This window comes from Prinia subflava, chromosome Z (assembly GCF_021018805.1).
Source record: "Prinia subflava isolate CZ2003 ecotype Zambia chromosome Z, Cam_Psub_1.2, whole genome shotgun sequence".
NCBI classification, from domain to species: Eukaryota; Metazoa; Chordata; class Aves; order Passeriformes; family Cisticolidae; genus Prinia; species Prinia subflava.
Window position 1 is genome coordinate 46,871,610 of NC_086283.1, and position 58,455 is coordinate 46,930,064.

General features: G+C 40.2%; 1 protein-coding gene across 4 annotated transcripts; it reads left to right on the forward strand.

Annotated features, from left to right (window-relative positions):
• The first annotated feature begins 12,274 nt into the window (after positions 1-12,274).
• LOC134563901 (long-chain fatty acid transport protein 6-like) lies at positions 12,275-57,374 on the forward strand. Of its 4 annotated transcripts, XM_063422317.1 has the most exons (13): positions 12,299-12,357; positions 17,603-17,731; positions 18,734-18,865; positions 40,289-40,767; positions 41,740-41,952; positions 42,745-42,903; positions 44,538-44,662; positions 47,919-48,113; positions 49,544-49,634; positions 51,886-52,084; positions 52,445-52,542; positions 54,351-54,481; positions 56,686-57,374. In XM_063422317.1, exons 3-13 carry the CDS (start codon positions 18,852-18,854, stop codon positions 56,860-56,862), a joined length of 1,881 nt encoding a protein of 626 aa, XP_063278387.1. In that variant the 5' UTR covers positions 12,299-12,357; positions 17,603-17,731; positions 18,734-18,851; the 3' UTR covers positions 56,863-57,374. The 4 variants fall into 4 exon arrangements, with proteins under 4 accessions (XP_063278388.1, XP_063278387.1, XP_063278386.1 ...); XM_063422318.1 differs by lacking the exon at positions 17,603-17,731 and having other exon boundaries at positions 12,275-12,357; XM_063422316.1 differs by lacking the exons at positions 12,299-12,357; positions 17,603-17,731; positions 18,734-18,865 and adding exons at positions 27,735-27,972; positions 28,556-28,597.
• The last annotated feature ends 1,081 nt before the right edge of the window (positions 57,375-58,455 follow it).

The following is a 58,455-nucleotide window of genomic DNA, read 5'->3' on the forward strand; positions in this document are numbered from 1 at the left end:
GGAAGCACCTAGAGAAATGTACCTGCTTTGGGGAAACAGAAAATATTTATGAAAATAAAGGCAGCCTTGATATATTCAAAGTTTATGTTTCTTTCCTCCCCACTCTCAGCTCAAGGTAGCCAATATCTTGTTACATTTCCCAAATGTTCAGCAAGTGTAATTGGCATAGAGTAGATAGTGTTCCTGAAATATCTTGTTTCAGGCAAAGTAGGAACTGAGTAACTTTCATTTTCCAATATATCCCATAATCTTCAAATGCTAATAAGTAGGGAACTGAATACCACAAAGGAGACTAGAAGCTTTGCTGGGAGAGCAAAGCTTTGGCAGAGAGCACAGCATCATTTTCCTAACACAGAAAGTAAGCATATCAGGGAAACAAGCAGATGAAAAATCCACTTTTACTCTCAATATAAGCATAACCTTGTGTCTTCTGGAAAGCAATAGACTTTGTGCCAGTCATCAGGCACAACTAATCAGCAAAGGCTGTGGTGGTAGAGTGGTAGAGTGACACAATTTTGAATAATTTTTAAGTATTCATCTGTTTGGAGGCAACATTTCTGAAATAATACTCATGTGGTCTGACTACTTGAACACAGAGGGACTTCTTATGAGGCCATCAAGCTAAATTCTGTGTGCTAAGGTGTGAATATCTGAATATTTAAATGTGCTCCTTAAAATTCCAAATTAAAGTCAAAACAGGATTATTACCATGAGCCCCATAATAATCCCATCAGTTGGGATATGAAGACAGTGATCCTGTAGTTTTGTCTAATGCAGAGTTCCATGGACAGTGAGACCATTAGATGCATGGCTGCAGGTGTCATGGCCCTGCACAGAAGTTCCCTGATGCTTCTCCTGGTCTTCTGCAGAGTCACAGCTCCTCCCTGCCTGTCTCACCTCCGGGTTTTACAGGAGGCGGCAGATTTCCAGTTGCCATGGCACTGCTCTGGTGAGCAGCTCTCCCTTTAGCACCCTGAAACTGCACTGTGCTATTGGGAATCAATCTTTTAATTGTGTTGGTGTCGCAGATGTTTGCAAGGGAGAAGGGCAGAAATTTGCAAAGCAGTGATACATTTCATTTTTTCATTTTGCACTGTTTGTGTGCCTGAGACAACACACAGAGGGGTTTGGGGTTTTGGTTTGTTTTTGGGTTTTTTGGGGGGGTTGTTTGTTTTGTTTTTTGGGGGCTTTGTTTGTTTCTTTGTTTGTTTGGGGTTCCTCAGTGCTTAGGAATGAAATTTGTTTAGATACTTGTAGGGAATAAGCTGCACAGTAAAGTCTATGTGCACACAGGTGAGCACAGAAGACCCACAAGTAAAACAGCAGATGTTCCCCTGGGATGCACAGGCTAGGCAAAATCCTCACAACACCTCTGTCTTATGTGGTACTGCATAAAGAGTTAGGAGAAAGTGAGCAGGAGAAATAAGTGTAGGGAGAAATTAGGATGCCACTCTTGTGAGCGCTCAGAGAATGCTCTTTCTGGGATCAAGAGGGCTCTCAGGGAAGCATCTGAACCTGTGACTGCATGTACCCAGAATTACTTGAACAGCACCTATCTGCTGGGGACCACAGGTAGTAGCCTGGACAAAAGGTTGCAAGAGCGGCTGCTCAATAGCCCAAACCCCAATTCTAGTGGGCAGCAATCAGGAAAAGCTTAAAAGATATAGTGTGATGTCGAGTCCAAGCTGTTACTGCTTCTGAAGACATGAGGCAATCATGGCTAAAAAGATAAGCAGAAAGAGTTTATATGTACAATTAGCTCAGGGGACATAAGCTTGCACCTTCTACGGACAAGCCTTGATTAACAAAAGGGGATGTGTACAGTTGTAGCAAAGTGTGTTTCTCAAGCAGTACTGCTATATTATCAGCAACTGTATGGTCACCAAGAACCTCAGTGACATGATGGAAACAGATGGAAAGTGTCAAGATTTGTGAAAAGAAAATCCAGTTGATCTCCCATCTGTAAAAGATTTTAAACCCTTTCAGTTTATAACCATTCCAAGAACATGAGCACTGCTATAATTTTTCCTTGCAGAGGATACATCCTGTTGTCTGAGGCAGGCAATCGACATCCAAAGGTTAAATAACTTGTTGGGAATCATCAAGTATACTCTTATGAGATCTATACAACAGTAAGTGACTATTAAACTATAGCTTTCTTAGCTGATGTTGAGAGAAGTGTCTTGCTGCTGCAAGTTGTTTTGTAATTGCATTGAATTGTCTGCTGTGACTCTGTAATTAAGGATTTAATGTAGTTATCACAGTAAAATTATTATCTACTGGGAGGTCTGATTAGATGACTGCTGTAATAATTTTGATCTGTTTTGTAAACAGCTATGTTCTTTACCCGGATGGAACATATGCCTTGATTATGTCCCACAGGAATCTGCTTCACACTTTGAAACAGAGTGGTTCCATTATTTGAAATGTTGTATTGCATTATTTGTTTTATTTAAAGATTGGATAATATCTCTGTTAGTACTCTCTAGCCATCTCAGGTTTACTGTTCCTTTTCCTGTGTACCACAGGAAACATAGTCAAATAAGGTATAATGTTCCATTAGAGATCAAAGCCATAACCAAACCACTGGAATATCGTAAAGGTCGTGGTAAGAAGTCCTAACCATAGCACAAAAAGTCCAATTTTACAATTAAAGTGAAAAGCTTGACATTTTCCCCCGTCACATTGTTGATAATAATACTGACGTATAAAAGGCAAAATAATAATGTCCAGTATTAGTCAATTTGTTTGAGAGTTGTGGGTTACATTCCACCGGCTTTACGCTTTTCCATTAAAACCAAACGGGTTTCTTTTCTTTGACTTAGTCCCTTGTGACTTTTCTCCCTGTTTTCCAGTCACTAAGCTACCTCATGTGTTGAGCCAAGCAGTTTGGTTATACCATTACTCTGCCTAAGTAAACTGTGTGTATATTTGAAACAGAAAATGCTCAATAAGAAACTGCCAAATGAGTTTCTACTGCTTTCTGCTATAGAAAAAGAAAAAAATAACCTGATATACTGTCGCTACCATTGCTGGTGTCATGACTTCTGTTCACAACTACCATTGCATGAGCATGATTGCTGCAATTTGAATGCTGGGAAGTCATGTTACAAGACTCACATTGTAGTGGGCTGCTGGGCAGTTTCACAGCACATTTCTTTCTTTGTGGCAGTGAACAATACAGAACTAGTAGTGCTTTTAGTGTAAATACAGCGAACTCCAATAAAGGTAGGATAATAAGTGACTAGCAGACCTGCTGGCAAAGAACTTCCAATTTAAGGCATATAAGCAAATAAAGCAGGAGCCAGGGAGGCAACTGCTCACAGGTGGAGTACTTCCCAGAACAGGTGGGTTTTCAAGACCACCTCAAAGAAGAAAATGAAATTAAAATAAGCTCTTTTTTTTTCAGTTTCTTTTTAATTAGCATATTAAGTATTTTTATGAAAAGAGGCTAATTAGGAACTGGGTAACTTTCATTAACCTCTGAAAAAGCCGTGAATATGGAAAAAGGTGAATAAAATAAAAATGCAGATGTATGGTGGTAAGTTATTAGTTTCTGGTGAATTTTCATGTGAAGATTATTAAACTTCAGCAGTAGCTCTGGATCTCATGCTTGCTAGTTTATTTAGAATTTTCCTAGATTATGCTCAAATTCAGAAAACGAAACTATTTCACTGACTTTCAAACCAAGAGAACTGAAAATCTGGTGTTCCTGGAGGTCTGCTTAGGTGATGATCACTGATTCAGTGTCAGGGATGCTTCTAACCACCAGTGAGTCAGAGAAGATTGTTACATCCCACCTTTATTCTCCAAGTCAGACACACAGTGAATCTTTTGCAGGGTCATGAGAACAATACATTCAATCTGTCGATATGAAGAAATAATTTCTCAGAGAAGAGAGGGAGGTTCACAGCCGATGCAGTTTTTAGCTGGGTTAGATGGCCAGAAGTATCCAAGGAACCTGGAAAATGAGCTGGAGCAGCTGCCTGGCTGCCCCCTATGGTGTGCCCCTGTAGTGTGGCATGGGTACTTCAGGAGGAGTGGCCCATGCCCTTCTTTCTTTGGGCACTCTGGCAATTTCAGGAAATAGTCCATCTGCTACCTGCACACCCTTCTACTTCATCACAGCCTTGAGAAAACATCTTTGAGAAAAGAGCAGGATATAAGTTTAGGAAGTATGATAAATATTTCTATTACCCTTTTCTCTTAGATGTTGCACTAAAAATATCACTAGTGTGAAGCAAGCACAACATATCACAAAGCATAACTCTGTACTTTACCATTTAAAATACACAATTTTCCTAATATATTGATTTTGTAGTTATGCTTACAACCTAAGGAAAGAAGGAATTCCCTGGGAAAAGAATTCTCTTTTCAATATGACATTGCTTCTGTATTTAAATTGTAGTTTATATCTGGGAAGGGGAGGACACAGAGAAAATATGGGAGAAAGCAAACAATTTTTTGGTTAGTATGTGGAGCATTTTGCATTGCTTATTTTTTTCCAAAGGCCAGTTTATCAGAAATATGAACTATTTTGAAATGCTGTGAATGGAGACCCCAGCCATTTGCTCGAAACGCATTTTAATATCATCCATGCAGTTACTGAGCTTTACAGAAATAGCAACCAGTGCTGACCAGCTAACCAAAGAGTAACCTCTGTACATGGAGGTGAATATAAAGTTTTTCCACATTTCCTACTGGATCCTTATCTCACAGCTAATAAAAATGGAATTTAATTGATGTCACTTCATGCTAGAATCTTAATGTAGCCAGAAAATATATGCCTAAGGAGCTTGCTGATCTTAATGATTTCTGTGATCTCTTATCTCTTACACCTAAACTGAATAATAAAAATAAGGAAAAAAAGAAAATATGCTCAGTAATATGTTCCAAATAAATTCTGCCTCATGAAAGCTGTATGTAAAGAGTAAGGAAAATCAGTTGTCTTTCCCTAAGCAAATCTCTAAATGAAAACACGGTAATCCTATTTTGCTACTTGTCAATTAAACTCTCCTTTGTTTGACACTATTTCTAACATGTTGGATGTGGCATTGTGCTGAAGAATGCATTTGTGGTAATAGGAGCATTAAGTGCTAATATTGTATGAACACAATAGCTGAGGAAAATGAAGGTAAAGAATATTCTGAACTGGAAGGGACCCACAGGGATCATGTGTTAAAGTAGCCAGCCTTTCTGCTTTAAAATGTTCAAACTATACTTTAAGTTATAATTGCTATAAAATTAATATGAGATTTCATGCTGTCATTAACCCTCATTAGCCCAACAGTATTTCTTGTTGATAATTAATCCTGTGTGCAGTTTACAATTACAAATCCTCAGGTAGTATACAAATGTTTTTTACACTGTGCAAACCACTGAAGTCCTCATACCAACTTCAAAAGTCTGAACATGATGCCATCTGCTTCATCACTTTTGTCAGGGAAGCACTGCTTCTTCATGGCCCAGGCAATTCTCTACTGGGAATTAAGGGCTGTTTTGGCTAGGACTCATGTAAGTTTGCAGCTTGACATTATTTGGATCTACATTTCTGTGCTAATATTTCTCTTTGTTTTAAATTTTGACTTTTTATTATCAGTCACATCACTCACTGTACTTCCTTGTTTTAACTGAGAAACAGAAGTACCAATGGAGCCTGAAAGGGGTTGTTTCTGCCTTTCCAGGCTGAGTGGGAAGCACAGTCTCACAAGAACAATGAATCCTATTTTGGTATCCAAAATCACTTAAATAGGTCAGGAGGAGATCTAAACCTGTGCATTGTATTTCACAGAATCAGAGACTCACAGACTGGCTGACACTGGAAGGGATCTCTTGAGGTCATCTAGTCCAGCACTCCTGCTCAAGCAGGGCCACCTAAAGAGTTGCTCTGGACCATGTCCAGATGGCTTTTGAATATCTCCAAAGATGGAAACTCCATAACCTCCCTGAGCAATCTGTGCCAGTGCTTAGTCAACCTTACAGTATAAAAGTGTTTCCCAATGTTCAGAGGGACCCGTCAGTGTTGTCACTGCCTTTTGGTCTGTCACTGAGCATCACTGATTCTGACTCCATCTTCATTGTACCCTTCCCTGGAATGTTTATATCCATTGATGAGATTCCCCTTCAGCTTTCTCTGTCCAGCTGAACACTCCCAGCTCTTCCAGATTTCAGTCATCAGATACTTCTAGTTGTCACAATCAAGGATTATTGGGGGTGGCCTAACAATGATGTCATAGCATGGGAAACTTCTATAAGTCCAGTTTAGTTAAGTATTACCAGATGTGATTCTCTTCCAAAAAGGGTATGTCTCTCTTGCTCCAGACTTCTCCCACGGTCTCTGCAATCTGAAAGCCATCCTCTCTACTAAAGACTGAAGCATCATTCAGCCTGTATAACCAGGTCCCTTTGTGCAGCAAGCCCCCACCTTTTCATCACCTATGTACTCATATCTTATTATATTAAGTTATTACATGTACTCACTTTTCTTGTCTTTGACATCCTTGCTGCATTAAAGTCTATTTGGCCTTTTGCCATCCAAATTCCCTCCTTGGATGTTTGGACAGTATTTCTGTATTCCTCTAAGTTTATCTGTATTTGCTTCCACCTTCTATATGCTTCCTTGAGTTTGGCTAGAAGCTCCATGGTCATCCATGCAGGCCTCCAGGCATTTTTGTCTGATGGTGTTGCTCTTGAGTTTGGAGGAGACAACCCTTAAACATTAACCAGCTGTCTTGGGCCTGTCTTCCCTTCAGAAGATCATGCCATGGGACCCTTCCAAGCAGATATTTGGAGAGGCCAGAATCTGATCTCCTGAAGTCTACGGTTATGATCTTGCTTTTTACCCTCCTCACTGTCCTCAGGAGCCTAAGCTCCACAATCTCATGTCAGCAGAAAAGGTTGTTCTTGAAATAGTCTATCACACAGTGATCTTGAGACACTGATTCATGACATTTTCAGACTCACATTTCCAAAAAGCCCCTACTTATTGGTGAGTATAAAATCCAGCAGAACACCTTTCCTTATTAGCGGAGCTGGTTTTGGTTGAATTTTATTCAAAATGAGTTTTCAAATATTGACATTGCAGACATATTCTGACTGATAAAGCCATTTTCTTGTATGATCATTCAGATGTCACTCTGGGAGTCAGAGTCACACCATCCAAGGTTTTAACTCCTGGGGCCAAAGCCCCTTTGCAGCCAGTGGCTCCAGTCAACCAATGGTGCCCTGTTTGACTGCCTCCGCACCTCACATCCACACTGCCAGACAAGTTTCTGTTCCCAGCCCTATGGGACCTGGGTTCCCATAGCAGAATGAGACCTCTGGTTTCTCTAAGTAATAAATTATGGAGAAACAACATAATAAGAGGACAATCTGGGTGCCCCAGGAGGGACCCTGAATAAAGGAATCGCTGACCCATGAAGTCATTGCAAACTCTCTTCACACACTCCTCATGTTCTTTTCATGTGCCTCTTAATCCAATGGTTTTATTTAGTCTGGGGACTTCTTGCTGTTCATTGGGTCCTAGAGAGGCTCTGGGTAATGGCTGTCATTCCAGGACTGTGCTCTTTGTTAGGCAAAAGGGCAGTGCCCCTTCACAGCTCATTGTTTGGGGCTGAAGCCTTGTCCCACCAGCCAGGGCACAACCTGCAGCTTGCACTCCAAGCTACCTGCGCTACGTGTGTTCTGCAAGATTGATGATCTAGAGTAAGTTTAATTTCAAGATGTCATGTTAGTAGATGATTGTAATTGTTGAGGCAGATCAGGTCAATGTGGTGTGCTGGGGAAAGCACTGCCTGACATGACAACCCCCCAGTGGAACTCAGGCAGTGGTATGCAGGCAAAGGCAGCCAATCTCCAGTCGATTGTCTACATCTTGCATCTGCAGAAACTTACTTCCTAAGACCTATGGGGCTTACAGGAAACTTTCCAAAAATCTGTGTTTAAAATGATTCTTCAGCTAAAGATAGAAATAAAATGGCAGATAAAGCTAGTAAAAAGAGGGGAAAGTGTAATTCCTCTAACATAGAGATCACTATGAATCCAGAATGAAAGAAATATGTATGAGCATCAAAGCGATATGTACTTTTAAATTTGATGCCAAAAAGATTAGCTGAGTAAGTCTGAGCCTTTTTCAGTGGGTAAGTCTGCCTCCTCAAGAGAATTCACTGGTGACCAGCAATCCTTCCTTAAATAAACCACTGTTGACCTGGGACAACGTTATTGTATTTTACAATACTGCTAAGCTTGCCAGGCATAAACTGCCCTAGCTGTGTAGGTGCCAAGCAAGTACAACAGGTGAGAAGCCCTTTACTTCTCTGAAAGCAAAATGAATGCCCAAATACAGTCTATAAAAATACACACTAGAGGACTCCTTCTCATCAGGCCTCCAACAGGCTATTTTTACAGGGGAAAAAGTTCTTAAACAAGTGTGATGTTTATGCTATCAGAATCAGGAGTTTGTATTACTTACCTTTTGTTTGTTATTTGTTTTAAAATAAATTCCCTGCTAAGACAAGTAATACATTAAGATATTTCTAGAAAATGCCTTTTCTGCCCTGGCCCCAATGTTACTTCCATTCTTAGTTTCAGACCTGTCAAAACTGACCTGTTACAAACTACCCAAACGATTGCATTGCTTGGACTCAGGAGGAAAATGTATTTTGTTATTGCAGCAGAACTATTTAATGCATTTTTTTGGTCTAAATAAAATACTCAGCTGACAATTATGTGAATGCAGGAATTGAAAAATAATAATAGGTTTGTAATCAAAAAGTATTAAAAGAAACCCTATAAATTCAAAGTATGGCTCAGATCAAGAAAACTTCAGATCAGTTTATTTAAAGGACAACTTATATATTCTTGTTTAGATATATGTGAGATCTAAATAACTCTCCTGTATTTCTGTGTGAATTGATATTTGCAAGTAACCAAGGTGATCACCAAACTACAGCTGAAATGCGAAGAGTAGATTTATTTCATTAGGTCACTAACTGAGGAGTCCCTAGACACTATTGTGCTGTAGAAACACAGGAAATGGGGTTGCAGGCACAGCTGGGCTTGGTCCAATCCCAGTGGGGCAGGGGAGACGCTGCCTGCCCCGGGATGCCAATGGGCCTCACTCATGTGCAGCTCATCACAATGCTGTGCTTTTGTGACCTCTGAGATTTTTGATCTCTTTCCCAGCAGGGCACTGGAGTCTGTCTGTGAGAGGTGCCTCTTAAATTTCTGATAGCTTCCATATTATCTCTACAGAGTTCTGCTTCTCAAAACAGCATAATCAGCAGTAAATATGTGAAGTTTCCCACACGGGTATTCTTAGTCTGCCCAGCCACAAGGTCACTTTGAGCAATCATCCTCCTCATCAAATCTTGCATTTTTAACCTTTTCCTCCCACCAGTATTGCTCTAGCTGCCAAATCCTGTATTAACTCAGATGAAATATGTTTTCAAGATGATATGTGAAGGATGTGCATGAGTTGACACAGGCCGGCAGCCAGAACAACCACAAAACCACGGCTGAAATGCAAAGAGTGAATTTATTTAATTACTTTGTTAACCCTTGGGTGATCCCAAGGCAATGCCTGGGCAGAGACACTCAAGCAGAAGCACAGCCACTGTCAGGCTCAGTCCAAGCTGGCAGGTGGCAGGCAGTGGGCCTGATGTTCCCGCCAGTTTCTGGAGGGCCCGTGCACAGGTAGTTCGCCACCAAGCTGTGATCTCTCAGTTGTTTGTGATCTCTGAACTTGGATCCTCTTTCCCCCAAAAGGAAGATTCTTGACCAGGTCCATAAGACTGCCTCCAAGCCTCTCCAAACACCTATGCTACCCCCTAAGAAATTCTATTTCTTAAAACAGACAGAGGATAAACAGCAGTACGTACAAGACATGGAGTTCCCCATACTGTTATTCTCCAAGCCTTGGCACTCCCAGCTGCAAAGTCACTTGAGCTAATCCACCATCCTTCTCGCCCTTCTTCCATTTTTAACCCTTTTCTCCTAACAGAAGGGATTTATGTTATGACTGATTCATTTTTAAAAATATCAAAAATGCAATCACCTCACAGCATAAATAAAAATCCAGGGCTACAGAAAGCACTGCTTTGGATCAGATCAGTGTTTCAGGTCTTACCAAGAAGTGCTTTAGGTACCTCAAAAGGGCACATTGAAATGGTTATCTTTGGAACAGTCTGTTGTAAACCACACTGTTCAGCAATCTGACTCATGCCCCCAAACCACAAAGGTTCTTATATTTTTAATAGTAACCAATCTGCAATGGTGGATGATCATACTATTCATATCAATAAGGATAGTAGAAAAGAACAGCATTTTACACACTTGACAAGGATGGTAGAACAAAACAGCATTTTACTCTTATCAAATAAAGGGAACAATGTAGCCTTGGAGAAGCAGACAAAACAGAAGTCATGCACAACACAAGCAGGATGCCAGCTCATCTCTGCAGGGTTGACAAAGTAGAGGTTACGCAAAATAACAATATTGCACTTGCTTAAAAGCAGGGGTCAAGAAACGGCCACATTGAAAGGACACCTGGAGACCACTAAAGAAGATCCCAAAGAACCATGTAAAGATTTCCAACAAGGAGTGTGACTCTGTAAATAAAGTAATATATGTACATCAAGTAAGTAGGGGTATTTAATGAATAAGTAATCAGTGTGTATGATAAAAACTTTGTTTACCCAATGCTAGGGTACTCAATTAAAGAAAATTAAGAATAAAGAAGGCCTGCTTTCTAATACTTCCAACTATGTTAGAAAGTTTCTATCTGGTCAATCTTGGTATCAATATAAATGCATAAAATCCACCAAATCTATAGTGTTTTCTGGACAGTTTCTTCATTCAAACCCAGTGTACAAGACTTACTTTACTTGTAAAAGTAAATACATTACCTGGCAGAAGGACCTGATTATTTTCTTTCTTTCTATTTTTTCTTTTCATAGACTCATGGACTGGTTTGGGTTATGAGGAATGTTTGAAATCATCCAGTTCCAACCCAAATAACTCTTGTGTTTTATACCTGTCCTGAAATTAATAACTATCCAATCCTTACGATGATTTGTCAGGATCATCTTAGGATATCTCCTATTCCTGCTACATCCTGCAAGAGATGTTTGAAAACAGTAGCAGTAGTTTTGTGTAAGAGCACATTACCAATATTAATGAGAAGTTGCAGCTGTGATGATGTTTCTACTGAGTTTCTCTATGCAGCTGAGTAATGCCCAGCACACCACAGGTCAGTGATATTAAAACCTACATTTTGAGAGAGAATGTTATAATTTCAGGTAACTTAGCTGTCTCATTACTTTCAAACAGTATAGGAGTTATTGCACAAAGAGAAAATCTGTGTTCCTTCCTTTCCTCTGTTTTGATCTGGTATGTAGGGGGCTCTGCTCCTTTTCCTCCCCATGGGTCAGCAGGGGCAGAGACAAGCCCCTCATGCTCTTGGACCACACACTGCTGTTTCCAACACATAAGGTCTCCCAAGATACCTAGAGGCAGCAGTAGAATAAATAGGATGGATTTTGGAATTGGCTTTCAGAGAACTACCCTCGTTCACACTGGAAATCTATAAAAGGGGCAAAGGTGTTAATTCTCCAAAGGAAAAAAAAAAAATATTTCAAAGGGCCCAGTGAATCACTTTAAGTTGAAGAAAAGGCATCAGACTGGAAGATGTAACAAACCCTAGAAAGGCAAGGTTTGCGATGTTACAAGCAAGCACAAACAAAAACCCACACTCTTAAAACTTGCCAGGCTAACATCAGTGAGATCAACTATTTTAGTTTTCAACTGAGAGTTGTGTGTCTGGACATGAAGGTACTCTGAGGGGGATAAGAAGCCCAGAAGGCTCCCTTTTGCTGGCTGTGCTGTCCTGACAGGAGCTGCCCTTCGGGTGGTGCTCTGGCTGCTCTGCTGTGCCCCGGCGCCCCGGGAGGCTGTGCGGTCCTGCAGGGCACTGCCGTGAAAGGGCTCCCTTTCACACATGCCATGAAACGAATCCTCATCCTCTTTAGTACTCGCCTCAGAAACCTAGCCTGGTCTGTGGTATAGGAATTTACCTATCTTTTTCTGTAGGTACCTCTCTTGTTAGCAGCTTTTTACCATGATCAGTGGTTATTTGATACATGACGTATTTTTATTGCTTCAAGACTGACTTCTCTGCTCCCACTTTCCTCATTGCTGACAAGCAGGGAAATAAAAGAGCCTGGAGAAAATTAAATATAAGAAATACTTCAGTGCAGTGTGGTGCTATGCATTATCCTTCTTTGTGTTCCTGGTTGAGGCATGGAAAGTTGCCCTTTCTGTTTGCTGGATGGAGAGGGAGCAAGAACTGGGAAGGATCAGGTTAGCCAACTATCTTTCATTTCAATGCATTCCATTTCTTAATTATTGGTAACATTTGCTGGGGGGGGAAAAAAGCTTCTTTAGAGAACAGATTTTTCAAGTTTTCTCACTCTTTATGCTCTCGTCTTTTTAGCATAGAAATTCTCATTACTTTGGAGGTAATGTGTGCAAGGTTCCCAGTACTTCCCCATACTTCTGTTACATTGCAAAAGCAGGAAATGTTGTATGGGTACAAAGGGTGCAAGAGCACAAACACCATTCTCTAAGCACTCTCAGGCTTATGAGAACAATAACATTTCTCCAGACTGACTGATTGTGCTGTGTGTACACAATGCTTTCTTTCTCTCCTAAGTACCTACAACAAGAAAGGGAACACACTGTTTGCCATCTGAGTATATTAGTGTTAGCATACTCAGTTTTTCTATGTCAGAGCAAAGCTGTAGCTGATGCCACTAGAAACACCTTCCTGCCCACACATTGGAGAAACATCAACTCCCCGGCCCAGAATGAAGCCCCAGGTTACAGTTTTCCAGCATGGAGTGTCTTTGTAGTTCAGTTGGTGTAGGTTCAGTTTTTGTTATCCTTCCTTGCTTCCTTGCTTCCTTCATTCCTTCCTTCCTTCCTTCCTGCCTGCCTTCCTTCCTTCCTTCCTGCCTTCCTGCCTGCCTGCCTTCCTGCCTGCCTTCTTGCCTTCCTCCCTCCGTACTGGCAGACATCTAAGGCAGAAAAGGCTGATTTGTTCATATCAAATTCAACTGAATGTGGATATTTGTCTTAATTATTTTTTTTTCTTAACATCTGAGATCTGACATACTGGGAATGCTGCAAACTTATAAATATTTTTCACTGTGTCACATTTGTCTGCCTGGAGGAAAAGGACTTGGCAGGAATATTCACTGAGTACTCTTGAGAACTTTCTGTGCTCTGGGATTCAAGATTTTTCTTGTTTCCTTTCCACTGGTGAACAATCCACAACTCTCAGATAATTTGTAGATACTTTCCTATTGGGACAATATAGTCAGGATGCAACTTACTAAATAGTTGTGGGCTTGCTTTTTTTTAAAATATGTCATAGGTCTTCTTTATGGGTCCTAAGATCTCGGATTTTCAGGTGGGACTAGACATCTGCTTTGTCTTGGTTACACCAAGAGCTCCTTGCTGCAGGAAGCACCCCATGGGACAGCACAGTCATAACAATTCTGGCTCACTGCAACTCTGGGCATGTACCACAGTAATTGAGCCTCCCTTTTACACAGGTTTAACTAAGAAAGGTCTCAGCCTCCTTCCTGCTTCAGCAAGGAATAGTGCATATATGTAATATATCAATTACCTATACAATTTTCTCAGAAATTTTGTCTTTAAAATCTAGAGTCCTTTTAAAGGGGAGTAGATAAGCACCTCCAGTAATTTTGGGCAATAATTTAACTTCTCTGCAGGACTGATACTCTGACATCTCCACAGCTTCCCAATGTCTGACTTGGCTTTTATCAGTTGTCCCATTTTACAACTGTTTGGTTTTTACCCTATCAGCAAGTTGATAAGTCCTTCTGTTTCCCGTCTGGTAGATCTTGGTTCCAGCAAACCACAGCACAAGAAGCACAGTGCTGCATTCCTTGTCCTTCAGGCCTGCACAGGCAACATCCTCTCAGTGTGGGTACATGACAGCCTTGGTGAACTGGCCAGACTCCAAGCCAAGAGAGACTCAGGAAAGCTTTTGCAACGTAAACTAAATTAGTTAAATGCATCAGAATTTCAGGTTGATTTTACACAAGTCACTTTGAGATCTTGTTGTCTTGTTGTCCTTGACTTCCTCTCACAGCTGTTTTTTCAGGGCTTTTCTGATCTCTTAAAGCAGTCTGAGATTTTTTCCTTTTTTCTTCAAAGACAAGTTCCTTTGCTCAAGGAAGTTTATATTTCAATCATGCTTCATGAAAAATTATACTACTTATGCATAGGAGTACTTACTTTGGAAGATGGATTTAAATATGTCTACCAGTACTTTCTCCTACACCTTGAATTATAAATAGTCCTCTTCTGCATGGAAAGGTTTGGCCATCAGATCATGCCCCTGGCCCTTTTTTAACCACAGAAGAATTTGTGATATACTCATATAAAGAAGAAGAAAACAGTGAAGAAAAACAGTAGGATGAGCCACTTATTTCACTTATTTCTTATTTCTAAACTAACATTTGTGTAATGTTCCTGTCTTTCATTTTACCATTAAACGTATCACAAGCTCTTCCATCTGCAATTGATATATTGCATCCAGCTGATTTTACTAAAGGCTGGAAGTTATATCCATGACATAGGTATTTTATATCCTTCAAGCCAAGTCTCTATTTCATGACATGCATGACAAAACCCATCACCAACTACTGTGACACTGAGCTCAGCAGTGAGATCCCTGGAAGTGCAGTGGGAGATGTTACCAGACAGGCTGAGCCATGCTGGGAGGTCCTAGAGGCATGAGGTGTAAACAACAAAGAGTTTCTGTGTGCTTATGGTTTTATCTTGCTATCTAATATTGACAAATCCTTCTTTTTTCTTTCTTTCTTTTTTCCTCTTTTTTCTTTTTTTTTTTCCCAGACTGTTTGCTACTGACAGTGGTAAATTAGATCTTCTGCAAGTTTGAAAACACAGGCTTTTTCAATAGATTGCTAGTTAAATCAAGATATTACTCTGACTTTCAAAGATTTTAATGCATTGGGAAGAACACAGATTCAAAACTATTTTCTGTGAAGGGAGAAATTATGGAATTAAAACTTTACTTGAATAATGAATGTGAGTCTATTTTTAAACCATATGAAAGCTTTGCTGTGGATATGACATCTAAGGACAGAGACAAAAGTAAGGGACAGTGGTAACATCTCACAAAAAGGCAGAGCAAAATATACACTGAGAAAGTTACCCAGGATTTAAGCAGATACCTACAAACCAATAATCTCTTAAAGTAAATGCACCTGGTATGTGTGACATAGAAGGAACATTAATTTTAAGTAATGCGGAAATTAAAAGGAATTCACCTTTTCAGGGAAACAGAAGAAATGTTTTTTAGGTTGTTTGAATTAACAGCATAGATGAATTTAGATTTGAAGTTTTTGTTTTCAGTTGGTTTGTGGCTGGAAGATAGTTCCACTTAGGCCTAATTATATTTTTCCTTGAGTTGTGCTGCTCTTGAACAAGTACCTCATTACATCAGTTTTAAAAGAGGCACTAAACAAAATGAAGAGGCAGCAGCTTGTGTCATAGAGCTAACTAATGACAATAAATTCACAAGTATGCAACCGGAATCCTTTGAGGACAGGGACACACACCTCTCAGACAACTAGGCTACAAAGATCACAGAATCAAAGACTATGCCAAGTTCGAAAGGGCACAAGAAGGATCATTCAGTCCATCTCTTAGCTCTGCACAGGACATCACAAAAGTCACACCATGTGCCTGAGAGCATTGTACAAACACTTCTTGAACTCTAACAGGCTGGTGCTGTGACCACTGCCCTGGGGAGCTGTTCTGGTTCCTGCTCATTCCAGGGTATGGATGGCCTGTTCTACAGCAAAGGAAGATGCAAAAAAGTGAAACTGCATAAGGGTCAGATGATCTATGAAGAAAAACAGGCCTAGTATGTGCTAAGCATTTTTACAGGAGACACACGCAAAGCCAGAAATACTGCTGTCAGTGCTTTCTGAAGGAAAAAGCAGCATGCTGAGAAGGCCTGGGACATCCCCTGCTGATCAGACATACATCCTCAGCACATCACTGGCAATCTAGTGTGGAAACAAGAGGCCGGATATAGCTGGACTCAGGGACTGCTTGATAGAATCGGAGGAAATTCCCATATGACATCAATGATCCTTACTGTAGAGAACTATTGCTGGCACATTTTAGATGTGATGTAGAATGTCAGAGATACATTTTGTCAGAAGACACCCCCAAGTGCCCGAGGTTAGGCACTACATGGAGGCTTTGCTATAAGAGGAGCTGTTATGCAATCTGTCAATGACACTGTACAAGTTTTTGTCCATGCTATAATGTAGGGCTTTTTTGCAGCACCAAACCAAACTATTGGCATTCCACAATTTTAAAGTATGCATTAATTTGAAAACCCTTCAAACCCCCATGGTTTTCTGAAATATAATTGAAAAAATGGAAGAAAACAGAAATGAAGACTCTCTGAATTAAGTACTCAGAATTAATTTTAACATTACAGGTGACTGTGTTTCAAACTATACATATTCCTGCTGATACCACTAACACAGCGCTAGTGTGCATCTACACCATTCAGTTGAAAAGTTGGCTTGTTTCATTCAGGAGCCCCTACAGCATACTGTACTTCTTGCATGAGACCTGCACAGGTCCAGGACCTAGGCTGACTGAAAAGATCAGCTACTGTTCTATTTTACACTTAGGAGAAAAATTTTTGTGGATGAGCTTTGTGAAGGAGCAAAGGGCTGCTCTGACCCCTTCATGGGCAAATCACCCTAACATACACTTTGCTCCTCCTGTGCTTCTTCCATCTCCACATGCTCCTCTTTCTCCCACTTGCAGTGTTTCAGCCCAGCTGGTCCCAGTGCCCCCCACCCTCTGCCAACCCTACTGCCAGGGCCTGGACAGAAGGGTGAGGAGCAACAAGCCCTGATGCCAGGCTGCCTCAGCAAGCCTGGAGGTTTTGTGCACAGCCTAGCTCCCTGCTGGGAGTCTCTACTGCTTAGGAATCCTGCAGGAGAGTCAGGGAGACTTCACATGGAAGTCAAGCTGCTGCTAGGGGTGCTGGTTCAACAAACTATGCAGCAAGAATTGCTTCAAGATTTGGCATGGTTGGCAGAATTTGCTGAGGTACTGTGACAGCAAGAGCAGAAGTGACCACCCAGAGAGGAGGAGGTTCAAGTCACTAAGAATAAATGGGATCATGTCAATAATGCTTTCAGTGTGAGATACAATCATCCTCAGCAATCAAAATTCACACCTGAAATAGTCTGATTTGCCTCAAAGGATCCTGCTGGGTCTGACACCTACTGGTTAAAAACAGTGTACACATTGCTGTAAATGTTGTAAAGCAAATATTGAGGAGGGAAGGCGCTGAGTTAATTGGTCTTTCCCTTGTCACCTGTTACCAGGTCCCCTGAACCATTCACCAGCAGGCCCCTATTTTCTCCAGTCTTCCTCTGACCCTTGATTAAGTACCTGACCATACAAAATCCCTGCAAATGGCTACTCCAAAGAGGAACTCTGCTCTTTGTTACAGAGTGCAACAAGTCCCTGCAAAGTGCAGCAGGAAATATGCCATTCTATGTATGTATAATCTGCTGCTGAAGTGAAATAACACAAGTGCCAAGCATGATACCCTCTCTTCTGATGTCATATTGCTTCTCAGGTAGGCTGTTCTCAGTGGCTTGGATGCACTCAGGAGCAAAACTGATAAAGATTGCCAATTATTTTTGTTATGTTAATCAGCTGTATGCCTCATGTATGTATGGCAACACTGCTCTGCCCTTTCCTGCTAGTACCTGACCCTTTTTGTGCAAAAAACCCACCCACTTCGTGCCTGCAGTCACATGTATCCAATGAAAGGCTTTCAACTCCCTTCTTCTAAGCTTCAAATTAGAGCATTCATCCTAAATGAAAGGATGAGAAAAGAATGATTCCCAAGCACAGAGTAGCTGCAGTATGCCAAATCTTGCTGACTTCCCCAGTTTGCTGCTATTCCTCCACCCTCTCAGGCTCACATGTCCTCATCTACATAGGCAAAGTATCCTGGAGGATATTTTTAATACATGTGAGTATAGAGTCTAGTTAAGAGGTGGATTTTTTCCTGTGTCATTGAGTGAAAGCACTGCAGATGAGGAAGCCTATGTTCTTCCTCCCTCTTACTAAGTGCAAAATTCAACCCAGGAATTGCCAGTGGAGCTTCTTCTGTTGTACCTGTGATGTGAACCGTTGTTTCTATTAAGACCCTCTACCCTCATTGCTGGTCTTAATGGAGCACCCAGCAGGTGCTCTTCAGCTGCTTTTTAGAAACAGAAAATGTTTTGGAGGGTTGATGATTCCAGTGTTTTCTGCTGCCAAGGGAATCATGCTGTGTGCCACAGGGTCCCTTGAAGGTCCTTTTTCTTGGTGAGAGACCTGCTCCAGCAGTGTCAGAACAGCAGAAAAAAATAATGCTTTGGGGTCACTTTGACTCACTGCTCTCCATTTAAATAATTTAACTGGGGCTAGGCTGCTGACAGGGATTGGCATTCTGCTCTAGACTCTCACCCTTATACTTCTAGCATTGCATTTCATTCTGTGCTCCACTGTGAAGTTTTAAGAAATCAACAATATATCTTTAATAAAGACATTTTTTCCCATGATTTTTCACATTCTCTTTATATTCCAGGGTGCAAACAGTGATTGAGAAAGGGTCCAATGCATTAATGTAGCACCAGAAGCTGCTGGGGATCAGGACTGCAGCAGTGACCTCCAGGAAAACAAACAAACAGACTTGCCACGTTTGCATGATCACTCAGAGGTGAGCACTGGTCATGATGAGAGTTTATAAAATACCCTGATTTAAGCCCACCTGGATAATAAGCACCATGCAGCCACTTGCTCAATGTCTCCTCTAACCCCCACCCCACCCCAATGCAATGGGGAGGACAATAAAAGTAAAACTTGTATATTGAGATAAGAAGGATTTAATAAGAAAAAATAAAGTGCAGGAGTAATGGTAGATAATAATGATAATAAAGAAAAAACATGTGATGCACAAATCAATCACTCACAACCTACTGACTGGTGCCAGACTCTGTTCCTGAACTCCAATCAGCCCCCTCCCTTCTGGGTAACTCCCCCAGTTTGCTTACTGGGTCTGACATTCTATGGTGTGGAGTATCCCTTTGGGGAGTTGGGGCCACCTGTCCCAGCTGTGCTCCCTCCCAGCTGCTTTTGTGTATATCCTCAGTGGCAGAGCATGAGACAAGGAAAAAGAAGTCCTTGACTGAGGATAAACACAGCTTAGCAAAACCCAAAACATCAGTGTGTTATCAACACCATTCTCATTCTGAATTCAAAACACAGCATTTTAGTAGCTGCCGAGAAGAAATTAACTCTACCCTGGCTGAGACCAGGACATAAAGCAAGGTCAGATTTGTTTTTTCTTCATAAACTAATTATGTAATAATCATAATTAATGTGTTTTTTTTCATTTTTATGGATTGTGACATTACACCAGTTGTCATAATTTTGATGTACTATTTTTTCGGTTGAGTTACATATGAACAAATAATGCCAGATCAAGAACATCCTGGACAAGTTTCCTCTAAGAGACTGGTTAGCTGGTAGAGCCAAACACAAAATGAAAGAATTGAAACAGCTTTAGAAAACAGAGATGGACTGCAAGCTTGAGTTGCTGAAGTTAACTACCAAACACAAACTGGGTAAATTAGGGGCCTCTTGTGTCTGCATCTAGATGAGTTTTTGCTACTTTGGTGCAGTTAAAAAGCATGGCTTACTGTTTGCCTTGTAAAAGTGAGTAACAGGTCTGTCATAATACAACTGCCTGGGAAATTAATTATTCCTCTCCTTGCTGGCTCCTCTGGCTGGAGTGATAAAAGATGATTCTGGTAAAGCCAGAAAACTCTGTATTTTTACTGAAGGGAACCTAAACCATGAACATATGAGTTTTCTCCTGAGTAACTATCAAACTGTTCTAACTTTAATCTTTCAAAATTTTCCAGATTTTAACAGTTCAAATTATCCTAGTAAGTCCCCTTTACCAAAGTAAAAAACAAACAAACAATTTTCTTGGAATTTCTGTGATCTATTGTTATTTCACAGCTGATGTTTTTTCTCATTTAAATTCCTGTCTCATTTCTCTCCTCTTTGTCTTCAATTGTTATAGAAGAGAGGAAAAAAATTCACAATAAACTGTTTTACATCCTCTTCTGTCCATGTTTTTGCTAGATAAACACACCCTTTCACATAATAGAAATTATTAAGTCTATGTGGTTCTGTGTAACATGGACAGTAATGTGATTTAGTAATAACATTTATATTTTTTAGATGTCAGTTGATGCACAACTAGGATATTCTGTTTCTTAGCTTCCTGTCTACATTTTGTTCATGTTGCAGACTTCAGCGTTGTTGGCATAATATATCTAGCTAAAATTACTTCATGCTACATTCTCCGGTTTTGCTGTTTTTAGAAAGGAGGAAAAAAATATCCAATGTTGTGGAAGCAAAATAGTTAATGTCTCATAGGCCTCTACAGGTCTCCCTACTTAAGGAACATTTGAAGCTAAGGGTCTTGCCAGTCAGCAGGATTTATTTACAAAGGAGTGGATTATTCATAAAAGTAGTAGATTATTTGTAAATGGATGTACTGCATAGACCCTACTTATCTGAAGGATTTAAATCTCTGTTGTTACCTATCATATCCTGCTTATCTGACACAGTTTTGACACAGAAGGGGTTGTATAACCTGCATGTCAAGTATTATCAGCTCTGTGTCTGTCTCCTTTGGACAGAGTGCCTATCAGCAGCAATGGTCACTCTGCCATTCTGTGTTCTCTCCTACAGCTGTAGTGATAAAATTCTTCTGCTCTGATTTGACCTAAATTGTATTCCAGTTTTTTTCTGAAAGAGAGACCAAAGAAACCTGGAAATGGGAAAATAGTATCTGTCCCTCTCAGCTCACAGGGCCACCAAAGACACCACAACATCCGGTTCTACCATCTGTGTATCCCCTTTTCTAAGCTGTTCTTCCTTAATTCAGCCTAAAGCATTCCTTTGATTTTTGGTAAGAATGCATTACTTGATGTGAATTGCTTTACATAGTTTACTGTGTACTTGAGGCAAGGGAAGAGGGTCATTGAAATTACTTACTTCTTTGACCCTTCCTTAATTTGCTTGCACTTCATGCTTTTCTTTGTGGTCATGTTGCACACATAGCAAGTTATACAATCAAATTACAGGATGGCTTTTGATAGTGTAATACATCCAAGAGTCTTTTTTTCTTGATGGTGTGAGGCAACTTGTATTGAAAATCTCATGGACATGAAGATTTTGGGGACATATATGTAGTAAGAGGCCTTAATAGTAAATTCCCTCTAGCACACTGTACTGGCTTGTAAATGGAACAGCTTAACCTCTGAAAAGCAATCTGCTCCCCACCCCACGCTGTGTGAGCAAGGACGATGGCCATGTGATATGGTAGGTAATCTTGTCTTTAACTATATAGCTCATATTACACTGTTGGTCTCTAGGTAGAGTTTAGAAGGCTTTCTGGGACATTCTGAGGATCCCAAAACCTCAGTTGCAAACTGAATAACCAAATCACAATAATGTTGCAAAGTTCAAAGCAAGGAGCAGAGATTTTGTATTACGAAATAAAATTGGTTCACCCATTTGCACACAAACTGTCTTATTCACCTGTTTGGAAGTTGCTAAGTGTTTATTCACACTTAGTCTGGAGAGAATTACCTGAGCTAAGACAAAGGGCAAGAGACTCAGCCTTTGGTGGCCTCTTCATATTTCTGGATTGGTCACTGCCTGGGTGTCCTGAGAAGCTGCAAGCGGATGTGAGCTTGATGAACTTCTAGTGAGTGCCACCAGCAGCTGTCAGTCTCACAGCCATTTTGCTGGCTTTGTCTTGTAGCTTTTCAAGGAGGCACAAATTCTTAGCCAGAGATCCCTCTTCCCAGATATGCCTGGAGATGTCTGCTCTGGCCAAAGCGACCTGATGGGGCTTTGGAACACAGGGATGAGGCCTTGGTGGCTGGTATGAAACACTGGTAAAGGAGCATGAGAAAATAGATAGATGGGTGGTGTTGGCAGTGGCACTATGGTAACCCCAGACATGTACTCTTGGGCCACAGTGCTCCTGGAGAGAGCACTGGATGAGGATGGCCCATTGTGATGTTACCTAGTGCTGGGTAGTGGTGTCTCCAAGGTAACTGATGTCACCAAGGGATGTTACCAGTTGATAAATTGTCTACACCCAGTGAACTAATACAATGCTTATTCTTCAAAATCCACTGACCTGTGGAACTGCACAATGCCCATTGTGTAAGAATGAGAACTGTAAGTCCACCAGCCCCAGTGTTCTGACAGTTTCATCTGATGTCAGTGAGCCAGCTATAACATTGGGGTCACCCACCAATAAGGATCACCAAAGAGACCCCTAGGACAAAAGAATGTATGCATAAAGGGGAAGGAAAATGTGTTCATGATTTTGGGGAAATGATTATCATATTTATGTTTATTTTGGAAAAATCAATATGAATATGTATGTAAAATACAGTACATAAACAGAAACTTTCCTGTCCTCAGCTTACACAGTGTTTGGAGGATATATCCCCATGTGCATCCAGCCAAGTGAAGAATGCCTGCTTCTTAATGTATATTGGTGTTAAGGAGTTTTTTATTTTTACTGAATTTTTTGCAACACTGAGATGTTCCCAAGTGACAGACTGTGATTTGGCTACTGTAATTTCCCATGTGATAGACTGTGACCTTACTGTTTTATCTGGGCACTGAGTATCACCCAGTCAACTCATGCTTGGATTCCAGCTGAGTCAATTGTTGAGGTTTGGAGTGTTGAGTGAAGCCTTTGGTGCCAGTGTTGTTTGAGGGGAGTTTTTTTTATTGCTGGTCTTAGTGCCAACACCAGATCCATCAGAAGAACTTCCTCAGCCTTGACAGGTTCGGGCAGCTGAGGCACCCAGGAGTGTTCTCAGCAGCAGAGGTGAGTTGGAAAGCAAAGTTACCTTGCAGAGTGGAGGGGGTTTATTTCTTGAGGGACCTGGGCACTTCCATCCTTCCCCAGGGCAGTTGATTGCAACATCCCTTCCTAGTGTGACACCCACTGCTGCAGCACTCAACAGCTCCCAGCACCTCACCTCTCCCACCATCCCACTGCAGTACAGAGCATGGCCATGGAACTGGTTAACTGCTGTCCCACATGCCTGGGCAGCTGGGACAATGCTGACTATCCATGCATCCTGCAGTGGGCTGAGAGCAAGCCCAAGTGCCCCCTCTGCAAGACAGAGAACCTCTCCATTGTGTGCTCGATGCAGGTGGACCATGACTTTGAGGAACATGTTGTCACACCATCTGCAGGGTCATCAGTGGTTGGCCACCAGGCAGGAGGACCTCATGGCCATCCAGCTGCCCACAGACCTGCAGTGGCAGCAGCCTGTGGAGTACCATCTGCCCCAGGTCTCTGGCAGGTGCCCTCCAGATGCATACCTGGACATCCCTTTTTTATGACCACTCAGCTTTCCTCCAGTCCCTTCTTCTCTGGGTAGGTAAGAAACTGAGACTGACCTTTGAGAATCAACCCTTGCACGTAGTGGAGGACTATGTAACGCTCACCCTGCGCTACTTTGGGCTGAACATAAATTTCTTGATCCAGCATCTAACGTTCAGTCTCAAAATCCGCATGGCAAGGTTTGTAGGGGACCTCACCAATGTTGCTGTGCAACAGGGGCCCACCATCTGCCGAACCTGGAGGAGAGCCATGCTGCTGAGGAGCAGGAGGGCAGCCCCCGGGGTGCCCCCCATCCTGCTGCCTCACTAAGTGGGTCTCTCACACCTGGCCCAGCTCCCCCAGCAGCCCTGCTGGAGCTGAGGAGGAGCTCCAGCAGCTCAACCACTTATCTTCATGGGGGTGCCAGCTGTCCCTCCAGTGCCCCTGTTCCCAGCTACAGGGGGAAGCTATTGCCTCATGAGGATGCAGGACAGGCCATGCCAGGTCCCTCCACTTCCAGCTGGGATAGAGACCTTTCGCCTGCTGGGCTTGCAGCTCCCAAGGCTCTTTCCAGTCCTGCAGGAGGCCAACCCACGAGCAGTACTGGAAGAATGCCCCAAACAATGATGAGAATGGAGCTGGGAACTGGTCCAGCAACTGGAATCAATCAGAAGGCCCTTACTAGTCTATCAAGGAAATTTAATGGATTAAAAATACAGAATCTCAGTATTATTAACAGTGCTGTTGGCATTGCTATCCCCATCTGTGCTTTCTCCCCTTTTCCTGGTGCATGGCCTCTGCTTCCTAACATGTTGCCAGCCCCTATGGATGAGTAGCATGGGAGAAGGGGTGAGGGGATGCAGTCTCTGGCCAAGGTGAATGGCAAGTTAATGCTGCTGGGTCCTTCTACATTTGCCAGCATGATTTTGTTGCTCCCCCAAAGGCAAACGCTCCCTAGCTTCAGACCTGCACCTCTGCTCTGATTTCAGGCAGATGTTCCCAGACAGAGGTATTAAGGTCCAGCCTGTGTTGCAATGCTTATCACTGTGAGAGTCAGGATCTGAGAGTCCCTGCTTTTGCCTCACAACCTTTGTCAAGGACCCCAGTTGGATCCTGTTTCCTGCTTGGATCGTGACAATCACCACAGGCCTGCCCTTACCCTAACCACACCCTCTGCCCCCACATTCTGAGGCTCTGCTCTCCTACCAGCCTGCATTGCTTGTTGCAAACTTGTTATAGCAGCAACCAGCACCCTCCTACACAGAGTCATAACTTGGTGCTTCTCTCTGCATCCCCCTGGGACGGGGACATGGCTCCCTGGGGCCATACTCTGCCATGGCAGGAGCCCAAAAAGTTCAGCAAGGGGAAAGAAAAAAGTCCTGCCCCTGAGGGAAGGCCTCCCCAGGTGCCTGTGTGTGCTTTCATATCTAGCTTGCAGACAAAGCCCTGGAGGTCGAGGCAGGCATCCTGGACTGCTTTAGTGGTTTTGCCAGCAGGAACAAGAAGCTGATTCTCTACCTGGAGTACTGTGTTCAGTTCTGAGCTCCCCAGAACAAGAGAGCTGCATGTGCTGGACAGAGACCAGCAAAGAATCATGAAGATCATTGGGGAACTGAAGCATCTCTCCTTGAAGGATAGGCTGAGCAAGCTGGGATGGCTCACTCTGGAGACTAGAAGGCTAGGAGAGGATCTGATCAATGGGCAGAAAGGCCTGAACCCAAAAGGTCCTAAAAAGGATGCTGCAAAAAAGATGGAGCCAGGCTCTCTCCTGCAGTGTCTTGTGACAGGAGAAAGAATATTGAAGAGTAGATCAGACATGATTCTGGGTAAGTGGCTCTAACTGTGTCTGCTCAACCAGAAAACCTTGATGGAATGACATCGAAAGATCCCTTCCAAGCTCAGCCTTTGTGTCATTCTGTGAAAGAATTTAAGTCGCGTAAAGAATCTAGTCTAATAATTTCATTTTGGAGATGTTAAATAAGAAAGTAAGGAAGGTAGTACAATTCTGCTTTGCTTATACTTGTTAGTCATCTGCAGGACACATATTGGAATGTATGATATAGTACAGATAATTCCTCTATCTGCTTGTTTGGTTGGTTGGTGTTCTGTGGCATTTGGGTTTCTTGGCTATTAGGCAAATGACTGAAATCTAGGACTGCTAGGAAAGACTCATAGCCATTATGATACAAAATATATGTTTTCTTTCTCTTTTGCTGATCTTATAATTCTTTTTCAGCTGAAACTCTTCCATCTTCTTGACCTTACTTTTTACTTCCCAGTGGTGTCCTTGTTTTCAATGATAAAAATCACCACCTTTAAAATAATTTATCCACAAGCGAACTGTCTAGGTTTGAGAAGACAGGTGTCTCCAGGGAAAACTGGAGTTTCCCTTGGAATGAAGAATGCAAACTCCTTTCCCCCCAAATTATTATAATTTTAAACTCTTTCAGGCAAAATTTTGGGAAATGGAACAGTTCTTTACTAGGAATATTAAAAATACAAATGTAGTAGTACAAAAACAAACAAATGCTAGAAACCCTGACAGAGTCAGAAATACCTGACACCCTGTTGGTCAGGGTGTTGGAAGCAGTCCAAATAAATCTTCCTTGTGAAACAGATGTGGTTCTGTTGGAGTAGAGATGATCCTGTAGAAAGGCTCCAGTGGTCGAGAGATGGATCCGGTCTTCCTCTGGGAATCCAGTGGAACACAGGCTGCCAGGTTTTTCTACATCTCAGTTTTTATCTGGGTAGGGAATGGTTGGCTCCTCCCCCACTGGGTGGAGCATCTCACAATGGGATGATGTAATGTGTCACATCACTGGTGAGCCTTAATGGCCCATTAACAGAAGATATCCCCCAAGGGTGGACAGTGTGCAAGAGATAAGAAACACTGCCCCACCTGGTTTTGACAGCTGGCCTACTATCAGAAGGCATCCGCCCCCTGGAGTTACAAGAGATAAAGGAAAACATCTCCTCAACTGCTTTCAACAGATGAAATAGAATACACTTTTTTTTTTTTTTTTTTTTGGTTACATAACCCAAGACAGGAACAAAAGCAGTAACAAAATCACAAAACACTACTTCTATTATTAGAAAGCAACCAAATCTTCCCTTAACTTGACCCTTACTCCAAGCTATTTTCTTCATGATCTTCTTTTTCTCTATCAGATGAGTCATGTTTTCAGGCTATCTGCTCCATAGCAGTCTTCTTCCCTTTACAGTGTCTTTAATCTGTTTCTACAGTTACAGTGATAGTCTGATCTTTCCATAATGTCAGGGGACTGTATGACCAGCTCAAAATTAGGTCCTCCTAATGGAGTAAACAAAATAAAATATTTAGTATGTGAATGGAAAAAAGTCCATAACCTTAAATAATGCATTCTAATCTAATTAAATAATGTAAGCTGTTATCCATTTAAAAAGAGAGAGAAAAAAGTAATGGCCTACAAATTTTCTAATACATGAATACCATAATTATGCCTCAGAAAATATTCATAGATATATTAAAGATATGTATTATAAAAAATTAAAATACACAAACAGGAATCAGGCAGTCCAAATGTAATTAACAATCTTTTTAAAAGCTGTTAAGCTTGTACTTTTGAGTTTCAGAAATTAAGAGGTTGGTCCACATGATTTCAACTGTCAGTCAACCATGGTTATTCGTTCTTATTAATGTAATCTTGTTTACTTCCTCAATCAAGTAGGCTGCCAGTGCCACATACTATACTGTCTTTTTTCAGCATTTACATTGTATAACAAGTATGCCCTCTAATATTTGTAAGACTAAACTTAAAAAGAGTGTTAATCATAGAAGGGTTTTGTTTCTGTTGCAGAGACTACATGACAATGTCAGATAAATGTTACTGACACGTTTGGTGTGTACTGTATATACTGTATTTAGAAGCATATGGAAACATCACTGAATTGCTTCTATTGCACTGAAACAGTAATTTCAACAGATTAGTCCCTTCCCTTGGAACAACCCTATGTTTCGCTGTTTATCATCCTTTTAAGCATATAAACCAGCAGTGCATAATTGACTACTTCATCTTTTAAAAATTAACTCTCAATACAGACAGCAAATACACTTTGTTCCAAAATACAGTGTTTGATTCCCTTTCACTCACATGATTCAAGACAGCTGCAAAGCAAGGAGCTACAGAACTGGGGACTGTGATATCCAGAGAGAGAAAGGACTCTATCTGTATGTGTAGGCACGCAGTGGCCAGTGACACATTATAGGTGTGGAGATGCAGGAGAACATCTGCTTGGACACAACGAATGTTTTCAGGCAACCTATGCAACCTTCCTACAAGTGATACACAGGGGCAGGAAGGATCCAGTTGCATACAGGACATTAACCAAAATACACAGAAAAAACGTTGGTAAGCAAATGCTTTCATTTATCATTCAGATGCTGGAAAAAGACCTGGGTATAAACTCATCTAAATTACAATGTCCGCCTTTCTTTTATAGATAATTAATTTTACATAAAACAATGTCCACTGTGTGCATTAGAAATCAATTTAGAGATATCCTTTTTTTTGCTTGCACTAGAATTTTCTGAAGCTCTGCTTCAATCAGAGAAATATCTGTCTTTTCCTACTAATTATATAGTATGGTGAGCTTCAAAACTCAGATTTTGCTGCCTATTGGTCAGATTGCTTTTAGCAATGGTAGCATGTTGTTTCACTGAAAAAGCTGACAGGTTACTTGGAAAACAGAATTTTTACCTTAATTCTCAGTAAATATTTGGGCTCCCTGTATTTAGAAACCTTCTCTGTTTGTCATTATTCATGTGGTTGCCAGAAAATACTGAAAAATAGTCCATTGTGTATTTTTTTACTACTGATGACTTCCTTTTGAATTTTATTTCATTTTCTAATGAGCTAGCTAAGAACAATTAATAGACACTTAAGATTATCAGTTTTCATTAAAAGGAATTGTTTTCAATCCTTATGATTGCAGGGAAACAGCTGAAAAAAACCCCAGACGAACAAAGGAGAGAGAGTAAGTAAACAAAACCCTGCTTTTCCCTGCTTTCTGACTCGATGGCACAAAAAAGCCATGAGAAACCAAAACTAGGGAGCTTGGTGACCAATTAAGTAATCAATAACACATAAATTTGGTACTTCCAAGTTTCAAAGCAGAGGTTATATGACAATTGTTCAAAACCCTAAATCTTTTAAAATACTATTTCCAAAGCTCATATGAGAGAAAGCCTTGTAAGCACTTTTAAAGTCACTGTAACATTAACTATGAGGGCAGTTACAGATAGTCTTTGTTTCTCAGGTGTTTCAGAGACATCTCAGATGCCTTAGAGAGTTAGGACATAAAGGTGCAGAGGCCAGCACATAGGGCTGTTTACATTCCCCTGCGACTGGAGAACATGTCTGGATAGTTTTGCTGGCTCTTTAAATGACTGAATTCTTGTGCTATTGCTCTCTCCAGTACATTCCTTGCCTCCCAGAGTTACCCTTCTCGTGCAAGCAAAGCTGCAGACATGTAGTAGCTCTGTGTCTGAGGTGGCAGCTCTGTTGTCCTGTTCTCCTTTTCTCCAAGGGAATAATGCCAGATCAGAGCCAGGCAAAGAAAAAGGGAGCTCTGACTGAGAAGAGCTAGCAGTCAGTTTCCATTGGAATAATACTTCTTTGGCATAGAATGCTCTCAACAGATAAGCAGATTAAGACTAAGGACTGAAAATAACCAGACTGCAAAATAATTGAAATAAAGCTAAAGGAATTACTCAGTTATTCTGAGATAATTGTTCAAATGCACTTCCATGACTTCAGAGTAAATCTACCAGAGACAACATGAGAAAAGTACCCTAGAGCATCCAAGGCTAAATGGAGCTCTGAGCAACCTGGTCCAGTGGGAGGTATACCTGTCTATGGCAGAGTGGCTGGAATAAGGTGATATTTAAGGTCTCTTCCAACACAAATTGTTCTATGATTCTATCATTTTTATGGACTTTTTGGAGTAAGTTTCTTTCTGACCATGCAGAGATAAAAATCTTGGTACACTAGCAAAAAATCCACTTGGTGGAAACTTGATGAAAATAATGCAAACAAGAGTTAACACAAACAGATCTCATACTTTGACAGACAGCATCTAAAAAAAACTCCAAATGCCACAAAACAACCAAACAATCAAACCACGCCAGAACTCAATAGTAGCTCAGTAACTGATCTTGTAAGAATACACAGGATTTGCTTAGACTGTAAATTAAGCATGCATTTGATACTCCTTGGAAACAACTGGTTTGCATTTACAGCAAATCAAGACCTATTTATCACAGTATGTGAATTTTTTTTCCCAAAGTGTTTTGAATTTGTCTAAATCTCAGAAAATATTTAATTGTTCTGAGCAGCCCCTTCATATGGAATGTAATTTAATGTCCTGTGCATGTACTTTTTGTGAATTCTTTGGAGAAACCTTGTTGTTGAACCCTGGAAAGACTGGGGACTAGAGTAACGTGAGACCAAACCAGTATGGTTTCCAGCACGAACTCCGCTTTATTCCGCGAGATGGCCGGTTAAGTACAGAGCAGATAGTTTACAGTAGCAGGTGCATTGTGATAGGCAGTGAGCATACAGAAGTATGTAAGCAATCTAGGATTAAGGTGGCTACGGAGATCTAGTGCCATTACCTCCATGCTGCGAGTGGCCATACCTTAACACATACCTAGTAGGAGATAAGGTTATCTGCTACTACGTACTCGGAACGTTCCGCGGCCTACTAGGCCCAGGCCTGAGGCCTAGTTTGGCCTAGTCTGGAATAGCTCAAATGGTATCTGTGAGCATATCATGCCCACGATACCTGAGAAACTCGGCCACAGTTCCCCCTTTTTCTTTTTGGGCTATCCAAACTGACGTTAAGGCACGGTCAGCTAATTTGCGCATGCATTGTATCAAGCAAGGCACTATTGTCAAAACTACTATGACAGCAATAAAGATCATTATACCAAAACGAATTAAATCCACAATCCACCCAGTGAGATTCCAAGACTTCAGCCAAGTGTCAAACGGGGTGTTCTCAACTACAAGATGTTTCATGTTGTCCCTCAACTGCGCTAACTGTTGATGTATCGACCGTGAGTGGTCTGATAAATTCATGCAGCACATGCCTTCAAACTCTTCGCATCCATGCCCCTGAGCCAAAAGAAGGAAGTCAATCGCGGCTCGGTTCTGGAGCACTGAATGGCGAATGCCACTAACATCTTCAGCAAGCTCACTCAACAACTTCGTCGTTATGTTAATCTGTTTTCCTGTCCAGCAGGCTAAATGTTTCAGTTGTGTGAGGGCTTGTGCTGAAGCAACTCCTGGGGCAAAAATGGATGCTGAGATCACGGCTGGAGGCTGCCATAGGGTAACTTGATCTTTGCAGTTGGGACCTAGCTGAGACATACTGCGCTTGACTCGTTGAGCCTTCCTTGGCAAGCCTAGAACCTGGTGAATGCTAGGTGCGAACAGAGTTAGTTTGCCAAAATAACACGGTCCTCCGACACTGTTTTGAGGTACTGTGGACCATGCTCTATCTCCGCAAACTAAAAAGATTCCTGGTGGCAATCTCTTAGCAGCTGTTGTCAATTGCGTGACAGATCTGACCCAACTATTACAATACTCAGAGTAATTGTAATACAAAAGTGAATGAGGGGACAGCCACGTAGCGTGGCCTTTCAATTGCTGCTCATCTATGATTAATAGACTAGAATTCACTGCAAAGCGCCCAAAGACAAGACAATAGTTTCCTGGCACAGAACCTAAGAGATCAAGCTCCTGAGGTTCTGGACCAGCCGCTCGAAGGTTTCGCGCTATGGCAGCAGCTTGTGGCCCTAAATCACCTTTTGGGTCAATCCTGACAGGAGTTAAAGACTTGAACTCTGCCATGGAGGTCAGTGGAACTCCAATCAAGCAGGTTCTAAAAGGATTGGATGGCGTCGCTAGAGATAGACAAAAGGAATCCTGTTTAGTTTGTTTGGCCCAAGTAACCCACATGTTCTCCCTTGTGTCAATGTCAAACATCCCTGCTCTTATTTTTACTACCACACTGATTAAAACCAACACCCTCATGCTTAACATTTCACCCATTGTGAAAAGCACACAGTGTAGCACACAGGCTGTCAACCTAAAACCCTAACCAATAACTTATCGTGCCTCTAAGTGTCACACAACAACAGTGCAATGATATAGTATTAAAACAGTCAATTTTCAGCACTCTCCGCGTCTTCTTGAGGTGCTTCAGGTAAGTCGTCGCTGTCTCTGTAAGTGTCACCGCCGGTTGGTATCTTTTCCTGTGGACACGCACGGGTAAAGCGACTCGGCACCCAGACAGGTCCTGCTTCTCCTGCAGAAACACACATATAACCGCGACCATTAAACAAGACTGGACTGGGTCCCTGCCATTCACCCGTTCGCATGTCCTTATGATATACGTAAAGTCCTGGAATTGCTTGTGGTCTCCCTTCTTTCACAGCCTGGTGGTGGATGACAACTGCAGGCTCTTCTCGCCCTTCTGCTAGGCATAAGTAATTTAAAGTGAACAGTACTTTAGATAAACGATTGGTCACATCTAGGTCATTGCCTTGCTTCTGCTTTGCGAGATACTCTTTCAGCGTCCGATGAGCCCGTTCCACAATGGCTTGGCCAGTAGGAGAGTGAGGAATCCCGGTAGTATGTTTGACTCCCCACTTTTGCAGAAACCTAGCAACTCGTCGTCCCGCATAAGCTGGACCATTGTCAGTTTTGATTTCTGCAGGCACTCCCATCACTGAAAAGCAAACAGTCAAATGTCTCTCAACGTGCAGAGCTCTTTCCCCAGTTTGTGCTGTGGCCCAAATGAATTTGGAGTAGGTGTCAATAGTGACATGAACATATTTCAACCTTCCAAACTCTGGGATGTGTGTTACATCCATTTGCCACAGTTCCAGGGCTTTCATTCCTCGAGGATTTGTGCCTAGGCCAAGACCTGGCCCGTGATGACTGCATTGAGGGCAGGCACGCACAATCCCCTGTGCATCGTTCATAGATATTTGAAATTGACGACGCAAAGCTCTAGCATTCTGATGGAAGTTCTCGTGGCTGTTGCGAGCTCTGACAAATTTGCTTTCAGGAGGGACATGGGCAACGCAACTGACTGCAGCATCTGCCCGTGCATTGCCTTCTCCCAAACCATTGTTGCACTGATGACTACGAATGTGCATCACGCAAAAGGCATGCTGACGCTGTTTGAGTATGCTCCTCAGTCGCAGAAATAGTTCTCCGAGGCGCTGATTCTGAGTGGTCTTAATGAGTGCATCTTCAATTCTTTGTACCACTCCAACCACATACAAAGAATCTGACACCACATTAAGAGGTTCCTTGTTCCAGGTTTGCAAAGCCCAACACACTGCTCCCAGCTCCATGGTCTGCAAGCTGTCTCCGGCTTCACTGTGGATTAAATGCTGCTTCCATTCTCCTTGCTGTTTCCACACACACACAGCTCTTTGTGTCTTTCGGCCGGCATCCGTATAAACTGTTCTGCCGTCCACAGGTGTCATGGAACACAAAGGCTTCTCCAGCCACTGATGGTGTGCAATCAGAGTCCACATGGGACCCTTTGGCTGTCGGTTGTGAACCACACCTGTAAAACCCAACAATGCTTCTTGCAGCTCCACAGAATGTCTCAGTTTCCAGTCCAGATCTTCATTTCTGATCGGAACACTGATATCTGCCGGTTCTTCCCCATCAATCTCTAAAATCCTATCTCTCCCTTTCCTGATGAGCGCAGCAAGGGCTTCTGTTCTTGTCATAACACGACTCTTCGGCTGCACCGGCAAGAACACCCATTCAATCACCCCAGCTGTCGATTTTAACCCAGACTGGTGTTCCCCCTTTTTCTTTTGCCATTGAAAGATGATGGCAAACGGACAGGCATCTGCGTTGGAGAGGAACAGTGACAATGGCAGGTGTTCTATGCGGCGAATGCTCCAACCCCGTTGCAGCTTCTCTGATACCTTGACTAAGGCTCGTTGCTGTTCAGGGGTACATTGTCGAAGGCTACTGGCATCATTACCGTGTAGCCATGGTAGAAACGGTTGCAAGTCCTCATTGGTGATTCCTACAATGGGACGAACCCATTGCAGGTCTCCAAAAAGTCTCTGAGCATCATATAACGTTGAAATGTTGGTATGTAAAGTAATTTTCTGTGGCCGGACTTGTGCACTCGTGATCAGCCACCCTAAGTACTTCCACGGGGCTGATCGCTGTATCTTTTCCGGGGCCACAGTCAGACCACGATGTTTTAATTGCGTGATCAACCAGTCCAAGTCCTCTGTGGGCAGAGGCTCCTTAGTAGCAACAAGGATGTCATCGACGTAGTGATAAATCATTGCATTGGAAAAACGCTGACGAATCGGCTGCAAAGCCCAATTGACGAATATCTGGCACATGGTAGGCGAGGTACGACTTCCCTGAGGAAGAGTTACCCATTCATACCGTTGTGCTGGCGCTGCTCTGTTAATAGATGGCACAGTGAAGGCAAAGCGCTGAGTATCTTGAGGGTGGAGTGGGATCGTGAAAAAACAATCCTTCAAATCGATGATCACAATGTCCCACCCTTGCGGAATCATGGTCGGTGCTGGCAAGCCTGGTTGCAAAGCACCCATCGCTTGCATCTGCTCATTAACCTTACGAAGGTCATGTAGCAGTCTCCATTTCCCTGATTTTTTAGGGATGACAAAAATCGGTGTGTTCCATGGACTCACTGAGGGTCGAATGTGACCTGCTTCTAATTGTTCCTGCACCAATTGCTTGGTAATTCGCAGCCTCTTCTCTGTCATTGGCCACTGCTCAACCCACACAGGGGTATCCGTCAACCAGGTGATTTTTAAAATGGGTGGCTGCTCTGCAGTGGCCACTAAGGAAAATGCCGGTCAGTAGTCAAAACCATCCCTATTTGGGAAAGCACATCTCTACCTAGGAGTCCTAGAATCTCTTGATGCATTGGCACAACATATAGATGCGCCACAACCACTTGTCCATCTTCAAAGATGATCCGAATAGGATCTGCACTTATTGAGGGAACAGTCAGGCCTCCTACACCCACAACGCGGGTATAGGGGGATGTCAAAGGCCAATGAGAAGGCCAATGTAATTTGTTAATTAAAGATATGTCTGCGCCGGTGTCTGGAAGTGGTTCGATGCCGATAATTTCATCGCCTCGTTGCAGTTTCACTGCAATCCGTGGCCGCTCGTGTAAATCCACTGTAAGGAAAACACTGTGTCCCATAGAGCCAAAGCTCTCAGCTCCGCCTTCGACTTCCGCAGGCTGCTTTTGGGACTGACGACGTGACAGGATGTTCTCAAAGGGGATGATCTGAGCAATCTTGCTCCCCTTTGGGATTGTCACAGGAGGCTGCAGGGCATAAACCATTACTTTTAACTGTCCAGTGTAATTAGCATTGATGACTCCTGGCACCACCATAATACCCTGTTTGCTCGTGGAGGCTCCTCCTAATATCAAACCTCCAGCTGAGGAAACTGTATTATAGATGGGTTCAGAGACATCAGTCGGGATCAGAGTGACTTCCTTATCTTGCAAGGTGACTTCTTCTGCTGCTGTTATGTCCACACCAACACTTCTCCACGCAGCAGGTCTGGTCTGTCTCAATGAGTCTTTTTTGGGGTCTGGTGGGTTGAGGCATTGATTTGTGTCTTGGCGCGCTGCCTCGGCGCGCTGGTCGTGAAGTTTCCCTGTTTCCTGCAGATCTCTGTGGCATGGGTGTCCACATTGCAGTGTTGACACCAAACAGGCTTTTGGCAGGTCCGCCTGAAATGACCCATTTCACCACAGCGGTTGCACTGGGTCTTTGCCGCTGATTTTTTGTTATTAAAACGGTTGAAGGGCTTTCCCGTCAATGCAGCTGCGATAACATGTCCCTGTTGCTGCATTGCATTTTGCATTGCCGCTGTGAAAGCGGCTGTTTGGTTGGACTGTTCTGCTCTCGCTGCTCTCACCAACATTTCGTCCACGCCACAGCCTTGAGGGAGGGAGGCCAGGATGGTTTTCATGCGTGCGCTGGCGTTCTCAAATGCCAGAGAACGAAACAGGTGGTCTCGCACCTCGTCAGGCAAATCTGGGGCATCCCTCAATGCCGTAGAAAGACGATCTATAAATTGAGCAAACGATTCGGTGGCTCCCTGTTTGACGTTGGCATAGGATGGAGGCTTCTTTTTGTCTGGCACCAACAGCAAAGCTCTGTAGGCTAGTGACTGGGAGAGTTGATGGATTTCGATGGGAAAAGTCAGCTGTACATTCGTCGTGGCATAGGCTCCTTGGCCCGTCAGCATGTCCGGCTGAATCCCATAAAATGGATCTCCCACTATTTGATGCCTGTTGGCTTCCTCGGTTGCCAGGCGTCTCCACTCTCTTTCAAAAATGAGAAACTGAGATGGCGTGAGCAGAAGTGCTGCAATGTTAGAACTGTCAGCAGGGCACAAGAGATCAGCAGTGAAGATGTATTGTATAATACTTTTGGAAGCTTCCGCACGAATTCCATACTGACTAACTGTCTGCTTTGCAGATTGCAGTACTTTCCATTCATGCGGTTGCCATCTGGCAACGTTCTGCTCAATCACCACAGGGCACGCTATAACATTGGCTGCGTCAAAGTCCTTATCGAGGATGGCATGTTTTTTAACTTCAGCCCAGCGGTTCAGCAGCGGATCAGTTTGGTTGGCAGGCAGCACCATCTGCTGGGCATTGGATGGCAACGCCTGCTGGCTCTGTAATGATGACAGAGGTTGTATGGTACATGGTTTCTGCGGGAATGTTTTGGATAATTCAAATGTCCTTTGCTCCAGCTGACTTTGCCGGTTAGAGAGCTTAGCAAGCTCTGCTATAATTTGCTGCAGCTCCGTTGACCTCTGCGGCTTTTCCGGCGTTTGCGTCGCACAGCTGTTATCCGATTCCAAAGCTTCCTCCTCCGAGTCAGATTCTGGCAGAGGACAGTGAGACGCTCGTGGATGGGTGGCGGGTCCCACTGATGCAGGCTGTGGGGGCGCAGGGATCTCAGGTTGAATCGAACTCGCGTTGTCCGATCCGGTCATGGGCGCCGCCATGTTCTCTGTTTTTGTTTTTGTCATGTGGGCAGCTGACGTCAGCTCCTGTTCCGGTGGGGAGGGGTTTGGCTCCGCTCCGCCAGTGGCACCGCCTCCGAGTCCGCCTCCTTGCTGCGTCACTTGTGCCCGCCCTGCGCCGCTGCCGGTCCCGCCTGCCTCCTCTTTCGCCACGCCCCTCGGGTCTGGCGGCTGGCTCGTCTCCTCCCCCACGCCTTTCTCGCCGAACCGCGGCAAGGACACTTCCGGCCTCTCGCTCGGTCTCTCAACCGCATGGCTGGCTACGTCTACCACGTCACGGAGGGAGGAACAGAGGGGGGCCGCATTCCCTTTCACCGGATGCGTGGAATTAATTCCGAAAAATCTCGCAACTCTGGATACTTTTTTCCGCTCTTCCACTTGGGAAGGAACGGTCTCCGGTTCAGGAGAGCAAGGGGACGTTCTCTCCAATGCGGAAATCGCGGCTTGGGCAGCTCTGCACTCCGCGGCAAAGGTTTGTAGCGTATTTATAATTTTCTTCCACGTGACGCCTAACTCCGAACAGAGTTTTGCGTCCTTTCCCTGTGAAACTACCGAGTCCCACAGTAAATCTCCGATCTCCTTCCATTCTGTCTCGCTAAACAAAAGCGAGGGCTGCTGTAACTTGCCTTTCTTTTTAGCCCATTGGGCCAGCTGATTTATATCAGAATCTCTGATCTTTTCGCCCCGTTTCGAGACAATGGACGCTAATAGCTGCATGGCAGCTATATAGTCGCGTTCCGTGAGTGAATCCATCCGCGCCGCTGCTCTTACCTTCTTTCCACTGACAGCAGGTGGCACTGTCGCCTTCTATTCAATCCAATCAGCCGACGCTCCCCAGCCTGCCTCGGAATTCCGGACCGTAGATCGCAAGTGACACACACACGTCCAAAATCAAGCGAGGACTTCCAGCATTTAAGCTAAATCATACACAGCATTAAAGCCAAATAATCCACAGCATTGAAGCCAAATATCACACAGCATCGAAGCCTATATTTCATTAAAATCCAGGGCTCTGTCTCTAAGTTTCGGGCGCCACTGTTGTTGAACCCTGGAAAGACTGGGGACTAGAGTAACGTGAGACCAAACCAGTATGGTTTCCAGCACGAACTCCGCTTTATTCCGCGAGATGGCCGGTTAAGTACAGAGCAGATAGTTTACAGTAGCAGGTGCATTGTGATAGGCAGTGGACATACAGAAGTATGTAAGCAATCTAGGATTAAGGTGGCTACGGAGATCTAGTGCCATTACCTCCATGCTGCGAGTGGCCATACCTTAACACATACCTAGTAGGAGATAAGGTTATCTGCTACTACGTACTCGGAACGTTCCGCGGCCTACTAGGCCCAGGCCTGAGGCCTAGTTTGGCCTAGTCTGGAATAGCTCAAATGGTATCTGTGAGCATATCATGCCCACGATACCTGAGAAACTCGGCCACAAAACCTTACAAGCAATTATTAAAAGCAAGCTAGGTTGTATTGACTGCAGTCAAAAGCAAGTATCAGGCTTTTCATTCCAGGCATGCAGCAGGTGACAACAGTATGATTTCTGCACTGCAGCCAGCTGTAGGACCGTAGTTTCTCTCAGAGAGATGTATGCGCTTTCAAAGTAGTCATTCGTTCCTAAAATTCACTCATTCTCTTTCTAAATTTTTCCTTTATTTTCTTTGTTTTCTGCTCCATAAACAATATTTTGCTGAAACAATTCTGAAACAAAGATTTGTGGGCCTTTCCAATTCAAGTAGGAAAATGGTGAACCAAAATCATGACACAGCTTTGAGAACTAATTTTTTTACTGTAGCCTGCTTATTTTTTCCTCTATTTTATTCTGTTTTGAGTTCCCACTTATACACCCATGGCTATATTTGTCAGTAGAAGTAATACAAGAATGCTAAAAGAAAGATAGGGTTGAAATCTAGTCTAACATCATCATGCCTTTTATTTATTTTCTTCTAAGAGTATGTATTCATTGGTTCAGTTTATGAAGTCTGCCAATTCGACTTTGCACAGAGCTAGCAAATTTACTGGTTGATTCATTTTAGTGAATCTTGCAAGCTTGCATGGGGCAAAGAAAGCTGAGTAAACGTTCCCAAATCATAGACAAGCCATGACACTCAGGCGGTCTTCTGTTTGTGGCCTTGGTGATTAAACAATAACATTCTGAGAAAGCCAGAAAGTCAGTAAGGGCGTCATATGAGCTGAAACACAGGGTATTTTACTGGCACATCTATTGTAAGACTAAACCTGCAGATACTTTAATTGTTTCTAACATAGAAAGATAAAACATTTAGCCTGATAGGCAGCACAATGTAATCAAGAAGAATTGACAGATTTCAAAGTAACTAAGAAAGTCTTTTTACAAATTAAAGGCTTCAGAAATTGATGGGTTTAGAATTTTTGTTTAGAACATTAAAACGTTGTGCCTTACATGCTTTAACTTCCTTTGCATGTTTATGAGCAATTTGTGTCACAATGCTTTCAATTTTAAGCTGCTCTTTTACTGATACATTTCATATGCTTTATGGTACATACGAAATCTTGCCTTCTGCAAGAATTCCATTGAATTTTACAAGTATATTCATTGAATATGGTTTAAAATGTAAAGAAGCTTGAGGAATATACCAAAGGTACAGCTTGTCAGTAAGATACTTCTAAACTACAGGGTAGAGGCCACCCCATTTAGAAAAGCCTCTCAGTCTGCTGAAGTGTTCCTGAATCATAGATTGTCAGATAAGACATTTCAAATGTTTGTAGTAATCATGACTGAAACTTTAAAAAGGAGACTGGTCAGTGCTACATATACTATGTTCTAGAGATCTTGCATGATCTTCACAAGTTCTCCACTATGACTTTGAAAATATGACACTTGATTTTTGCCCAAAATACTATAGAGAAGTTAGCAATCGTTATGGTTTAAAGGTTGTTTTCCAAACCTCGGTATGTGTTTGTGCAGGATTTTGTTTCAGATTGCAGGCTGCTATTGTAAATAATGTAAATAATATAAATATTGCAAAGTTATTAATCACCATTTATTGCAAATGCCACAAAATCCCATGGTGAAAACTGGATACTTCAAAAGATGCAGAAGTTTCTGCATCTTTTGATGCTGAAAGTATGCTGCCGGCAATTTGTGTATGTTCATCAGACTGTTCAAACTTTTGGTCTCAAATGGTCTCAAGTTCTATCAGACCAGAAAACACAGCTTAGACAGCAAAGAACAACATTTGGTGCATCTTACAGGTGTATCGTATGTAACATACTTTCGTATTATACATATGATAGTAAATGCTTGCTTTGTTTCCATCTTTTTTTAGGATTTGCCATGGGATAGTAAAAAATCTAGACATAATTTTGATTGCAAGTTAAAAAACCTGCACAATTCTTTTTTTACTCTTAACTTCCTTTTTCTTTTTTGTACACTTGTGGGTTGTGTTATTCTAGTAAACGCCAATAAGGTATTTTGAACATTCCTCAAGTTAATTGGTGGAATTTTTATTAGCTCATGTCTTAAAAGTCAGTTTTAAATATTAGAATGTATATGTTTTACATGTCTGAGATCCCTGAATCTATTGTTGTCCATCTCCAAGCATGTTCTTCATGTGGCTTTCGACAATTACTGGAGGAATAGTGGTGCTGTGTGTCTCTCTGAAGATCTTTCTCCCCTATTTCTGGGAAGATCTGATCTACTTCTTGAGGCGGAAGAGGTCAAAGGCAACAGTAAAAAAGTGGACCAAAAATGGAATTCACTCCATAATTGACCTTTTCATGCTGGCAGTGGAAAAAAGACCCCACAAGCCATTCCTTATCTATGAAGGGGTGGTGTCCACTTATCAGGATGTGGACAGGAGGAGTAACAGGGTAGCACAGGCCTTCCTACACTATGGGAATCTGAAAAAAGGTGACACTGTGGCCCTGCTGATGGAGAATGGACCTGACTTCATCCACGTCTGGTTCGGGCTGGCCAAGCTGGGCTTCATCGTGGCCTTTCTCAACACCAATATCCATTCAAGATCTCTGCTGCACTGCATTGATACATGTGCAGCAAAAGCACTGGTCGTAGGAGAAGGTAAGTTCTGTGTTGTGTTTCATTTACTGCTCACTTTCCACTGTTTCCTGCTTTTATCAAAAGTAGAAAATCAGAGCCCTTTAAAGCTGCAAGCTTTTTATATATACACACATTTAAAAGGAAGGAAGAAATGGAGGGGGAAAAGTAAGCAAGAGATAGTGTTGTCTAAAAGGAAAGAATAGAGATAATGTTCAAATTTCAAGGGTATAAGCCCCATGCAAATAATTAGCAGAATAAAAACTTAAACCTGAAGTTCTCCAAGTACTGGACAAGGTACCAGGAGCAATAAATATGCATCAGCAATAAAAGAGCCTTGGGAGATATTTCAGCATAATTTCATTTCTATTTCTATTTATTGATTTATGTGGCTTATATAAAACTTCACTGTCTACAAGAAGACGTAGATCCCCTTTGTAGTCATGATTTCCTTCAGCTCATATTACCTACATAAAAATTTATGTTACTTTATAACTACTTTAAAGTAGTGATGCCAAGATAGTTTAGCTTAGAGCAAAGTTTACAGCACAACGAGCTGCAGTTTTGTCTCTCTTCATGGCACGTTATGCAAGACTAGGCAATTTACTCAACTTCCTGCTCCTGTTTTTCCATCTTTTATACAGGTTGGCAATACTTCCATAATTCCATGTGAACCTGTGAGGGTTTGTTATTTGGTGTGTGAACCAAGTTTCAAAACAAATGTGATTAAATTAAATCCTATGTACTAGCATCACCAACTAAGTTCATGGTCCTTTATCAATTACAATTAAAGCCACATGAAAAATATAGGGAAATTAAACATCATGATGATTTTTTCACTGTCCAGTATGCAGGTTAGCCCTCCTCTGGCTGCAGTATGTTTATACAGTGGTATGATGAATAATTTCAGAGCTGGTAATCAGGTCTGTAGTTGTACTTATTTTAGTAATTAGCATGGATTTGGTTTGTTTGTTTGTTTGTTTTTCAACTTGGCAGATTGTCTGGAATCAATAGAGGAAGAATTCATTTTGAATCTCTTGGAAAATAATGTTGCTGTCTGGCTGATGAGCACCAGTCCTCCTTCCCAGCATGTTCACACTCTACCAGACAAACTAGACAAGGTGCCTGATAGTCCTGTTCCATCTCATCTTAGAGCTGTCACTGACACAAGAAACGCAGCTCTGTATATCTTCACTTCGGGAAGTACAGGTGAGGATATATACTAACAAAGTACATCTCAACCTCTGCAAATTAAGGCAGTATAAATTTAGCAACAAGACACAAAAGGACAGAACTTTGAGTTTCTAAGGCAGAACAAGGAGGAATTAATTTATATAGAAGCACAGTACACTTTAAACCATTTTTTGCCACGGCATAACGAGGGGGAAATTTCATTTACTGAACTTCTGTGTAGATACTCCATGGCTGAAATTAATTTCATGAATATAAAGCAAATAAAATCAGTCTCCAAGAATTGCTCAGAAAGGAAGAATGGTGCAACCTCTGCTTTTGATTCTGAAATGAGTTATTCTGAGTTATTTTTAGAGTGGCAGAAATGGGGAAATCTATCCACTAGTCAATCCAAACAACTTTGCTCTATTTCTATTGCAAATAGAAGCTGAGAGACACCATGGCTCTTCAGAAGTTTTCCCATTCTCTCCTTCTGGCAAGGGAAATCTCTATGGAGAGTTGGCCTCCACATGCCTATGAAGGGAATGGACTTTGTCACCTAGACAAAAGAGACATGGCATGGGGGGTGGGGACTACATTATCTATAAGGTCCCTTACAACTCTAACCACTCTATAATTCTATGATTGAATAGCTTTACGGGCAGAAAGAGGGAAGGAGCTGAGAGACTAAGGAGATATAAAACAGTGAAGGACAGGACAAACGCTCTGAAGAGACAATTCTTCCTGTACATTTGCAACATAATTCTACTTACAGCAAAATTATTAATGCCTGCAGTATGTTTATTGTTATTTGCTCTTTCCCTCTCACAGGTTTTCCAAAAGCTGCTATCATCACTCATCTAAGAACTCTGGCTGCCTCCTTGGTATTTGCTCAGTGTGGTGCAGTTTCTCAGGATATTATGTATGTCACTCTTCCCTTGTACCACATCAGTGCTTCCCTTCTTGGCATCAGTGGATGCATTCAATTAGGTAACATTTGCCTTCTAGTGAAGTTTCATTGACTTGACAAGGCTATAATATGTTAGTATCAGTCGAATAACTGCTTGGTAACTCAAATATGTTTACCAAAATACCTTTGTAATTTTAACATTTTTATCATCTCTCCCACTTGTGGGCAATATCTAAGGTATATGCATAGTTTTTGAAGCTTAGAGCAGACACTAACTGTTGTATAAATCCGATAGAAAATGATTTAAGGTCTGTGCATTGTTAGCACCACTGCACATGTTCTATAGGTTTAACCTGAAATCATATTTGTACCCTATGCCAAAAGTCTGTAAAGGCATTCACACAGGCATCTGAGGCTTGATTTTTACTGTTAGAAGATGAAAATACATTGTGGAAGCCCAGCCTTCAGAATAAGATTGACTAAATATGTTGCAGAGCTTTTTCAGTCTCTTATTTGAGTAAGACCTACAGAGTTAGATTCATCATATTAAAGTGAAAATAAACCCTGCCTTCTAAATGTGAAAATGAGAGTTATTTGTAGAGAGCTGAGAACCAGATATTTCTCAGGCATGTCCTTCTTTTCTGTCCTTAGAGTCTTGCCCAAGTATTGGGTTTTGGCATGCTAAGTAGATAACTGGAGTGTTTCAAAAGACATTTCAGTGTTTTGTGTATTGAGGAAAAAGGCAGGCAAGCATTCTGGCTTACCGTAGCTGATGACAAGTCTGCTTCTGCCTAACAGAAACAAAAAGGGGATGGGAAAATGAGTGTATGAAGAGGTGTGAGGCTATTAATTGTCTTGGAAAAGAAAATACAGGGTAACAGCTTTCCTAGGTGTTCAGATAGAGACTTGGGAGTCTGGGATTTGAATGACAAAACTTTGAGGAGTATGAGGTGGAAGAGCTCTGAGAGGTTTCAAGAGCAAGAAGGAACAGGCAAGCTGGGAACAAGTGGACTAGAAGGGATTCAAAACTTGAAAGGTCCTGGGAAGATTCACACAGGACAAACAGGACTTGGGCAAAAAGGAATTTTTGAAAGGATAGAAACAGGGAAATTTGTAAAATCTTGACTGAAAACACTTAGGAAGGGATGAGGAGGCAGATATGAGAGGTGTAGAATGAGGTGGCTTTTGGAATGGAAAGCTCTGAAGGAACATCAGGGTCACAGAAACAAAAAAAGTGTTGATTCTAAGTTGTCAAGTAACAGAAAAAGGGAGATGAAACAGAAACATCAAAGACTCACCCCATTTGCTTTCCACCACTTGTCACACAAATAGAGAAACTGTCAGCTACCATTTCCCTCATTTCAAGATCTTTTTTCAGAGTTAAACCAGTTCGTGATCTTGACAGAAATAGAATGTTTAGGCAGAGACCTATTCCTAACAATGGGAGATTATGAAAAGATTTGCTTCTTTTGCTTCTTCTACTCTAAGTTTATTGCTCCTACTCAGAAAAAGAAGCAAGGCTTAATTGTGCTAGTCACATTTAACAGACAGATCCTGTTGGAAATAGCTTACAATTTATTTAATTAGCTGAATTTTTCAGTAATCAAATTAAGAGAATGACAATATTTTGTTGTTGTTGTTACAATAGTGGTAGAAGACAAGGGGTTTATTTTAAAGGTTATTTTGAAATTTCTTGTCTGTTTTCGTCACATAGGAGCAACCTGTGTTTTGAAGAAGAAATTTTCTGCGAGACAGTTTTGGAATGACTGTAGGAAGTACAATGTTACCATGTTTTTATACATAGGAGAACTCTGCCGCTACCTCTGCAATCAGCCCTGTGTAAGTTCTGTTTCCAAATGTAGTTTTAAGATATAGCAAATCTGAAAGTCAGATAGATTCACCCCTTTCTGAGTAGTACAGTATTTCCAATATTTGATAGTTTTTTCCAGTGTATACAGAATTTAGGTCTTGTGTTCCTTACTGTAACCAGTGGCAATCAAGTTTATATCAGCAAATGAAGTGGTGACAAAGGAACAACCCTGTCAGGATAGGACACTTATATCCTGACACTCACAAAAGTGCCTCTGCAAAGCCAAGCTTGTTGGCTCTTCATCTGAGTGACCAGAAAGTTGCAGGTTATTCAGGAAAAGGTATAAGCTGTAAAAGCTTAATCATACTTGGTGACTAAACAAGAGTCCGAACCAGATTAAATGATTAATCAATTTCAGTGCTCTGTTCCAAAGCAGTTACTTATCAAGAGAGGCCTATTATGTTCTGCATTTAATTGATGATATTTAATTTTTAACTTTGAAACTGATGAATGAGTTTTTATTGTTTAAATCTTTTCTTAGAGGTCTTCCAAAAGTATGTTCTGTTCCATGCCTGTATATATGATGACAGATATACCTGCATAAAGTGAAAGTATTAATAGTGTGGTGCAAAATCTTGGTCCCCCCTGGGATAACAGTATTGAAGTTCATGATAGCTAAATCATGACCAGGTTTAGACCAAAGTCAAATTTCAGCAAACAGTGACAAGTCTGAAAAAACTTATTAGGCTGCAACTCTCATTTCTCAATGACAGTGGGAAAGCTTGGTTAGTTTTTTAAATTTTATTCTTGGAAGTTAGGATATTGCTGAAGGGAGGTAACAAGAAGTATTCCTACCTACCTCAGAAAACATCATGTTCAGGGACAAAGTTCAAATTATATCCAATGGCATTGATCAGAGATTGATACAAGGACTAGGAACAAGGGAACATCTGAAATAATTCTCCGGCTGGTTTGAACAGAATCTTATTATTGAGTGGTCTGGATGTAGGATAGGGATCAAAGACAAAAAGTATTAAAGGGTAGAAGACAGGACAGCTGTTGGCCAGAATTCAAGCCTGTACAAACATTATATCAGCAGTCCATGGACCAAAAAACCACAAAGGAATAATTAGCTAGGCCAAACCAGTTGTGTAAAGGTTTCTCCTGCAGGAAAAAACAACAGAGAACTTTCTTTTCTTGACTCAATAACAAAAATTAACAGAGAAGAAATAGATGGAACTGGTAAGACAGAAAAACAGAGTGATGATCTAGATAGGTTGAGGAAAGTGATGTTGCTAACAGAAGTGGATCAGGTACATCAGGAGTTCTGTCAAGATCACATATCTTACTAGACTATGACCACATATAACTAGATATTATATACATATATAACATGTATCCTCCATATACAACCTCTACTGTACCACACATGTTCCTCTACAATGAAAAAAATCCATGCAGGCTAATAGGTCTGGTGTGGTTCAGGACTAGGGCTGAACATGAGGGACCTGTTGGAGTATGCTCTACACCATACACAGGGTGTCTGTCCTTCCCTCCTTTCCCTGAGCTTGCCCAGGTCTCATAAATTGAGAAAGAACATGGATTTGGACACTACGAGGCACTCGGGGATTTCTTGATATGGACAGAAACTCTGTGACTAATTACTCTACTGAAAGCTTACCAGAAGTAAATATTAAGCCCATAGAAGGTAACAAAATAATGAGAAAGTATGTCAAAGAATTTTTTTAAGGGGACCATGTAACTTTTAAATAAAGACCTTTAAAATTCAAGGCAGTTCAGGGAAATGCTGCAGACTGTTGTACCAGGCATGAACCAAGGTAAAAATAAGTTTCTCCTGTTGCTTGTAATCTCTCAAACCTTTGAGTTTTACTTCAAGCCTTACACTATCACAAAATGTATTGGGGAAAAAAGCAAAACCCGCCATTTCACCCTGAAGGAAAAGTGTTGAAAAAGGGACAACATTACACATGAAGAAAGTCCCTCAGTCAGCCTCCCAGCTGGTTTATAATTGGGTTGGGTTACATACCTGTGATCAAAACATTTATTCTTTCAGATTTACCATTAAAATTGCAAAAGAAGACACATCTGATTAGGCAGAAGCAGGAATATCAAACTCCTGTTTGACTCCTGTGTTTAACAAGTGAGGTTTAGTCTGCATTACGGTTGATCCTATCATGGCAAATAACTAACCAGCCATAAAATGCAGTTCTGGATCAAACAAAGTTTTCTGTTTATATATAGTTCACGAAACAATTCTGAAAATTTAAAACAACATTTTTAAAAGTCAAAAATTTGAAACTCTGCTAAAATGTTTCAGCGTAATTACAAGGCAAAGTTCCATCTCTAAATCACCTTAATATTATTTAGAAATCAAACATAATTTTACAGTTTTAAAGATTAGAATAACACCACAATAAAATCAAAATGCATTTGTTTGGTTTGAAGAAATCGTCCCTCTTGACCAGAAATAAGTTTATTTTTTGCTGACATTCAGCCATAACAGTAACTTAATTGCTCTATCCTAACTACACCTCCAAAAAAGTGAGGGCTTCTGAGTCTTGAGTACAGACCTATAGATTGGGTGCTGAGCAATCTCCTCCCATGCAGAAAGGACTTATGTACGTAAACTTCTGAATAGTTTACCACAATAATTACATCACTGACATGTAACAATAACACATTAGCAACTGCAGATTTTATTATCATTTTTTGATGAATGTGGATTTAGGACTAAAATTGAGCCTAATCATATGAGATATTTTAACCAGCTTTCAGTTATTGTGCTTTTTCAGGTTCCATAAGGAACATGACAGATATGCAAAATTTTCTAAGTGTCATTACAAAAAGAATTGACCATTGTGTATCACAAGTGTTTTCTAAGGCACAATTTTATTGATACAGGAAAAGTTCTCTTTGGTGGGAAAGGATCTTCCATTCTATGGGAAATGTTGCTTCCTGAAAAACTATTTATTTACAGCTAAAATCTTTTAAACTTTGTAATATACATCCTAGTTATAGATTTCGTAAGTGAAAATTCAAAAATTACAGGAATAAAGTTTTCACCCTGCAAAACCCCCTCAACCTCAGACCAAGATTTCTTATGCTTTTCTTTTTGATTTATAAAAAAATACTATTGTGTGAAGTATTTTAGTCAAGACGGCAGTTCATAAATGAAAATTGTTCTGTTAGAAAGTATAAGATAATATTTAGGTATTTAGACCCACTTTTCTCAGCTACAGAATGTTTCATTTTGTCTATTCACAGAAAGAGGAGGACAGAGTTCATAAAGTACGCATTGCTCTTGGAAATGGCATCAGACCTTCTGTATGGAAAGAATTTCTGATGAGGTTTGGCCCAATTAAAATATATGAATTCTATGGGTCCACAGAAGGAAGCCTTGTTTTCCTGAACTACACTAATAAAATAGGAGCTGTGGGCCGTGCTGGCATCTTCTCAAAGGTAAGGGTTATCAAATCAAGAAAGCAATCAACCAATTAACCATACAATAACAAAAGGAAAAATTAAAAGGTATGGGAAAGGCAGGAATTACAAAGAATAGGAAGGAAGAAACTGTTTCCTTCTTTCCAGATGCAATAAAATTTGATTCATGAAAACAGAAACCTTATTCTTAGCCCCTTCCTTGGCTCTATTCTCTGTACATATATTTTGAAGCCACAATAAATATACACAATTAGTACAGAGAAGCCTGTGTACCCAACTTTTTCCCCAGAATATGCTAAAAAAAACCCCAGACTGACTGTGTAGAAGTGACTGTGGATACAGGAATGATTATGATGATTTTTGTTGAAGTGTACTTATCATCCTGAAAACCCACATATATTAAATGATGAGGCCAAAAACTAGTTTTGATTTGACTTTTGGTATGAATCAGGAGATAGATATTCCAAAGCAAACTTACACAAATTTGCTCTTTGGCTGCATCTCCACTCACTAAAACTAGTGTCACACTTTCTTTGAAACAAGATTAACAAAACAAAAAATTTCAAAATTCTCAGCAAATAAAGGAGAAAAATATTAATCTCAAAATATCTAAGCTATACATTTACGTATACAACCACTGTTGAAACTCTCAGTGTTTCTACCATAAAAATGCCCTTACAGTCAAATAATTTTCCAATATGTACAGTTTCTGTGAATCATGAATGTCATGTTACAGTGAAACTATTGTGAACTATTCACTACTGTGAATAGTGAAACTATTCAAACAGTTCTAAAGAATCAGATCAGTTAAGATCAAGAACAGATTAATGACTTCCAAGTGATTCCTACTTTTAATCTAAAATGCCAAAAATACTTTGGCCAACCATGATAACAACTTTGTAAGACTTCCAATCTCCTAGCAATCTTAACCATGTGGATGGATGAGGCAGAAAAGACTAATTAAGCCATTAAATTGTAAGTTTCCACTTGTATCTATCTGGAGTAATTTTTGAGATGCCTGTAAATTTATTTTGGATTTTTATTTTTGTCAGAGAATCATCTTGATTTGCATTCCAGTGTTATTACGTCTCTACTTAGAAATGGATCGTAGTTTTAAGGCAGAATTGACAATTTGATCAAATGCACTTTGTCTTTCTTATAAAAGATTTGAATCTGACCATATTCAGGGCATTTAGCTTCTTTTTATCAATGAAGAAGATGAACACTTATCTGTATATGTATACTTAGTGTTGCTTATCATAATATAAACACTTTCTGACAATTGCATCTTAGAACACTGTCAGTTTATTTCAGGCTATAGGGACTATTCAAAAGTCAGTAGGGACTATTCATTAATTCAAAACAATTTTTATCAAAGTTAGAAAGTGAGTAAGAAATAGGTGTTTTTAAGTATGCATATGTATTGGTTTGGTGTTTTTTTTTTTTAGTTTCTACATTCTTTTGAGTTGTTGAAATATGATGTCTGGAAACAAGAAGTTATAAAAGATGAAAATGGAAGGTGCAAGAAAGCACCCATAGGTAAGGAAAAATATTAACTACCTATTAACTAACTGATCACTCCATTTAGATGAAGATATTTCTGTGAGCAACAGATATTTGACATACAACTAGAACTTGAAAATGACACTGGAAAATAGATCCAAACAGTGATATGTTGCTAATATATGCAGCAATATATTCAACTATTTATTAAATAATCCAAACAAAAAAATTTACAATCCTATAAGAACATTAGTAATATTCAGGGCCCATAATATTTCTATTCTCACTTGAGAAAAACTTATTCCTATTCCTGAAAAAATCAGATTTTAGTGTTTCTTTTTTCAAAAAAACCAACAAAGGATAGAGTAGTTCCCAGATATGTTGTGGTCTGGAGCCAGATGTTTAAAGATGCTTTCTAAGTTTCAGATTTAGAATTCTGAGGAAGAACAGCACAATTTCAAATTATGGATCGTATTTTTGTATTTAGTGACAAAACCAGATTTGTCTATTTCGTATCTAGAGTTCCACAGACTTTCCAAACTCCTACTTAAAATGGAAAGTCCACCTCAAAGAGCTGAAGCTCCCAGACTGAAAATAAGGTAGCCTCCTAGCTCAGAATATCTTTGAGAAAAATCCTGAAAACTGAGTCTCATGAAAGACAGCTTTGCATTTATCGAAGTCACATCAAATATTCATGTGCCTATGTACAGAATGAATCCATCATGTCAAAGCTAGCAGTTCTGGGGAAAAGGTACTTAACAACACTAGTTTTAGTACATAGATTTAATTGTGATAGAGATACAGTTCCTGAAGGAAGAAGAGAGGCTTGTACAGATGACCTCAATTATAATAGGTCATGATGATGTCAGATCTCAATCAAATACAGTAGTACTGGTCATCAAATCAGCAATTACTATTGTTTATCTTTGATCATATCACCATATCATATATTGTATCATATAATATCAATGTAACATTATTAATATAATATTTTTAATATTCTATAATATATTCTGGTAGTAGTACTGGAAAAAATAGCAATCTTCTATTATTTCTGATAATACACGATTTGCTGATAATATCCAAATCAAGAAAAATATTTATCCTTTTTTCTTGAAAAGAGCTGCTTCCTCACTACAGGTACATTAGAAACTGCACAAAAAATTATTGATTTCTCAGTAAAACTGATAAAATTTCCAGTTTCATGACAAGACTAGAAAAATTTTTCAGGTTGTTACACATTTTTCAGATAACTCTGAATCTGTCACTTGATGCAATTTGAGACTGTAATGACAGTAAATTCACAAACTGCATTAGAGAATCCTCCTGTAAAATAGACTTGGGGTTAGAGCAACTCCTTTTTTTTATATTCAACATTTTTGTTTGGTTGTTCTTTTTTTATAAATTATACATCATATTTGCAGTAATGCCAGCTTCTCTTCTGAAAGGTAGTATGATCTTTCATTCCATTTTCCACACTGAGTGTTCAAAAAAATGAAGATGATTTAGTTGAAGAGGCAGAAATAGAGCTATGAAAAAAATTAGTTATTTGAAAACATCTCCTTACATCTGCTGAAGGAGTAAAATAAAAGTTCTTTGAAGACAGAATTATCATTTAACCTCAGGAGCACACTGAGAATAAAGCCAGTATTTATCACAGATATAGAATAATAATAATAAAAAAAAGTGTTTAAAGGGAATTCTGAATCCATTCCAGTGAAGTTAATGGAAGTTTTCCCTTGTTATAAATCAGACATAGACAGGCAGCAACAAGGACTGGTGCCCAGTAGGGATATGCTTCAGACCCCAGGGACTCCTTCATGGTCAGGGGCTCAGACACAGGGCATACAACTTGTTTTGTCATACCAGCACACCAGAGCTAGGGCAGTAGCGTTCCTATCCTCTGGAAAACCTCAAAGCACAAGATCTTAGGTACTATATATTTTGGTACAAAAAATACAAACATGTCTTGTTTGACTACCATCACCTTTTGCAAATGACAGATAAATCATTTTTTCAATGGGTAAATACTTTTACCAGATAAGTGATGTGCAACACACTCCAAAAATCTCTTCCCTGTGGTTCAGGTTTTCGGAAGAGAAGGAAGCAAAATTATGCTGTCTTTTCCACTCACCCATTTCTTCTGTTCAGGAAATAGCTAAGGAAATGTAACAATAAGACAAACAGAACAGATGTGGCTTTGTGAAGGATTTTGAGCATGATAATTTATGCTCTTAGTAGCTCACTCCATATATGTTTACTTGCATCTTCTTTTCATGGCCTGCAGGTAAACCTGGTCTTCTAGTTTTTCCAGTTACTGAGGATGTCCCATTTTCTGGATATGTTGGAAATAAAGAAGCCTCAGAGAAGAAACTCCTGCGTAATGTGTTTGTGGAAGGAGATGTGTACCTTGACACAGGGGACCTCCTAGAGATGCATGAGGATGGGTTCCTCTACTTCACTGACCGGGTGGGAGACACTTTCAGGTATAGCACAAAGTTAAGGGCAAATCCAGGGAGCTTGGAAGAAATCACACATATGTAGGACTGGATGGCACAGGTTAGATTCAAACCTGATGAATGTCAAATTTGCTTAAACAAAAACACTAAGGATAGAAATCAAGTCCATCAGAGTACACTCCAAGATAGAATTTTTCAAACTTGGCACTTCTTTTATTGCTGGGATCTCAAATGAGATGGCTCTAAACCAGGAGAGGATTTGCCTGTCCATCTAGATTCTTCAGTGAAGAATGTATGTAGCCCACATTAAAAGCAGTCCTCCGTCACATATTATAATAAAAAATGTGCAAGTTAACATCTATATTAATAAAAAAATATTTTCAACAGGTGGAAAGGAGAAAATGTTGCCACTTTAGAAGTTGCAGAGATCATTGGCATGGTGGATTTTGTCCAAGAAGTTAACGTTTACGGTGTAAGTGTAAAAGGTAAGACATTCCCTATAGTTTAAGAATATAAAATGAAGATAGTAATTTCTTACTGTAGCTTTTCTGTTCTTGCAACTGCATGCACAAATAAGGAGTGGTTTCAGCTTGGACATTCAGGCTTTTATACAGTGTTTTGAAATTTCAGTTTCAGCAAAATGCTGTGTTTAATGAACTTGATGTGCTGAAATTTTGTAATGAATAGAAGAAACATTGGGATAAATGAAAAAATTATCTCACATAAGTGAGAAATACAAAGTTATGAACTACACAAGACTTCTCTTAGGCTACAGACTTTCATCTGAAAATTGGTAAAATAGCATATATTAAAAGCTAATATTAAAAGATAATGTCTGAAACTGTTATCTTATGAATACTGTCCAAGAACATACATATTTTTTCATAATTTGAATGTTCTCAGTCATACCTAATGCTTCATAAAAATATACAATTCCATGCTGAAAAGTTGTAGGAAACTAAATTACAAAATCAGACAATTTCTCAGAAGATGCAGCCATTGAAGGAACAGGTTGAGAAAGACAAACTTTTTTGTGGTTCTGAGTAACAGTTCATAATTTCCTTTGAAGGAAAATAAAATCTAGTATTAAAAGAAACTAGTCACATGAAGAAGAAGCTGCCAAGAGACAGCACTGAGAGATGGGAAACACAATGGGTTCAAAGAAAGAGGATACATAAGAATAAAATTAAAAGGCCATCATCTGAATGGCTGATCAGCAGGTGGCAGTCATGCAGTGCATGCAAATAAATCTGTAGTTGAATGTTGAAAGCATCTCTCATCATCTACAGTTGGAGCTGACAGGAGCTCCTCGAACGGGTTCCTGCTATGTCAGGCAGCAAATAGCACACAAAAAATGCCTCAAGATTCACATCAATTTTTGGTTGTAGTGTTAATAAAATCTAGATAGCATAGTCTTTCATATTTCTATATTGACTTGAGTCTCAAATATTGCCATAACAAACTTTACAGCATAGCATCAGTTCAGTAACTGCAGATTTGTTTCAGGAAAAGGAATGCCCATATTTTTTCTTTCCAGTACCTTTAGGCACACCTCAAGGCTGCTCTCTTTTTCTGAACAGATTTAAATGTGGCAGCTGATTTCTTTCAACTTAGGTATTTTCTCCACTTAGAATTTTTACTTGTGTTTCAATAAATAGAATGCAGGAACTATAACCACTATGTATTTTTGAAAAGGATTTTGTTTCTGTTTGCATGTCAAATGTAATTTGATGCCTGTAATTTACTAGGAGGCACTTAACCCTTTTGACACAAATTTGTCTGTGGAATAGAGTGCAAAGCACTCAGCATTGCCTGTAAAGTGTACAATAGGCATTTTACATTATACAGAACGAGTACAGTCTCACACATGTCTACATCCATCTATTGCATTATTCTTTGTGTGAGTGCATTGAATTGTTTTTTGGTTTTTTTTTTTTTTTTAATTAATGGCTCCTCTGATTTAATTAGGCCATTATATTACCAGTGTTCAGGTAGTAATAAAACTAGCAGTCAGTTTACAGCTACAAAGGGTTCCTAATTAAAAGAAATCAGTGTCATCTTTTTAACTGAATAAACCCACTGAAACTAAAGTTTAAAGTCTTCCAATGCCATATATAATAATTAACATATACCTTAAAAATGAAATATCATATACTTTATACTCAACGATGTCTCAGAAAACAGGACAGATATTTCACAATTTATTTGTTCTGACTAATACTAAATCCCTCCCCAATGTTATAAAACATTCACATATACTCATACTTGCCATGCTATTTTTCAATTTTTTTAGATTATGAAGGAAGAACAGGGATGGCAGCTATTGTACTTAAACGTTACCACACCTTTAATGGTGAAAGGTTTTATAAGCATGTTGAGGACCTCCTTCCAAGTTATGCCAAACCACGGTTTGTAAGAATCATGGTAAGACAATTAGTGGTCTCCCACCTGTATTTATCCTTTTTCTGACTTGAAAAGTGGTCTCTTCAATTATGTAATGCAAAATGAATTTTACAAACAATTTCAACAATTGAAAACAATAGGTAATAGTAGCCTAAATTACTTCTCCTGTGAATGTTATTATGATGAATTTTCACAAACACATGATCTTTTAAACTTCTATTTTGCTTTAAGGATCCATCCATACCTACGAATCCTAGATGGGATTAATAACTTGGCTGTTGGACTTTGCTACAAAGTTCTTTAATTAGAGTTCTCTTCTAATCAATAGAAGACTAAGCAAACACAGGTGTAGTCTTAGTCATGAGAGTGTCTTATGAAAAGGTGACATGATCCTTTTCCAACCTTTTGCTGATGTTGTTCTTGAAGTGATTATTATTGAGTGTTACTGACAAGGCACCAAAGAAATACTAGGTTATTTACAACAGATAGTAAGATAAAAGTTTTATGGAGAAGAGATTCTCTATTTCATATGAGAATTAAAATCCACTTACATGTTTTAAAACACAAAAGCAGAGCTGGGATACAATCCTTCTTTAACAGGCACTTTAGAAGTGCAAGGATTACACACCTGATGAACTCCCCACAGGCTGATCTGCAAACAGGCAGGAAAACATGGACTGCAAAGGGTAGGAAAGGGCTCCACACTACATCATCTGAAAGTTTGTGGCTCACGGTTTTCTACTGTTAAGGGATGCTGAGAGGTATTTGGCAGTTTTACCTTTCCTTAAATACTGACAAATTGTCTAAAAGGCACAAATACAAGAATTTCGAGTTTGAGAAAACCTTTTTTTCACTAACAGATTACTGTAAGCAAATGTACCTTCACGTGCAGTAAGCATAGGTTATACTATCTATGGTGCTTCAAGATATAAGTGGCCTCTTCTGGGAAAAGCTTTTGGAACAAATCTGTCTTTACAATTCTACTAGATTGAGCAAATCCATACAGAGTTCTAAAGTTTGTACATGTGGAATTGATTAAACCTGTTTGCATTTATGTGTTCTCTGACTAAAGGTTTTTTAAGGTAACTGAGGAGGAGCAAAAGCAGTACCAATTAACTAATATTTACACATGTACAAATTTTTATTAAAGGAGATATATTCAATTTTATTTTTTAAAAAATCAAAATGAGAAAAAAAATGTCTTAGAGGAGTATAACAGGATAAATGCTGAACTCACAGTTTTCTGTTTGGAAGAAAATTAATTCCCCTTTCTAGGTCCTGAGAAGAAGGTCACCCTAATGAAGAGTGACAAAGAAATACTTGAAATTCTCACGCAAAATTGGATTAAAAATAAAATCAGTCTTGAAAAATTTTCAGCAGTCTGTATGTAGGTTTTTTCTAATATGACTTGCAATTAGGGTTTACTGGTTTTGTGCAAATCAGACAGCCTGATTTTCTATTCTCAATATGTCCTACTTGATTCTAAAAGAATAGCAGAGGCATGGGGACAAGGATGCAAAAAAACACGGAACTTTGTGCCTCTGTTATGTTTTCCACCTGATATTTTTTAAATTTCCTTCCAACAAGAACTAAAAAATGGTTCTTTTCAGCATGGGAACTAAAAAAAAACATTCACTACATTGAAAGCACCATACAAATAATAACAATGCTTGAGAACAGTCTGTTTTAAACTTTTTCTTAATGTAAACAACATTTGAAAGGAGATTTATTTTTTTACCACCTCTGCTCGTGTACGCCAGCTATTGTGTGCTGAACAACTTGTTCATGAATTGGCATTTGAATAATTGCTGTATAGCAACTACTTATACAGACAAATAAGACAAGAAGGCATTTAACGTTGTGGGGTTTAATGTTTTAAATTAAGTTTAGGAGTAGAGAATCAGAAGAGAGCCAGTACCACAAAATCACTAAATGTTCCATACCCTACTGATTTGGTGATGGACTGCCCTAAGAAAAGTTAAAGAAAATGCATATTTTGAAACAGAAACTTGCAATCTTGTGTGCTGCTTTAGTAGGCAAATGAATAAGAAATGAAACATTCATTTACATTTAGATTTCACTGCATTTGTGTATCTGATAAATGTTTAACAGAAGAAATTGTATAGTAAATTGTATGATCTATTTTATTCAGTAAGTACATCATATTTTCACTGATAGAGATTGAAATGGAATATTGCACCTTACTTGAATTATTTATTTTGTAGGATGCTATTCAAATTACTGGAACTTTCAAGCATCAGAAAATGCATCTGGCAAATGAAGGATTTAATCCAGAAATTATATCTGATCCTCTGTATTTCATGTATGAACCTGCATGTTCCTATATTCCTTTGACAAGAGAGATATACCAGAAGGTGGTTTCTGGTGAAATACGTTTATAACACACAGAAATAAAATCACTGTATAATACAGAAAAATTCAGATATACTCCTGAAACCATTTCAGCAGGAACACTTATGCAATATTTGTTCTAAAAATACAAGCTATTCAAATTAACCTTATTGTGATAAAATCTGTTGCTTCCAAAGACACAGACACAATAGTTATGTGCATTGTATAAGCTGCACTGCATCTGCTCATATTATTTCCTCACACATATGGAAATGAGCTCGCATACGTAAATTTTTATTTTACATTTCTCATTGACTCAAATTATTTTTTTCTAAGCCACCATTATCTTAATTTAGATGAATATTTTACACACTTACATTATTATTCAGACTCTGCTTTTAAAACAAATGAATAATTAGATAAATAATGTCCTAGGCATTAATAAAATGAGCCATCACAAACACAAGAAAAATACTGCACAAGCACTGCATGTAGACCTCAGTTCAATGTTTGATAATTATAGAATGTAATATTTAATTGCAGTACTTTATGTGATGCTCAACTTCAGACTTTTATGGAAAATAAAATATTTAGTGTTGAAATACACTTGTAGTATCTAGTGTACTTTATTTTCCACAACTTACACCAGAACTAACACAGATTATTTGCAAAAATTCACTCTTGATGGTACATTATCTATTTTTTTACTTACCAGTTGTCATACTCCTGAAGCTGAGTTCTCATGACAAAATTTACTATAGCTTCTAGCTTTTACTGGAAACGAGCACCTGGAAATTATTAAAAGGAGCTAGAAAGTTTCAAAGGCAGAATCAGATCAGAGAATATAACATTAGCATACCTGCTGGATGTACTTTCCTTGAGTATATATATCTGATTTTATTCAAAAATCAAACAAGGCTGCACTTAAGTGAGGAAAAACCTCCCTACTGTACGATTCCCCTGAATTCATGCGACCTTTTGCTTGGATTAATAAAATATCTGTACTATAAAGCTAATGCTCATCCCATTTAGATCCTTACAGACTTGCATGATTTCCTTAGCACAAGACTTATTTTTATTCTTGGTTTCCAGTATGTGCTACTGAAACTCTGCTAACCACTGCTAACACTGCTACTTCTGCTACACTGCAGTGACGCATGGTAATTGACTCAAACCCCTTTGGTGCATTGTAGAGTGCAAGACACAAGCCCCACACCACAAGAGCTCATCACTGACAAAGCAAGGAACAAGTTAACTAACAAATAATCTCTGTTATGATCACAAAGGTCCAAAACCCTGGTGACACCAGGTATTTCTCAAGATCCTCTGCCATTCCAAGTCATGAGGAGTGTGTGTGGCAGAAGCAGAGGCAGCTTGAGGTCTGGAAGAGAGTAAGTGTGTGCAGAACTGGACAGCAAATGATACCCAGCATAATAGGGCACACTGACATCTCCTATGAGTCATAAGGTTTCTGAGCTTGGAGTGAGAGAAACAGAGCTGCAAATAAAAAACCTTTAGTTTAAAGAATTGTCCATTTGTGGATTAGGAAGAATGTTAAACATGACAGATTCGAGAAAGGTCCAAGGAGTTTCAACAGTTTGAATACATTATGTGATTCCATAGCACCCAAAAAATCTCCTTCA

Excerpts from the sequence above, each read along its gene's own strand:
- LOC134563901 (XM_063422316.1), top strand. The coding sequence starts at position 27,869 with ATGTTTTCAGGCAACCTATGCAACCTTCCTACAAGTGATACACAGGGG. Across the intron at positions 44,663-47,918 it reads ACCTCTGCAATCAGCCCTGT|AAAGAGGAGGACAGAGTTCA; the intron begins GTAAGTTCTGTT and ends GTCTATTCACAG. Across the intron at positions 49,635-51,885 it reads GTGCAAGAAAGCACCCATAG|GTAAACCTGGTCTTCTAGTT; the intron begins GTAAGGAAAAAT and ends CATGGCCTGCAG.